At 36.3% G+C, this 60948-nt stretch overlaps 1 protein-coding gene across 1 annotated transcript; it reads right to left on the reverse strand.

Moving 5' to 3' along the window:
• Positions 1 to 30881: 30881 nt before the first annotated feature.
• Positions 30882 to 60573, reverse strand: LOC117435827 (neurexophilin-1-like). The gene is made up of 2 exons (XM_034059285.3): positions 60099 to 60573; positions 30882 to 31840 (listed from the first exon to the last, which is right to left on the reverse strand). Exons 1-2 carry the CDS (start codon positions 60225 to 60227, stop codon positions 31079 to 31081), a joined length of 891 nt encoding a protein of 296 aa, XP_033915176.1. The 5' UTR covers positions 60228 to 60573; the 3' UTR covers positions 30882 to 31078.
• Between the last annotated feature and the right edge of the window lie 375 nt (positions 60574 to 60948).

A 60948-nucleotide genomic window follows, 5' to 3' on the forward strand; every position in this document is an offset into this window, starting at 1 on the left:
AGACCTTGTCCATGGGTTCTGACAGCTATCCGCGATGCTGGCGTCTAGCGAATACACAATGACATCATGCAGTCTAGTGCCGCAGATAGGAAGTGGCTCGTACGGCCACCTCCCCACAAAAGACAAAGTCACTAAACCGTGACTGCCAAAAAATAGGAAAAGGATGAATGAAAAGTAAGCAGCTGAGACACGGGCCAGGCCCCCGAGCATGAAATGCACTGAGGGAGAACCTGGCCTTTCAAGTCTGCCACGCACCCTGCAGAAACTAAATATGAACCGCTCGGCACTCAGGTAAGGAAAAAACCCTACTCGCTGGTAGGAAGACACCTTAGGGAATCCATGGCTGAGGGTAGCCCTTCCTCCAGGCTCTAAAGAGGCCTCGCCGTGCGTGATTGAGAGGCCAAACAAAAGAAGCAACATGAATGAAAGCGCTTGGATATGATGTGTTCATTAGTGGGCGGATTCTTCCAGAAATACACCCAAGTTTGTTTTTTTTATCACTGGTCTCTCTGAATACCAAATATCAATATTGAATTATTATCATGTTTTTCTAAATTACCTTGCTTTAAGCTTCTAGGTTCCTAAGTACCTGCACTGAATAGCCTTCCTCATTTCATTCAAGTCATATGACAAAAGGACCTCTGACACTGCCAGCCTCACCTACAGCACTCTACATAACACGTGGTTTATGAAAATATTTGCTGAGTTATATTTTTAAACTACAAATAATTCCTTAGGTTATGGGTTTGTTTGTTTTTTTGTTTGTTTTTTTATAACAAAATCATTTAACTGTTGGTTAGCCCCAGCCTGAGGGGATGACTTCATTGCCTTTTCTAACCATACTTGGGAGGAATTAATTAATTGATGTTCTCGCTAGCCCCTCCCTGACAAAAACATATGATGCTCAAATGTTAAACATGGAAGCTGAGATGAAACTGTCACTAGAAGGCAGAAAGTAGTTATTAATGCTGCGTTTGATAAATAGCTGCCTGGGCTCACACTGAGTCTCATCTGGTTTCATCCTGGAAAGCAGTTAATCTGATTGATGAAGATCTCATTCCAGATTGTCTCCCATGCTGACTTTAATAACTGCACTTTTCTTTTTCATTTTTTTTTTCACAGAAATCATCAATGAGCAGCAAACTGCATTTAGCACCATTTCCTTTTTATGTGTTAGAATTGAACCACTGCAGCAAGTTGTAATTGTGCCTTTTTCTCTGTGATAGCAGCACTCATTGTCACCATAATGGTACGTGGGCGCCCAGGCACTAAGTCCCTGGGTGCTTTTGCAACGCTGGCTTTTAAAAGCAAATTTGACAGTAAAATGTTACTATTGCTAAATCTTATGGCCTGGTAAAGTAAAACCTTTTATAGCATGGTATCAGGCTTCAGCAGTGGAAAGCTACAGCAGTGCCTTTATACCCTGCAGAACACAGATGTCTCGTGTGCTATCAGCAAAGTTATATATCCTCAGTCAAAGGCACACAGTTGAAACAACATCGGATGACATTTCAATTTCCACTTTAAATAAGGGATGAGAAATTCTGTAACACAGCTTATTTGTTTATCTGGTTAAACTTAGTTTTGAAGGTGACAATTTTATTTACTTAACATACTCAATTCAGGCCCAGTCAAGGTGGGTTTAAAACAACTATACAACAGTAGTATTGACTGTACCACTTACTTCTATGGGACTGCCAAGACTTTTAAACTTCAACACAGCTCATCCTCCAGCCACTGCATGAATGTGACACTGACAACATGTCATGTACTATCAGGTGTGTGTGTGTTTGTGTTATACAGCTCAACAGATCACAATCCCTTTAATAAATATCAAAATATAACAGAAAGTCATGAGAGCAGGGTTTACAAACAATATACTTTTTAATTTGATTCTTAAAAACATTTGCATTTAGAGGGTATGTTATACACCTGCCATTGACTATTTTACCCATTTCTGTTTATAATGGCCTTTTGAAGTACATTTTTCCTGAGCCCTTAGCAGCTGTCATAGTCAATAATAAACTCCATTTGTTATTTGTAGTTATAAAACGGCTTGGAAAAATAAAAACCTCTGATTGGTTAAACAGCATCTAGCGTATATGCAGAGCTTGCATACTAATGAGCTGCTTCACACTGTATAAATCAATATGCACAACATTATAAAAAATCCATGAGAAAATTCCATGAGAAACTGCCATTTTATTTATTAGCTATAAAACCACTGCCACAAAATGAATGATATTCCACCCATTTTATTTGATATATTTGAGGATGAAACTCCAGAGAAATGATACAGCACCAACTTTCCTAGTGAAAAAAAGAGAAGAAGCTGTCAACAGTAGACACATAAGATTACATGAGGTAAAGCTAAATGAAATAGAAGAAAACAAAGATGAAAAAATACTAAAAATACAACAGCATGGGCTGTTAATGTATTTAAAGACTGTCTTAAAGAAAACAAATATGGACATTAATTTTAAGGAAATAAGTCCAGAAACCCCAACAACATTTGGAGGGAATTTTATGCCAGTGCAAGAAGTTCAACTGGGGACCAATATTCAAGTCTTCAGTCTTCAAGTTTTTAAACACTGTTGTCTGGTGCAGAGCTTTGAAAAATATTTGTCAAAATGCCCTCCCCATGTAACACTAGACCCTACCAGTACTCCCTTGAACCGATGGAAATACATTTCTTCGGCGAAATGATGCCTAAACTAAGCAACAAAGCCAGTTTCTCACAACGCTGCTTGAGAAGTACAGCGGTGCACCTACTTTCAGGAGCCGGGCTGGAATCAAGAGAAAAAAATGTCTGTAACCAAACATCGATCTGAAAGCAGTTTGCTAAGCTTCTGGACTCCAGCACTGCAAAACAGAAAACAGCGAAGTTCAATTTTATACTCAAACTCACCTCTACTCCGACTCCAGCCTCCATTGCAGCTGCCCTGCTTCCTTCCTTAGGTTCAAGAAAAACTTTACCAGCTTGTACTCTGCCCTCTAATTATGAGATGCCACTTTCAATGCAGAAATTCACAACAAATGGAAATGTGCAGTTTATTTTTAACAAGTGAAACTGTTAATACAAAACACATTTTTTGTCCTTTGGGACTATATAACACTGTGGATGTACACATAATAAAAGTGTATTTTTTATTTTTATTTAAAAAGAGTTTTCATTATTTTTTGTCCCCTAAACGACAATTAGCCTTCGTTAACTTATGCACTTCTGGGTGGTTAAAGGCCCTTGGCTTCGTCATTGGCCTAATCACCACCCAGGCATGCATATATTTCATGGGAACTGCACGGTCCATCATGGTTTATACCTTACACATTTTCTAACATTGGGTTTATATCTAATAAGCAAATGCACAATAACTGATTCTAAGAAAATCAATATGAGCTTTTACCTTTTTGTAGTTTACAAGGTCTGCTTATTTGGATCCTATAGCATTACTGTGCTGTGCTAACATCGTTCTAAAACCAGTACACAAGGACCCCATACATTTCTCTAATTTAAATCTCTCATTGCTAAAGTACAGTACAGTATGCAGTGTACACAGTTCCTTAAATGTGAGTGAACTAATTCAAAACCCTTCAAAAACAAATTCAGAATGTAAACATGAGATACTTCAGCTGATGAAAGAAAGCAGTTCTGCTTTCAAGAACTGATTAAGTCAACCTTAAATTACTTTCATTTATAAAACAAGATTGTCAGTCTCAATTCCCCCATCTACCTCAGGATACTCTCATATACAACCATCCAAGCAACCTACAGGTAGAGAAGAAGGAATCTATGAAGAAGGAATCTATGAATAAGATGATGTTGACTCAGACATGTTTTTGTAGTATATTGAATAAGTGCATTCCTAATATGGTAAAAAGGGTGCAAGTTCTCCGATCCATATATGGTGAAAAGAGTGCCAAGAGTAAACCTATATATGTAAGCCTGTATGCAGCTAAGCCGCAGAGGAGAAAATGGGAAGTTTGTTAACGTGTGTATCTATAAAGAAATATAGGAGATTATTTTTCTTTCAAACAATTGTCTGTTCTAGTTGTTCGCAGAGCAATCAGCTTACTGACACTACACTGCTGGATATATAATTTATTTGTGAACTCATATTCAGTCATCTGAATATACAACAGTCTTCATCTAGACAATGTGGGGTAAGGCCAACAAAATGCTCGGATATATAGTGAAAAGTGTTGAATTTAAATCAAGGGAAGTAATGTTAAAACTTTACAATGCATTAGTAAGACCTCATCTAGAATTTAAAAGGCATGTCATATGCAGACAGGCTAAAAGAATTGAATCTATTCAGTCTTGAACAAAGAAGACTAAGCAACAATCTGATTCAAGCATTCAGAATTCTATAAGGTATTGACAATGTCGACCCAAGGGACTTTTTTGACCTGAAAAACAGGGCAGCAGTGTGGAGTAGTGGTTAGAGCTCTGGACTCTTGACCAGAGGGTTGTGGGTTCAATCCCCAGTGGGGACACTGCTGCTGTACCCTTGAGCAAGGTACTTTACCTAGATTGCTCCAGTAAAAACCCAACTGTAAAATGGGTAATTGTATGTAAAAATAATGTGATATCTTGTAACAATTGTAAGTCGCCCTGGATAAGGGTGTCTGCTAAGAAATAAATAATAATAATAATAAAAAAGAAACAAGTACCAGGGGTCACAAGTGAAGATTAGATAAAGAACATTCAGAACAGAAAATAGGAGGCACTTTTTTACACAGAGAATTGTGGGAGTCTGGAACCAACTCCCCAGTAATGTTGTTGAAGCTGACACCCTGGGATCCTTTAAGAAGCTGCTTGATGAGATTCTGGGATCAATAAGCTACAAACAACCAAACAAACAAGACGGGCTGAATGGCCTCCTCTTGTTTGTAAACTTTGTTCTTATGTTCTTAAGAATGGCTCAATACAGTCTGTCCTGCTGGAGAACCTTTACACTGTGCAGATTTCAAAGAAACAACAAAGTTTAGTGAGTACTGTAGTCGGCATTGCGTAAAATGCTTTGTTAAGTTTTTATAGGCTTAAAGCTAACCTCGAAATCCAGGGATATTGAATATGTTTGTACCAATTCTGTGGTTAAGAAAGATCAGATTGGAAGTGGGTTTGCTGTGGTACTGTAGCTGACCCTTACCACATTTCTGTTCTCCATAAACACTGAAATTGATTGTCATTTACAATTTTTCTCCAGTTCCTGATTGGGTACAGCTCCTCCACAAAACCAAAATAAAATGAACCATCTTTTTTCTCTTTTCTTTTTGAAAACAAAAATGGATGCTGTTGTTGGGATACAAAAAAAAAAAAAACAAACAAAAAAAAAAGCTAGTCCAGTTGGCTGCTTATTCACTTACAGAAAATGAAAACCGGTTTACATAATTTATGTGCCAGGTGGTACAGGTTTTACTGTATAATTACTTTATTTTTGCATAAATGAAACTGCAGGCTTGCACAGTACCAATTAGAAAAAAAATGATTATCAACTTATTTGTTCTTGATCAATTGCTTAGCTTGATTTACCATTTAAATGTTGGGTTTTGCTCTCTGTTATGCCTTACCCAGTAAGCAGGTGTTATTGTCAAACTGCTTCAACAACACTGCTTTAGCTTTAAGGCACAGCATTTTCAATAACATCAGTAGTTTTGAATGTAAAGTGTTTTGAACTTGTTGAAGGAAACAATGGTAGGATTCATGAATTAATTTAGGCAGGTATTGTATGTTTTTTGTGGCATTTAAACAAAACAAAACTACTTAGAAAAACAAACAAAAAAACACTCAAAAAAATATTTAAATGGTCAACCTCTATTTCCGTGAAACAAAGAGTGACTTTATCAGACAGAATGAGAAAAATATATTTAAATACAAAACCTCTGCCCTTTTAGTGTTGCAAGGACAGTTTAAAGACTCCCAACTCATACACTAATGTAAAAGCCTTGTTTTTGTTTGGTCGGTCACTCTTCTGATATTGGAAATCCCTTTGGTCCCTTACTGGATTATAAACTGGAAAACCGACGAGCCATCTCGCTTAACCTCTAGCAGTGCTTGTAGGGCTGTTCCTTACTCAAGAAAAAGCCATCTAATTGCTAATCTATAATCCTTTTAATATGCTCTGCTTTTTGGATTGATCCAGTGCCAGCTGAACCGACATTGCCAGTGGCAACATTAATCCTATTACTGTGTTTAGAAACCGTTTTGAGAATCCAGACTAAGACACCTTGTCATATTGTGTGAGACTATTTCAAATTATATTCCTTTTTGTATTTTAACATTATTGTTATAATTAATAAGCACTTTGAGCAGCACTGATTTCTACCTTGATGTTTATTTCCTGCTAGATTTTACTGTCTTCTCTGCTTTTATCGTGGCACAGTAGACTAAACATATCTTGGGGATTATTTGCAGAGTGTAACATATTAAAATGGTACACAATTTACACACCACAACCCAACTGCAAGTTTTTCGGCTTGGAGGAGTGAAGGATAAGGAAGTCAACTGATATGCCAAGGACACACATGTTGCCGGGTGAATATTACCTTGTGATTTAGTTGTTGGGAATTAAAAGGTACAAGAATAAAAGTGTAGCCTTTATTTAAAAGCAGACAGGCACAAGCAAGTTCTGTGCACTACAAGACGAGTTTAAAGTCTGAAGCACAAAGGTAACCCTAATATGAATAACATGGTAACACTTTATTTTAAGTGGCATAAATAAGTATTTATTTGATATGCAATTAAACATTTATTGAAATTCAGTTACATATTGATAGATATGCAACAGGAGTGTTGATATTCCACATATACTCTGTGTTTAATAAGGCTTATGGTAAATTTACATTTCAAAGATCATAAACAATATAGGTTAGCCATGTGAAACATACGTTTTGTAATAATACTTTTATTTTGTCATTTTCATATTGTTACATTTTCCTACTATGTCTATTGACATTATTAACATACTTAAAATGGGTAATTGCTTATCATTTAAATACTTCTTTATGTTATTCAAAAAAAAGGGGGTTACCAATTATATTAAGTAAAGGAAGGATTTCATTTGAAGATCATTCCTAGACTCTGGAGCAAGGTAAATTACTTTAGAGCAAAAGTGAATTTGACCTTTGAGACCAGCAAATTCAGATAATTCGGGGATCTTAATCTGTAATGATGAATGTATTATAGCTAGTAATTCTGTTTTTCTGTTTTTATAAATTTCATTTTTCGCTGCTTATTTTGAGATATTTTTCAGTTTTATGTAAATGTTTTTTGTATTTTTTTTCAGTGTTTCTCTTTTTATATTACTGTACTATGAAATTATTGTTTTCGGTGAAGGTCTTTTCACACCAAGCGCGTCACGTCAAAGCATCAGCATCCGGCGTATTTTGACGCCGTCAAGTTGTTTTCATACCAAAGTGTCAATCAATCTGAAGCCCTGTCACTGCAATCAACATTTCCCTTAAAGTACAGAATTATATTTTTTTGTCTTTCAGCACTACTGTAATATAAGTACTATCTCATGAAAACTAAATAATAACATTCTGTGTCTTTTGCAAAAAAATATGTTATGATTATTTAGAGAGCATACATTTGGTAAGCTGCTGTTTCAATGTCTTCACTGTTGAAAGTTAAGTGCCCTCCCATCTGACACACAGACATACACGCACAACAATGATGATTTTATAATTAATTATAAAACTGTCTGAACACTTGCTTTCTACCTGCTAATTGGCTGTTGAAATTCTGAACACAGAACGTATGTGTAAACCCATTTCTGTTAAATGTATTCTATGCCTTTAAGAGTTTAAGTGACAGTTGAGAACACAGGCTACTTGTTAAGTGTTCTAATTGTTTCTCTCTTGTAGGTACTTTGTGGCTGTAATATCCTGTTGGGAGAAGTATTTAAACGGAGTCAAAGCTCATTCCAGCGTGAAAAATGTTGTGAACAGAGTGTGGAGGCACTGGGAGACATGATGAATATTAGGTATTTTATTGTAAGTGTTTTTGTTTAAATGCATTGAGACGTTCTCTTTGCTTGTGCCGGTTGCGCTAGGTTGGTGACCTCGGAGATCCACGACTGAAAGCATGTTGTGTAGTATCCAATTTTGATTACTTTTGAACAGCCTTACCCTCCACGCTCCGTTTTAGGGTATTGTGTAATGTTGTATGTGTGTCTGCTTAGAGTTTTCATTTATTTTAAGGTTGTTGCAACAGCAATGTATTGCTTCGCTTAAACTAGTAATTTGTCCGTGATTGCAGTATATATTGTATAAACTCTTAGGCAGACAATAGGTAGTGTAGTAAATTGATAGGGTTCATAATTACCAGTTCTTGGTGGTAGTTGATTTATTTTCATAGCGCACTACATATGTTACTGTAAACCCAGTTGTGATCTTAAATATACATACAGCGCTTGCTTGTGCCCACTTATATTTTATTTCTTGAAAAAAATGTTCACACAAATCTGTGTACCCAAGTAGTCTATTGAAAATAAATACTCACTTTTTCCAAAACTAAACAAAACCCGTCGGGCACCCACGGACGAGGCCTCCGGCAAAATTTATCTTTCACTCTGATAACCCACCACAGTCATCAGGCCTGAGCGCCCTTCACAGTTCATAAATCATCTGCAATTGCAATCATCATCATTCATTCATTGCCATTCATTCATAGCAGATTCTCTGTGCTGAATTTTTATTTCCTGCAAACTGTAGATAAACGAGAGATTTATCTGTGTTGTAATATTTTTCTGAGCTTTCTGATATCTGTTTCTTGGACACAAAAGGCAAGCAGCAGAGTTTTGGATGAGCTGGAGCGGACGGGTAGCAGATGCAGGAAGGCTGGCCAGGAGGGAGTTGCAGCAGTCAAGGCGGGACAGTGCCAGGGTCTGAACTAGGAGCTGAGTGGAGTAGTCGGTGAGGAAGGGGCAAATTCTGCAAATGTTGCTGAGGAAGAAGTGACAGGAGTGTGCCAGAGTAGAGATGTGCTGAGAGTAGGAAAGGGTCAAGGGTGACACCAAGGTTCTTGGTGGATGAGGAAGGAAAGAGGGTGGTGGATTCAAGCATAATAGAGATAGAGTTCAGTGGTGGGGGAGGAAGAGGGGGAAGAAAAGGAGGTCTGATTTGGAGAGGTTGAGTTTGAGAGAATTCAAGTGCATCCAGAGGTGGAAAAGGAGAGGAAGATCTCGACATCAGCATAGAAGTGAAGCCACAGGAGGAGATGAGGGGACCCAGGGAGCGGGTGTAGAGAGAAAACAGGAGGGGTCCCAGGACTGAGCCTTGGGGGACACCTGTTGAAAGAGAGTTATTATTTATTGATATTTTGTTTGACAGGGAAGGGGTTAAAAACATCTCTGCCAGAAATACTCATGTAGAATGTGGCTGTCTTCACACTGGCTAACTGATTGCCAGTTTGAGGACAGTCACATCAATATAAAAACCTGCAGCTTTTGGCTGAACAGGTGGAGTGTCGTGAATTGTTGTTATTATTATTATTATTATTATTATTATTATTATTATTATTATTATTATTAACTTGGTAGCCTAGACAATCAACACAAAATAGACCATGGTGCTGCATTGACAATTTATGATACTTACAGGAGGACAGTCAATTCTCGTTAATAGGAATTTCAAGGAACTAGCAACAAATTTTGCATTATACCACTAATCCGTCTTATCATGAGTAGCCTATAAGCCAGTGCAGTGCTAAATTGTGCACCATTAACCTGCACATTAATAGAATAGGTGTGGTTCCTATTCCTATACAGATGCTCAGAATGAGCTGGAGGGGTTAGCAGCACATGTGTGTAGTCTATTGCTCCCTGGTTTTAGGGAAAAATAGGTATTTCGCTGTTTGCCTCAAAAATGCATTGAGCAATGAATGAGAAAAGGTGGACTGGGAAATGCCAGCAACAACTGTGACTGTTTAAAACATGCTTTCAAAAGTTCTTAAACGTATGCAATTGTAAGTGTCGCAGTTGTCTGCAGCTTTTGTACATCTCATATTTGAGATGATTTGCACTATCTCCACCCCCTTTTTGTGAATTTATGCAGGAATGCCCATAATTACATATTCATCTGAGGTTGAACTGCAAAGAAAAACTGCTGCCGCAAAGCATTCCCTAAAAAGTTGCAAATAGCATTGTTTCCTGTTTTAAATCTTGGTGTGATCTTTGACTCGGTAATTTCTTTTGAGTCCCATGTTAAGCATACCACCAAGATTTCCTTTTTCCATCTGTGCAACATTGCCCGACTAAGATCCTCCCTTACAGCTGTTGATGCAGAGAAACTGGTCCATGCGTTCATTACCTCTGGTATTGATTATTGTAATGGACTATTAGCAGGTGTCTCTGGTAAGCTTTTGCAGAGACTCCAGATGGTCCAGAACGCAGCGGCCAGAGTTTTAACTAGAACCGCACTCTCTGCTCACGTCACCCCTATTTTAGCATCCCTTCACTGGCTCCCGGTAAGGCAAAGAATTGATTTTAAGATTCTTTTACTCGCGTACAAAGCCCTGAATAATCTAGTACCAGCCTATTTAAAATAACTTTAAATTTTCCATGCCCCTGCATGTGTCTTAAGATCTGGGGACCAAAGATTGCTGGTTGTTCCAAAGACGAGGCTGCGAACAATGGGAGATCGGGTGTTCGTCTTTGGAACATGCTTCCCCTCGCAATAAGGGAAGCTCTGTCCCCAGATATTTTTTAATCTCTTTTAAAAACGCATCTTTTTACTGTGGCGTTTTAAATTGCTTTTAGTTCTGTGTGTGTTTTTATCTTTATTTTTATTATTGTAATCGTCCTGTAGTGCTGTTTTATTGTTGCTCTTATTTTTGATTATTGTCATTTTATGTATGTAAAGTTCTTTGTGATCCCCGAAAGGCGCTATATAAAATCAATGTATTATTATTAATACATTTCACCCACATTAATACATTTCACAGATGCAACACTTTAGTAAACCTACACCTTAGTGTTTTATCTTCTTTTATGACCATATCAATAGAAATCAATCCATTTGCAGCTAATGCCAACAATCAACCCACCGCCATCAAAAAGCAAATCATTTGAAACTTCCACCAGATTAACTATATATTGTCAAATTATCAGATTTGTAGTTTACACTCATATATTAAATTGACAGATAATTTACAGAACTCTTTGGCCAAGTGACCCATTCTGGCAGGTGTTTCTGGTACCCTTCTTTCTTTTCCATATCAATGGGTAAATGGAATGTCACATCCAGTTAAAATACAGATTTGTTAAAAGCAATTCATTAAAATCAGTAGATGTTATATGATTTATACGAGGTGACCAAAAAGGACTCTCTCCCTATTCCCTGCATCGATGAGTCCCTGGACCTACTAGCAGGGTCTATGTGGTTCTAGTTGCTGGACTTCAAGAGCTGCTAGTGGCCCACCCCCAGCGACCGAGGATTCCTGGGCCTGGCTGCTTTGTCCGGGACTTCGCTGACACAGTCCTGTTCTCTCCCTCCCCCCACAAACCCTTGTCTACTATTCCTCCTGGACACGGACGCCAGCAATGAGGGGATCGGAGCTGTGCTGTCCCAGGAAGGGCCCTGACGGTGAGAAGGAGGAACTTCACAGTGGGGGAGCTGGACTGGGTGCACAGCCTCCAACAGAAGCGGGGCCGCTGCCCCAAGCTGGACAGCCCATGGCTAGGACCTTACCAGGTCTTGGAGCGCATCGGGAAGGTAGTATATAGGATCCAGTTACCATTCGGAGGATGTTGGATGGTACTCCACCGGGATTGGCTCACTCCCTACCAAGGAAGAAACCCTGAGCAGCCTGCTCCGCTACCCTTTAGCCCTGGCTCTGCCCTGCCTGACAGTCAGTTTGTTGGTCCCCTCGGGGACAAGGGACTTTGAGCTGTAAAAGGTTCAATGGCAGCAGGTGTTCAGGAATGTCAGACGGGGGAATCGTCACCAATTGGAGGCTCAGCTTGCCGCATGAGCTGGACCTGGTTGCAACAATGTTGTCACAAATCGGAGGCCAATATGTTGCAACAATCAAGGGATCGAGAGCTTGGGATTGGTGGTTGGTGCACCAGGGGTCGTAGCCTGGATGCAGGGATAAGTAGTGGGCTGCTGAGACGAACAGGCTGCTCCTGAAGTAAGAACAGAGATAAATTGGAGAGAAACAGCCAAGGAGAGCCAGACTGAAAAACAACCAAGGAAAACCAGAGACTGCTCTTACTTGGCTGTAGCAACATGGCCAAAACAGTGTGCTTTGGACATTCTTTTGTTTTGTCAGTCTGAGTAGCACTACGCTGTTCAGCTGTAGTTGTACCACTGGCTTGTAATGCAGCATGCTTTACCTGTTAAGTGTGGAGTCCTGGCTTAATAAACCACTGCATTCAAGAACCTGCAAAGCCTGTGTGAGCCTGCTTCATTTCCATGATACGCTACAATATTTTTTCTTCCTACAGCTAAATCATTTGATATGATTTGCAACTCAATTCAAATTACTCGTAATATTAAAGCCTTTGGCTAAATATTGGCATTTACATAACAGTTTTGTTTTAAATAAATAAAATATATAGAGCAACACAAACAACAAATGCCCCAAAGAGATAAATCTAATAATAAAACTAAAATTCATGCTTGTAAGTCAACTGTGCTTGTATACAAATATTCAAATGTATTAACCTAACTTTGTATTTTTCAGCATTGTATGTGTCTAATATGATATTTGGTTTTTATGAATGAAACATTTTACTCTGTTTCTTTCTGTAAGAAAGGCATTGATCCAGTGTAACAAGATTAAATGGCAATGTATTTCATCAAGCAGTATAAAACAGCAGGCTCAAGGCAATGCTGTTTCATACAAGTAGTGACATTAATCAAAATGGTTTTTGCAATTATTGAAGTTTTAATAAGGATACATGTATTAAAAACACCATCAGTGACCATGTTGCCTTCTGGTGGTTTACATGCCCTCATTTTTCCACTTTTCTCATTTGAATGAAATATAACATCGAACATGAACAATTTATCTGAGTTAATATTGTGGTAGAAACAATTTCTTGAGGGGTCATAAGGGCATGTCAGTACTGAAATATTAGCCTTCTATTGCAGGTGATCTTTACATATTGTCTTGCTCGACATTACACATGTAGCCCCTTCCCCCTATAGAATCTGTACAGTGTAGTTACATTTCACTTGAATATGTTATTTTATGAACAAGGACCAATTACCTTAAGCTGTGGGCACCACATATCATTACAACATGCCTATAACTTTAAAGGTAATTAAATATACTGTAGGTCAATAGAGTGATCAGGAATTATCTTTTTAAATATTAAACTCAGGTATGTAGAATTTTATATTAGTGTGTTTGGACTGGTGTCCTATTGTTGCACCTCAAGATGGAAATTAACTAGTTTAAATGTGTGGCCATTTGACATGTCTGAACTGACTTCTATGAAAAGGAAATACCAAAAAAAAACATGGAAACCATATGAATCACACTTCTTTGATTGTAATAGGGCTGGGCAGTACTAGACAGTTAACCACTCTGTTAATTTGGGAAATACTTATTTACTGCAAGCATGTAAGTGCTAAATTTATTTGATAGAAAAGCAAATGTTTAGATTAGTTTGCATAAACAAACAGAAAATCTCCCTTTGACTTAAAGTACGGACAGTATGACATTGTATGACATTTAATAGAGAGAAGTGTAAAGTATTGCACATAGGCAATAAAATGTGCATTATAAATATCATATGGGAGATACTGAAATTGAAGAAGGGATCTATGAAAAAGACCTAGGAGTTTATGTTGACTCAGAAATGTCTTCATCTAGACAATGGGGGGAAGCTATAAAAAAGGCCAACAAGATGCTTGGATATATTGTGAGAAGTTTTGAATTTAAATCAAGGGAAGTAATGTTAAAACTTTACAATGCATAAGTAAGACCTCACCTAGAATATTGTGTTCAGTTCTGGTCACCTCGTTACAAAAAGGATATTGCTGCTCTAGAAAGAGTGCAAAGAAGAGCAACCAGAATTATCCCGGGTTTAAAAGGCATGTCGTATGCAGACAGGCTAAAAGAATTGAATCTATTCAGTCTTGAACAAAGAAGACTACGCGGTGATCTGATTCAAGCATTCAAAATCCTAAAAGGTATAGACAATGTTGACTCAGGGGACTCTTTTGACCTGAAAAAAGAAGCAAGGACCAGGGGTCACAAATGGAGATTAGATAAAGGGGCATTCAGAACAGAAAATAGGAGGCACTTTTTTACACAGAGAATTGTGAGGGTCTGGAACCAACTCCCCAGTAATGTTGTTGATGCTGACACCCTGGGATCCTTCAAGAAGCTGCTTGATGAGATTCTGGGATCAATAAGCTACTAACAACCAAACGAGCAAGATGGGCTGAATGGCCTCCTCGTTTGTAAACGGTCTTATGTTCTTAATATGACTTGCTGTATTTAAAAGCTATTGGACAGCAAATGCTAAACAAAAACAATTGGTGCACATTTATTTCATTATCCACCAAAACTAGCCACGAAAGCAACCATTCCTGTCAAGGCCTGTCGGCTACAAACTGAGGCAGTTCAGTAATATTGCTCCATTCATATATCTGGCACTGTCCAGATAAACTATAAGCAAATTATGTATGATCTTTTATGAAAATTGTTGGTACTATTTTCCTAAAATCTTTCTCAGCGGAAGGCTACCCGACAAATCACTGGACATTCAAGGTAAATGTAGGTTTTAAAGTGTTTTTTTTTTATTTTCAAGAAAATTGAGAAATAGTTTTTTAATTGTGATAGTGCCCTCTTGATGAAGGCTTTACCGTGTGGTATTTGACCTTGACTTCCAATCGCGGTCAATGACCACATGATAGAGCCTTCATCGAGAGGGCACTATTGCTGAATTAGAAAGTGGATCATAGATTACCTTTTAACCTGATTGATTGGTTAATACGAGGTACCTCATCTACGGTAAAGGCCCTAGAATGTTATCGTTCAAACTGTGTTTAATTTCTGTTCCAAATCAATCCACCGGTAAATACGTATACAGTATTAATTTATGTATTTTACCTTTTTCCTGCTTGATTTAAAAAAATAAAAATAAAAATAAATCTGTTACATGCCCTCTGAATGTTAGACTAAGTCTTCCTAGCTGCCCTGTATGTTCAATCTATCTATTTAAATATAGTATAGCAAATAAGGTAAAAAAAAAAACTCGTCTACGGTTTGAATGATGAGTTGTAGAAATTAAACGGCTCGATACAGACCGATTTTTATTTTCAGCAACTTTATTTAACAAATCCTAATAACACAGGCAAAGTGCTCTCTTCTGTAACAAAGATAAACTTTACGAACACACTGTGAACAAGTTACTGAACAAAAAGCATGATTAGCATTAACACAGGTAGGTTATCAGATATTTAATTTTTTAATTTTTTTTTAAAATTTTCACAAATACATTTTAGGATATAACGGGAACTGAAATTCTGACACTTACACAAATACAGGAACGTTCACTCAAATCATCATCTCTCTTCCCACCCTACTACGAACAGTTCGATCTCACCTCCGCAAGGGCGGCTTTCCGCGAGGGGAATTTCCTTAACTCATCTCTAAGTTATTAAGCACATCACTCCTATTATCAATCCCGAGGTCTCTTCCTCTTCACAGCCCTCGATCATGTCCAGTGAATTGTGTATAGGGGTAATGTACCATCTTATTTATAGTACAAAGAATATTGGATAGTTGTAATAGACATTGCTGACAAAGGTTGTTTCATGGTAACTCTTGGTTTAGCAGAAGTAAGTTATAGTCAAACCAACTATGTTTGAAGACATTGCTAAAGACTTTTAGTTAAAACATTTGTCAAAGAATTTTACTAGTTTCTTTCAGCGTTTCAGTAAATGTATTATAAAGAAGGTTTACAGCCCTATGATTAACTATAAACGGGGGCTGGAGTTGTAATTAGAAGTGCAGTATCTGCTAAGAGGACAGAAATATCTACAGTACTTTATGGAACATTAATGAATTGGAGACAACCAGTCTCTGAGCAATCATGCTAATTTAAAACAAAGTATGTGGTTGGGGGATTCATACACCTCGTTGGCAACTGCAATTGTATATTGCTGTCATGGTGAATTTATTACCACATAAACTACAATTTTTCTGTTGAATTACTGTCAGAAAAACGTAAAATACATGGCAAGTTAGCTTATTAGAGACGCTAATATTCTATTGTCTATGGCAGCCAATGTCTCAGTATTTTACAGGGCTGTTTAATCCTGGTTTTTATTACTTTCTTACAATGCTTAAGGCCCTCTGTACCTTTTTGTTGACACTTCCCATGTTTTCATTATCTCCCAATCAGTGTTTGTTACTAGTTCAATAATGACAAAACTGAAGAATAGGTGGTCAGGATCATTTTGTAAGGCTGTGATTTTAAATGTCAGTTTCTATAAAAATAACCAGATTAAAAACGGCAAGGTGTAATAAAAGGGCATTTGTCCGATAAAAAGTGTAACACCTAAGGAGGCAAGGAGGTTTTTTTTATGTCCAAAAAGATTGTGAGATACTGATAGCTCTTTTCACCAGCAACGTCAATAGAACAAATTATTTCCTTAATGGATAAGGACTCATTATTGATAATTAAATACACTTTTAATAATGAAACTGTCATGGAGAAAGTTGTGCCATGAATCATTCATAGTTATTTGCTTAAGGCAAAAAATAAAAAATAGGTACTTTATGTCTTTCACTTTTCTAATATTCTTAGAGTTTTGGTGTTGATTAAATTGTCCTCTGTGAACATATTACTTACTGACTAACGCTTTCCAGTTTTACTGAGCTAAGAACCACTATTTATTTTCTAATTCCAAAACCTTGCAGTTTAACAACATTTCAGTTGCATACAGTGCTAGTGTCTGGGAACTGTTATAGAAGTGTTCTGTTTTGTTTTTTTCTTACAGAACCCTCAACATAACATTGTACCAAAAATTTATTACAGCTGTGTGATGTTCTGTGCATGAATTAACCAAAGTTAAAATAATGGTAATATATCTAAATGCAAAGTTACAGCAAAGCATCAAGGTAAATCCTTACTATATATGTACAGTGCCTATAGAAAGTCTACACCCCCTTGAGCTTTTTTCACATTTTGTTGTGTCAGTGCCTCAGTTTCATGCATTTAAATTATGATTTTTTTTCCACTTATCTACACACCATACTCCACACTGTTAAGGGGGAAAAAGGTTTTATTGAGAAAAAAATTACTCACTTAAAGATAGGCACTGTCAAAACAAAACAAATAATTAGATTGAATTCTTCTGATGTATTAAATGGAGAAAAAACTATAAAAACCGAGGTAAAACCTCAGTCAAGGATCACTCGACTTGCTAACTACATGTTGTGTGGTCCATGCTCTGAGGATCTTTGAAAATGCTGGTTTGCCTTTTGAAGACAACTCTTTTTATATTGTATTCTACAACTACACTTTCATATAGTGGAAGGTAAGAACAATTTTGAATGTATATCTCATTTATATTGATGCATTGCTATAAGGTCTAGGAATTACGTTTTAGCTTTGGAGAGTGATATATTGGATGTTTTAGGATTTAGCGGTGCACGCTTTAGTGGTTTGCATGTCTAGCCTAAAGGCTGGGTATATGATAACTATGCATGTATTATTGTGTTGAAGTATTAATGCTGTTAACACTAGAAGCCCCTCAGCGGTCATTTTGGCGGTTTTTGGTTTTAAAATGTAATTTTTTCTAGTCGTGTAACACATATGGAGCTGTGCGTTCGTGTACCTTTCTGTCTGTGTGTATTAAAATACTCACAAAGCATGAAACACAGGAGTGCAGAAATAAAGGAGATATATTACATTATACCTAAAAGCCCCGGGAGCAGTCACATTGACGGCCACTCAAAAAACTATTGGATTTTGATTATACAGAATGGTATTCTACTTTATTATTTTTATTTACCAGTCCGCAATGTGTTTAGCTGTAATCAGATTAGTCTCTACTCTCTGCCTGAGTGAATGACTGACACTGTGTTAATTGTGAACAGCCTTAGATTCAAGGTAAAGGAATACCCTTTTGTTGAAAAAAAGAAATAAATTAGACTTTTTTTATGTGCGCTTCTGTAAAATGTTTATTTATCTACGTTGTTCAGTTGCTTTTGCACATCTGATAATAAACCGATTGCTGTTAAAGTTAAATGTGTTGCTAGCGTTTCAGTTTTATAAATAGGTATGTTGTAAACTGATGTCTGTTCAGCTGTTTATTTATTTACATTTTCTTGTTTTGATTTGTAAGATAAATGTTCATATATATGCACTTCGGTTGTTCAGATGTTTGTGACGTACTCCAATAAAAAAAAAAAAAACTAATTACATCCGACTGTTTCTCCGTTCGTTATACTATTTACAGTGTTTTGAATGCAGCCTACAGAAAGACTGCTGTGGGGCTTCTAGGTATGAGTATATCTCCGGTACGTCAAGTGTTAAACCTGTAAAGGCACTGGAATCGCCCAGACTGCCTATTGCTTGGAATTTGCTGTTGTCTGCTATCACCCAATCCATTTTTAAGCATTTAATAAACAGAAGGAGCACTATTACTGCTCTGATTCTTTAAAACTTCAAATTAAATGAGTCTGTGTAATTTTGTTGATTTATTAAAAGTTGTCTGGATACGTTGCAAGCCCAGTGCACAAACAATCCACTACAGGAGTCCAAAACATCTCTGTCCTCCTTAAACATCTCCCCTGAGTTTGAGTGTGCTCAGAGCAATAAAAGAAGTATGTGCGAATCTGACACAACCATGTATTTATTATATATGTATAATATGTATATAAATATAAATGCATTAAAAAAATGTTTTACAGAATGTATTTTTTTGGGTGAATATTTCGTTAATGTTTTAGCCACCGTATGTATTCGTGTAACATTATGTCTGGGTTTTTGATTTGTTTCCCATTTTTTTTCTTTTTTTTTACTCATAAAATTGTTGAAGACGATACAGGAATGTGGCAGATCATGGAACATTTCAAGACACCCACTATTTTAAAGTCTAGAGAGACAAGACACTATTTACAACCACTCATGTTGATCTATTACTTAAGCAATCGATAAACCTAAGGGCTAGCCTCTAGTCTTTGTAATTTATTAAGAAGGGAGTAACAATAAACAATGGCCTCTAATTGATTCTGTCAATTAGAAGCCTGTGGGATATCGTCATAGGAAATTGACAAACACTCCCAAAGCTTAATTCAAAATAAATTGTATCTAATATAACTGGATGTAAACACTGCATGTGTTTCAGACACCTTGCTTAGCATGATAACTGAATGGATATTCATGAGGACTGGTGTGTGCCACACATCAGCCATGTTTCCTGCTCTCAGGGATTGAGTAATGTAGACAGGCAATTCTAAACGGGTAACAATGTACTGCTCCTGAGGATGGGCACAGGGTATGACAGCCTTTTAAAGGCACATAGATCTTGTATTTATAAGTGAAAAGCAATACGCTGTTTTAAAGCTCTTGCCTGACAGATATCAAAGAAACTCTGCTTGAATGTCTTCACCTATAATGGCAAAAAGCCATTTAGATTAGATTTACTTCAGACGGATATAATTCATATTAGTCTGCATTAGGTAAATGTTTTCAATCTAATTAGAAGGTTTTCTGAAAGATCAAGTATTCTAATAAAGCTTGAACTTCTCTATCATTATCAAACAAGAGTGCAGATATACTGAGAGAAATGTGACTCATCCACACTATCTATTAACATAAAACAGGAAGCAAATTAGTATGGCACAGGGGAAGAAAGGTGGGTCAGGTTCCAACATTTTAACATAATACATTTGTATCTCGATTTGTAAGTATCCTTTAATTGCTCTGCATAATTATAGTATTACAGAATGTTTACCAAATATTTAAAACATATTTGTTAGCAACATTTTATAGAAGGTTTAAATAACACTTAATGATTGTTCATATGGACCTATAGGGCCATATTATGACGCAAGTGCTAAGGCAAAGGCAGAGATAAAATTTACCATTTTCAATCACGTAACAAACTATGCTGAGTGGAGTCTGCCTGATAACCCTGTGAAATCACATTGGTTGAAAAAGAAAGGCACAGTATGAGATGGTTAACTATGTAACAGGGCGTAGAATACTGAAATTAGGCTTTTTCATATCCATGTCATGGAGGTCATTGTCAAACTGGTAAACTAAGTAATATACAAAGACTGTGGGGAACCTTCAACTTTTGACCTCTAGGTCAAGGTCACAGAATACCAGGCTGATCTGTAGAAATAAGTCATGCTGTCACACTGTTGTGAAATCACAGCTTAATGGTTTCCTCATTGTACGTGCTGCAGCCTGGTAGAACTTCTCCTTATGGAACAGTATAAAACAGGAAAATACAGGAGAGACTGCCGAATCTGGGGAAATCTTCCACAACTTACTGAAGTTTCAGAGGGAATGTTTTAAAAGTGAAGACATATTAAAGAACATATTAAACACATTGCAGTCCTTGGTAGCCATTGTGGATCTACTGTATTGATATTTGATACAGTACTGATATTTATTATGGAAGATACTAATAGTATTAGTAATTTTCTGTTCAATGCCTGTATGTCAAGATTATATTCCTCATGACTTAAATCCTGATCCAGTCATTCCCCTTGACGGCCCCATTGAGATGGTCTCTACATCTCCTTATGGACTGAGGAGGTGTGGTTACCATCACCCCATGGGTCTTGTCAGTCCACGCATCGAATATCAGTCAATACATTGAAAGATGCGAAATGCCAGCAGTACTATACAAATCATGATCAGCATTATGAAACTATGAAGTTATTAATGTAGGCAATTTTACATTGCAATTAAAAATATTAAAACCTGGGGGAATGTTTTCTGTTGCCTGAATTGCTTTAGAAACAAAGCAGGTGCAAAGCTGAAGACTAAAATTACATTAATAGTTGAAGAGAACTGTATTAAAATGCAAATGTACAGCTGTTAATAGTTTTTCAAAAACCAATAATCCCCTAAAGACGCCCATGTGTCAAAATGGTTAATGGAAAAATATCCCTGAGGCATACTGGTCTTTTTTCATTTAGGTTTTGATTAAAGTTAACATTTTGTTTAGGAAAAAGAGAAATAAAAGAATGCAAACAGAGTGCTAAACAAAACGTAAAATTAATGAAAAGTGCAATTGAGAAATTGAGGTCACTAATTCCTAAAGCGTATCAGTAGAATATAAACAGCAAACAGCAAATAGGTCAAGACAAGCTCAGTTGGGCTCCATGTGTTCAAAAACCTATCAGGTGTTGTGGACGGGTGCGAGTAGTGTAATGAACAAAGTAAAGGTCAGACAGTAGTTCTCCCAAAAATGTCGGTGTTTTAATAACCAAACTCAAAATAAGCCACCCCTCTACCAACAATGGTATCGGGGGGTACACGGAGGGTTTACAAACCCAAACAAAAAGTACACAGTAATCCTCAACCCACGTCCTCGGTGCACGAAACAGTGCTCTTCAAATCCCGGGATCGTGGGGAGTGTCTTTGCTGTGCAGTGAGGGAAGTGCTCAGGGATGTGTGCTGGCACAGTAGCGTCAGCTCCTGTCTCCATAATCCTCCTCTGCAATATACAAAAACAAAACGCATAACAAAAATAACAAACAATACAGGCTCCGGCCATATGTTATGTTTTCAGCGCAAGGGTGCCGTACTCATGTAGCTGTGTCCCCTTTGTACTACCCAACTCCTCCCTGCAATCAGCCCGGCGCCCCGGTATAACCAATCCTGGCCCACATCTGATTACATGGGAATCGTTTCGAGTATGTGCAGCTACGCGCTTCCTCCAAGATGGCCGACTTCCTGTTTCTGCCCACCATCGAGTCAACCCGTCTATGGGTTGGTGTACTAGCAACCTTACACAGCGCCCTTTCTGGTCGGGAGGGAGATTTACAGCTTCGATTCTTTCTCTCTTTATCACAGGTGTTCAAGTTTGCTGTGTAAAAATATATTGTGCATAATACATACGAAAATGCCCATTAACAACTTTTGTTGAATGAACAGAACATTCAATTTGCAGCCTCCGTCAGCCTTATCCCTTACAACAAGTTCAAACATAATTGAGCAAATTGTCTTGTTCTTTATTTTGTCAATGTATTACTATTCTGCTGTAGATTATACAGTTGGTCAAAAGTTTACATACCCCAATGAAAATTTTATAATTTCTAGAAATTTCTTCAAAACAAAAATATGCTTTTGTGGATGAGGAAAAAAAAAGTTACAAGAAATAGATTTATTTATTTCAGCATTTTTTTTTTTGCAAAACTCCAAAAATGCTAATTCAAAAGTATTCATACCCTTTGATGCAATGATAATATTGTCTACAAGGTGCTAGAAATGTCAATGTGATAATGCAGAACCTAATTCTAGAAAAGTCTAGAAAATGCTGGATTGTAGGTGAACATTCTTAGAGAGTATAAAAGGGTTAGGCATTGGATGATTGCTGTTATTACCAATAAGTCAATATGGGAAAATGTAAAAAGCTATCTGAAGACCTTGAGAAGCAGAAAATGATTTATTGTCATAAAGCTGGAGAAGGATACAAGATTTCCAAGCATCTGAGTATCTACTTCAGAATGGTTAAAGAAGAATACAATCAAGGTTCTTGAATGGCCTAGTCAAAGTTCCGATCTAAATCCGATTGAGAATCTTTGATATGAATTAGCATTTTGGAGAAATTGCTGAAATAAATAATATAAGACATCTATTTCTTGTAACCTCAACCAGAAAAGCAAAACTATTGTTACAAAACATTTTTCCTATAATTATTTGTTTTCGAGAATTGTTTGAAATTAAAAATTTCCATTGGTGTATGTAAACTTTTGCCTACAACTAATATATATATATATATATATATATATATATATATATATATATATATATATATATATATATATATATATACAGTGCCTTGCAAAAGTATTCAGACCCCTGACCAATTCTCTCATATTACTGAATTACAAATGATACATTGAAATTTCATTCTGTTTGATATTTTATTTTAAAACACTGAAACTCAAAATCAATTATTGTAAGGTGACATTGGTTTTATGTTGGGAAATATTTTTAAGAAAAATAAAAAACTGAAATATCTTGCTTGCATAATATTCAACCCCTGTGCTGTGGAAGCTCCCAGTTTACACCGATGAAAGAAATTGCCCTAACGAGGACACTTTTACCTTACCATTGGCCTCCACCTGTGAACCATTGAAGTTGCTGTCACATTTTCTGGATAAAAACTCCACTGTTGAAGGATCATTGGTCAGACTGTGAATCTGAAGGAACATGAAGACCAAAAAGCATTATACAGAAGTTAGAGATAAAGTAATACAAATGCATAGATTAGGGAAAGGGTACAAAATAATATCCAAGTGTTTGGATATTCCAGTGAGCACAATTGGATCAATAATCAGGAAGTGGAAGCTGCATCACACCACCCAGGCACTGCCAAGAAAAGGCCGTCCCTCAAAACTCAGCGCTCAAACAAGGGGACTTGTGAGAGAAGCCACAGAGAGGCCAACAATCACTCTGAAGGAGCTACAGAGTTCAGTGGCTGGGAGTGGAGTAATGGTGCACCAGTCAACCATATCAAGAGCTCTGCATAACACTGGCCTGTATGGGAGGGTGGCAAGAAAGAAGCCGTTACTCAAAAAGTACCATCTGAAAGCATGTCTGGAGTTTGTCAGAAAGCATGAGAGTGACCCAGCTGCGATGTGGGAAAAGGTTTTGTGGTCAGATGAGACCAAGACAGAGCTTTTTGGCCAAAACTCAAAGCGCTATGTGTGGCGCAAACCTAACACTGCCCATGCCTCAAGACACACCATCCCTACAGTGAAGTCTGGTGGTGGCAGCATCATGCTGTGGGGATGCTTCTCATCAGCAGAGACTGGGCATCTTGTTAAAATTGAAGGAAGAATGGATGGAGCAAAATACAGGGAAATACTGCAAGAGAACCTGCTTCAGTCCGCTAAAAAACTGAAGCTTGGGAGGAAATTCACCTTTCAGCAGGACAATGATCCCAAGCACAAGGCCAAAGCAACATTGGAGTGGCTCAAGAACAAAAAGGTGAATTTCCTATAGTGGCCCAGTCAAAGTCCTGATCTCAATCCCATTGAGAATCTGTGGCACGATTTGAAAATTGCGGTCCACAAGCGTCGTCCAACCAACCTGAACAACCTGGAGCAAATCTGCCAAGAAGAATGGGCCAAAATCACTCTGACACTGTGTGCAAAGCTGGTATATACTTACCCCAAAAGACTTAAAGCTGTTATTGCAGCGAAAGGTGGCTCTACCAAATATTAATGTGTGGGGGTTGAATACTTATGCAAGCAAGATATTTCAGTTTTTTATTTTTCTTAAAAATATTTCCCAACATAAAACCAATGTCACCTTACAATAATTGATTTTGAGTTTCAGTGTTTTAAAATAAAATATCAAACAGAACGAAATTTCAATGTACCATTTGTAATTCAGTAATATGAGAGAATTGGTCAGGGGTCTGAATACTTTTGCAAGGCACTGTGTGTATATATATATATATATATATATATATATATATATATATATATATATATATATATATATATATATATACTTTTTTTGGTCTCATGTCAGAAAGGTTGAGGTTTGAGCCAGAGCAATAGGCACTTACCATACCCAACCTACATAGCAAGATATTACATCATGAATGAAGACCTTATTAGATATATGAAAAAAACTAAACAAAATAAAAACAAACATTGTGAAAAAAACATATACAGAAAGAAAGCGTTCCACTGGGCCACATACTTTATTCAGTAAGAGTTGGAAATATGTAGGATTCCACATGAATAAGGCATCTTTATTCATTAGTCTAAAAAGGTAGAAAATGGGTTCCAGACAAGGTCGAATTCAGAGGTTTTATCCTGTAGTTTTGCAGTCAGTCTTTCGAGAGTTCCATATTCAGTCATTAGATTAAGCCAATATTGCAGTGAGGCAGTGAGGCATTAGTCCTGCTCTTACAGTTTTGTAAAATAACTTTTTTTTTCTATTGTGAGAGAAAGAAGCAGGAATGTTGACTGATGGAAGGAAAACTCGAGGGCAGAGAGATCACCAATTAGACATCACGTCAGGGAAGCTGGGATGTTAAGGCCCATAATATGAGATAGAGCATCCAGAATCCTGTGCCAAAATTGTTGAATTGGTGGGCATGACCAGAGTGCATGTAAGTAGTTGTCTGGGAACCCCGTCTTGACAGTATAGACATGTCTCAGCCTCAGAAAGTCCCATTAGATATAGTCTCTTTCTGGTGGAGGGAGTTCTGTGTAGTACCTTGTATTGAATTTCTGTTATATTTAATATTCCAGTAACTAGGTGGAGGGCAGTAGGGTTGCTGATTGGGTATTGAGTTTAGCTCTCAAGATCTGTCTTATATGTAAATATTGGTAAAGCCAACTCTCTGGAAGAGAAACTATTTCTCTCGGTTCATTGAAAGAAGGTTATCGTTTTCAAAGAGTTGTTTAAGGTGGGTGATGCCCCTCTCTCTCCATGAGTGGAACATAAAAGGTTTGTTACAAAATCAGGATTGTGCCAAATAGGGGAGAGAAGAGAAGGTGATAATTCATGTCTAAGATTTTTGTAGGCTCTCCACCAGGCTTCTAAAGTAACTGATATGCAAGGATTTTTAAAACAGAGTGTCACAAAGACGGCCGGAGTGGGTGGCGTCAGACCAGAAGCAGGAAATAAACAGAGACTTGGGGTTTTGATGAATCTGAGCGCGTGATCGCGCTCAGCATTTAATAACCAAACAGAACAGAAAATAAAGGGTTTTAAACACAAAAACAGGACACGGCACTTCACGCCAAAATAAAGAGACAAACAAAACGTACTAAACACTTAACAAACGGTGCACGGAGAGACAAACAAACACGGTGAGTACTACCAACACTTATTACTCACTTATATTTACTTTTCCCTTCTCTCTCACCCGTTCTCCACTCTCAAACACCCAACCCCGAGTGAAAGAAATGTGCATCTATATATACTGTTGTGCTGGGATTCAATTACTAATTAATTATTCACTTGAATCCCAGCACGTGAATTAATTATGTGCAACCCCGTGCTCACATATTACATTTAACCAGCACGTGAAGTGATTTGTGCCCTCCTCGTGCCTAAATACAAATCTACATTTTTAAATACACGTGAAACACAGACCCGTTTATATCCCGTGTACCAATCTCTATACACCAACATTAACACACGCACGCAACATACAACATATAACACACAAATGCACACAGAGGCGGGGCACATTGCCACACAGAGCTATTTTTTTAAATGAAGTCCTATGAGGGCAAGATATTCTAAGAGGATTGGTGTATATTGTGACTGTTCTATCTCGATCCATGATTGTTTAATGTCCGTATTGCAGTAATACCACTGCCAGAGATTTCGAAGTTGAAATGCAATAAAATGCTGCTGGGAATTCGGAGCAGATAGGCCCCCTTCCAAATGATCTCTTTTGAAGGTGCTTAGCTTAATTCGAGGTTTATTACTTTTCCAATGAAACTTATTAACTATTTTATCAAGAGCAGTAAACCAACTGGCTTTGGGGAAAACTGGAGTCATGGAAAATAAGTAATTCAAATTATCCTTCCAAATTCAAATGACCTACTTGATATAAAAATATGGGAGGGTATATTTAAATGTTTCTATCAGTGTTACAATTTGGCCTTGCATGACTACTAATATCTTGCAGCTTTCTTAAACTGGGTTTACATAAAGTTTTTAGGTTATGTTGAAGAACTGCCTCATTTGGCCACCAAAAAAAGGCTAAAGCAATCCAATCTAACTCCCTTAACACATATTAAATGTAATCATTTAGGGCTATCTTTGAAAACAACACTTTAATGAGGACAGTAATAAATTCCTCAATGGGACCAAGCAGCCAACACATTAGATTTGCAGAGTAGCATCTAGTTTAATTACTGATATGTTGTTAGCAAGCTAAGTGCACTGTATTTTATCCACAGGATGTCTCATCATAAAGCCAACTGTAGTTTTACACCAGGTGTGTTACAGACCATACTAGTGCATTTTTAAAAATTCTTAGTAGAGATGTCATTTGCAACCAATTTATGATATCTTTATTCAATATATAAAGGATGTATTAGATTACACATGGTTAGGCATTGAAAAGTGATTTTTTTTTTTCCAACTCTGCAAAGATAAAGCCATGCTTGTCATACTGGGAACAATATAACAGGTACAGTGTTGCACAACAAACATCAAAAGCATACAGAATATTTTTAAATATTAGATTTGTTTTTGTTCATGATTTTTTTTCGAGGAGCAAACGTTTTGTTATTTTTTTTAGTGTCTAAAAAAAAAAAACATCTTCAAATCTCAAGAAGGAATTTCATGCCAGAATTCGAATTTGGCAGATTTATTTTTATATATATATATATTATTGAATATTGGTGCTTTGAACTTTGTGCAGCTTTATTACAAGTAGTGATAGGTGGGATTTGGATCCAAAATGTGTGTGTGTGTGGCAGGGGGGGACTTTTTTTTTTTTTTTCAGTTGTCTATTTCAAAGTTGAAAAGCCTTTCATACGAAACGTTTCCTCTTCACCCACTGCCACCACTGCCAGTGTGCCACACCGCTGTCTGCCTGTCCACTGCCAGCGTTGCCACTGCTGGCCATAGGTCCGGAGCAGGCAGCGTTTCTGCTGCCAGCATTGCCGTTAGCAACATTTTTGCTTCCGGAATGCCTCGCCCCACTGTCAGCGGTGAGGACACCCCAGCAGAAAAAGGAGGAGGTGAGGAGACCTCCACCAAATGCCTGATCACCAGCCCACCTCCGAGGATCCACAAGGTGAAAGACAGACATGATGGGAGGGGGGTTGTGTTTTAGAGGAGGAGGTGGCTGATTGCGGCCATGTGTTGCATTGTGCCCTGCAAACTTTTTGGGGACAAAAAGGTGGGGGCAATGTAACAATCTGAGCATTTGTGGTGTTGTACTGTAATTCCCACTGTTTCTACTGTAATTGTGTTCCCCCGCTGTTTTGTTTACCTCTTGTCTGTGTCAGCCTGCGTGGGCATGTTCTGTGTCTCCCCTGTAATTTATCCTGTCTGTCAGTGTCAGTCTTGTTGTGCGTGGTCTGTGTCTCCCCTGTGATTGGTCCTGTCTGTAAGCCACACTGTTTGCATGTGTTCCGTATTCCGTGTGTGTTCCCATTGGCCCGAAGTGTGCGGCCGAGGATCAATGGGATGTGTGTGTGTCACTCTCCCCTCATCTACATACGGGGGGGGAGCTAAGCTATAAGAAGGCGCTTTGCCGTCATTATGTGGGTGTGTTGTTCTGGTTGCCATGGTTCCTGTATTCCTCTGTTGATTCCTGTCAAGCTGACAGAGCTGTGGTCTCTGTGGGTGCTGAGATAGCGTCCAGAGAAATAAAGGGATTTGAAAAAGGAACCAGCGTCTCTCCGTTTTCTGCCAATGGTCAACCTATGTTCCTACCATGCCACTGCCTGGCCTCGAGCACCAAATGAGAATTTACCCACTTTTTTATTTACCACTACACCCACTCAGTTACAGTAACTATAAAAATACATACTGTTGTTTAGAGCAAAGCTGTTCATTCAGCTGCAAACCTGTATCATCTGACATATCTTCAGTTAGTCTTTGCCTTGCACAGTATTATTCGATAGCGGGACATACAGGATTTTTTTGTGGAGTCTCCTTACCTACAATGTCCACACAGGTAATAACACCCACTTCTCACGGATCGTATGGGACTGCTTTGCTATTGCAAAATGTATTTATTTTTAGCAGTAAATTGAGCAAAAACTTTTTTTGAACTTTACCACCACCACGAATACTAACCGAAGGGCACGCAGTTAAAGTAGCAAGAGTTTTTTTTTGATGATGTTTCTGATAGGCTTCCTAAAAATAATAGGACACTTCATATTTGTTGTTGAGTCCATTGCATAAGGGGAGTGGTAACACATTCTCTATAAAAAGAAAACCTAGTGCTTGTTTTGTTTTTTATTTAATTAAAACAAATCATAATAATACTGTTCTTTACACTGATGTACACATATATTTGTATGTTTTAACTATACCCTGTTTAGAGACCTTTTGCAACCCGCAGCTTGGGAACCGCTGACCTACATCACTTTGGGTGACTGGTATTACCATTTCTTTATGTCACTCTCACCGTCTATAGTGTGTTTTATAAAATACAAATCTAAAGTAGGCCTATATGTTTAGCCATTTTTTAAATTTACTATATGAAAAGGCTTAAATCCTGATTAGTATCACACAAAAACACAATTTAAAAGATTATTTTAGTAGTTAAATGAGTAATTAAATTGATACTGCTGATTTGTCCCTTGAACACATTTCAGTTGTAAAAAGTGGTGTGTGTGGGGGGGTGGGGGGGGTAGCATTTTTTTTCAACACAGTCAACATAGCAACCAAATTCCTGAGCTTTTTTTAAAATGCTACTGAAAAAACGTGAAACACCATTCTGTTGATTGAATAAGCCATGCATTCAAAAATTGAAACTGAAACCTTTTCCGCATTTTATTTCTATGTACATAACCTCTGTTTTTCCCAGAAATAAAATCCCTTAATACAGATGATTTGTAAGTTTTATATTTATATTTTTGACATATTAATTGTTTTGTACATAATTCTGTTTCATAAAGTTCACATCTACATTGATAAAATGAATGAATCATGTCCTTTGTGTTAGAGAAGGAATCATGTCCTTTGTGTAAGAGAGAAGGAAGGGGAAGTTAGAGGGGGTAGAGAAAGAATGACAGATACAAGAGAATATACAGAAGCAGCTCAATTGACAGGGTAAACTATATACAATACAAACCATTCATACAAATTAAGCCTAGGATATAGAATTCATTACATTAATATAATAAAGTTGAGCAAACCTTCTACAGCGTACATGTCAGTAAGTTACATTTAATGAAAATGTCATCATCGACCTCTGGTGGCCAATATAGAATAGCCAGAGAGCATTTCTTGTTTACACAAAATGCCTCAATAAAACATGTCCATTAAAAAAGGCTTGCTCACCAATAGCCTTTCCCTTTCAAGAAAGGACAGCACTTACATTGCCTTGAATGCGTCTACTTATCTTTGGAATGCAAACTGTCTAATTCAGCTTTTCTTGTGTTTTATCAACAGTTCATGGAATAGGGATAATACAGCAAGACTTTGTTAGCAGTAATGAGTAATTGCTTTTATCTGAATGGATCTGTAACAACAGGATCAGCAACACAGATATCCAAAATAGACTAAGACTGCTTCAAGCAAATGATGAGCCTAGTATGAAGAAGGGTTATACATACAGCACCTAGTGGAAGAGATGAGTATTTACTAAAATCCTTGGAATTGTTTAACAGCATGGTAGAATAAGAATGATTTTCTTTAGGAAATTGAGTCACATGGTCATCTCAGAAGGGCAGAATTACCTCTCTGAGTAGGATGTCCAAGAGGTAGATGGTAAAAGGATTCAACTGTGGTTGTGTTGTTGATGGGTCAACTTAAAATGGGCACAAATGAGAATGGAAATTGACAGGATATTTACACCCCCAAAAATGTATTAATTGTAAATACTTTCCCTTTTATGTTTTCTGGAATAAACCCCCTGCTTCCTTTAAAAATAATGTCTTGTCAATGTATTATTGAATACAATGTTTGAAAATGAAAAGATGTACCTTGCTGCTACTCTTTGTTTAGATATCTTGTCAGGACTCTTGTGTAAAAGAGACCTGTTTTTTTATATCAATAATAATAATAATAATAATAATAATAATAATAATAATAATAATAACAATAATAATAATAATAATAATGGCACAACTTTTCCTCAAACTGCATCACCATTTAAAAGTGCACGCATTCAGGACAGTGCAAATAGACCATTTCTCTGAGACCAGAGCCTTGTTAAAGACCTATTTTTCCTCAAACTCCAAACTGAACCAGCCTCAACCAGATGGGAAGTAGGGAGTGTCACTGTGGTAGTTGTAATCTGGACACACTTTTTGCACTAGTTTGTAGTCAGTGCTGTAAAAAGAGATGTAAATACAGATCACTTTGAATGGCTTGGAGCAGAGCCATGACACATGGCTTTGTGTCTGCTCCTGGTAACACGTTTTAGAGGGGTCATAGTTGCAGAGTGTGTTCTTGGTTGCCTTGTCAATCTTTTCATACTCAATGCGACAATTGAAAGACTTGGAATCTTTGGCATCAATCACACTCTGTTGTGCCAAATCAAACTCTACAATCTTGGTTGGGGGAACCAGGCTCACAGATACATTCCCCTGGCCGGTGGAGTTGTGACGGAAGTAGACACTGAATGTTCCATTCCCATGGTCCACAATCTTCCCAGTTATCAGCAGGTTGAGCTTGACAGTTTTAATATTGGAGTGAAAATCTCCCCAACCAAACATTTTCTTAAACTTCCCTGTTTTGACAATTGGCCGTCTTTTGGCTCTTGGCCGTGGTTCCTGGAGGTCTGTGGAGTTTCTCAGCCAGTCCCAAAGGTCCTGCTCAGAATATGGTTCTGGAGTATCATATCGCAGGTCTAAAGCAGTGGTATTTTCTTTGCCATGTAAAGTCTGTGATAGCAGTCGGCTGATAGACAAGTCTTTACTGCTTTCTGTCCATATGTTTTTTAAGGTAGATTTGGGGCTTCCTGATTTGAGAAGTTCTGATTTCCCTGCAACGGCAGCATTAGCACAAGTAACCTGTAAAAAATACAAATTAACAAATGATTAGGAGATACTGTATGGATTTGCTTTAAGGACAAGGTAAATGGAGTTAAAGGGAATTAGAACATTGTAATAACAAATAAATGTACAGTATGAGCCATGTTATTGTCACTCATTGAAACTACCAAGACAATAAGGGTTACCAATTACAGAATAGTTTGCCTTTTCAATGTTTTACTTTCCTTCTGTTTTGTATTTGTAAAGCTAGACAATCCTGTATGTGTAATATCTATATGTTTTCTTATCTTAGTGGATTTTAATGTAACTTTAAAATTGTTGCTTTTGTATTATGTGTATACTGTTATTTAAATGGTCTGATTGTGGCAGTTGTATGTGTGACATGCTATACAAATGTATTGTGGTTTGTTCTTTTTTTCTGCTATGTACTGTACAGTGCTTTTGCGATACTTTTGTATAAAAGTGTTATATAAATGCAATAAATAAATAAATAAATAAATAAATAAATAAATAAATAAAAATAATAGTGCCTTCTAATGGAGCTTCCTGATTGGTGTATGAAAGTCCAGATTTTTCTACTGTACTATAAAAGCAACATTGTAGTTGTGTTTTGTTTTTTGTTTTTTTGTTTTTTTTCAAGGGGAATTTCTATACTTGGTTATATCTATAGGAATCCAGCCCACAAGTGCAGCCATTTGCAGTGCCGACAAAAAAGACTATTAATCAATGGGAGGAATGTTCTCTGGGTTGCTGATTGATGAATCCTGCTTTTTTTCCTGTTTCCATGGGAAAATTTGACATTGATTGCCTGATTACTACTGTAAAACATGACGGCAGATCTATCAGGGTAAGGCTATGAATTTTGTAGGTTGCCCTGGGATCAATACTTAGAAAATCAGGTTTTGCTAGCAATCAAAAAGGTCTTTGGATGTTGAGGTGTGGAATGTAACATCATTCAAGCAGTATATCTTGTGGAAAGCCTGTCGTTTGGCATTAAAAGGTGGAACATACTTAACTAAATTGTATGCCTCATGATGAAGAACTTCCTTTTTATATAAAGTGCTGTGTAAAAGAAGTGCATTCTTACATACAGATGCCATTGAAAGATATTTTAAGCGTCTGTTAAATTCTCTTTTCCATTTGTAAATCTAAAAAATCTGGAAATACAATATGTCCCCCTGTGACCAAGATGGCTGGTGGTGACGTCAGACCCGGAAGAGAATGGACACAGACAGTAATAGCACTGCAGGGTATGAAAAGCGCTGCCTGTGCATTTAATAATAAATAAACAAAAGGGTTAAACAAAACAGAACACTTACTCAAAATAAATGGTACGTTGGCCAAAACAGACAAACAAAACAAACAGACACAGAACAACAAGTATCGTGCTAGTCTAAACTGGCACGCATAGCAATTGTTATTTTAAGATTGACTCTCTTTTCTCATGACTCTCGTTCCGCCCTGAACACAACAAACCGACTCTGTGAAAGCTGCAGGTTCTTATAGTGGTGGTCGAGGGATTTAACTTGCTATCAATTATCTTATTCTCCTCAGCCACATTTTGCATGGGTTTAGCTACTTCAGTAATTACTAGCCGACAGTCACACATTCTCACAAGAGGTACTAAAACAATAACAAATAATGGTGGATGAGGTTTCGACTGTTCTGTAAAACATAATACATAATGACTCATAATAATAATACACATATATATATATATATATATATATATATATATATATATATATATATATATATATATATATATATAATGAAACTGTGACTGTTTTGTTCTTTGTTTTTGATTTTTAACAATTAAATGCTGTACCCTTGTGTAAAACTGAAAGTCAACGCATGTTAACAGAGTTTTGTGGTTGTTAAAAACAAATCACAGTCCTTATTGTGAATCAAAATGACCTTGTTCACTGAAAAAAGTTTATAACATTTGATTTTACTCAAAAGGGACGACATTAGCCAGTCAAAATACAGTATATGATTCACAATGGTTTGCTATAAAAAATAACCCTGATGTATGTAAGTAACAATTGGGAGTTCATACAGTTTTTAATAATGCAATTATTTAAATATTAATGTCACATTTAAATATACAGTGTATTTTTGATGTTACATACTCAAATATAATCAAACATAAGGGTTAAATGCAATAGCTGACTGGAACACAGGAAGAAGACTGAATTAATCTGAGCTACAATTATATATCCAGCATAAACCATCACAGCTGTATGACATTATTCATATGACTAAACTCAATTTGGTAATTGGACTTTTGAGGATTTATTATTATCAACAGCGAATACACTTGTATGCTACTGGTTTTATTGAATTTAACTGACTCATTCACACTCAACTAAAAAGAAAAAAAAAATATATATATATATTTATATATAAATATATATATATATATATATATATATATATATATATATTGGGGCGGGACACTACGCCACACCCATTTAGAAAAAAAACACTGCATTTTGACTGCAGTTCAAGAGCTTTATTGGACATATTGACGGTGTGTAGAGTATAACTCCAGTTTACAATAATTCAACTGTAGTTCCACGTCAACATTATTACAATATTCATTAAGAACTGTAGTTTACTATCTGTGTATTGTAATTTTACTATATTATTATTATTATTTATTTCTTAGCAGACGCCCTTATCCAGGGCGACTTACAATTGTTACAAGATATCACATTATTTTTACATACAATTACCCATTTATACAGTTGGGTTTTTGCTGGAGCAATCTAGGTAAAGTACATTGCTCAAGGGTACAGCAGCAGTGTCCCCCAACTGGGATTGAACCCACAACCCCACGGTCAAGAGTCCAGAGCCCTAACCACTACTCCACACTGCTGCCCATACTTACCAACCACCCTCCCTGTTTTAGAGCACATTTCCTGTGTTTATTTTTTGTATCTGCGCATTTTAAACGTTATAATCAGATGAAGGGCACTTATCCTGACTGAGTTGGGATCAGTTACCTTTTCTTTTCTTTTTAGTTGAGTGTGAATGAGTCAGTTAAATTCAATAAAACCAGTAGCATACAAGTATTTGCTGTTGATAATAGTAAATCCTCAAAAGTCCAATTACCAAATTGAGTTTAGTCATATGAATAATTTCATACAGCTGTGATGGTTTATGCTGGATATATAATTGTAGCTCAGATTAATTCAGTCTTCTTCCTGTGTTCCAGTCAGCTCTTGCATTTAACCCTTATGTTTGATTATATTTGAGTATGTAACATCAAAAATACACTGTATATTTAAATGTGACATTAATATTTAAATAATTGCATTATTAAAAACTGTATGAACTCCCAATTGTTACTTACATACATCAGGGTTATTTTTTATAGCAAACCATTGTGAATCATATACTGTATTTTGACTGGCTAATGTCGTCCCTTTTGAGTAAAATCAAATGTTATAAACTTTTTTCAGTGAACAAGGTCATTTTGATTCACAATAAGGACTGTGATTTGTTTTTAACAACCACAAAACTCTGTTAACATGCGTTGAGTTTCAGTTTTTCACAAGGGTACAGTATTTAATTGTTAAAAATCAAAAACAAAGAACAAAACACAGTCACAGTTTCATTACATAATATTATTCTCGCCTTTGGTGTCGCCATGGTACCAATGCCAAAGGAGTATTCAGTCTCTTTTGTCTCTCAGTGTGATTGCTCAGTTCAAATGAAAGAAGTTATTTACAAACCGCTAACCAAGATCATGCAACAGTCTCTTGACACAGGGGTTGTACCAACATACTGGAAAATTGCAAACATAATACCGATCCACAAAAAGGGAGACAAAACCGAACCAGGTAACTACAGACCTGACATCTATTATATGTAAACTTATGGAAACTATAATAAGATCTAAAATGGAAAATTACCTATATGGTAACAATATCCTGGGAGACAGTCAGCATGGTTTTAGGAAAGGGAGATCATGTCTAACTAACCTGCTTGATTTTTTTGAGGATGCAACATCGACAATGGATAATTGCAAAGCATACAACATGGTTTATTTAGATTTCCAGAATGCTTTTGACAAAGTCCTGCTTTTGACAAAGTCCTGCATAAAAGATTAATTCTCAAACTGAACGCAGTAAGGATTCAAGGAAATGCATGCACATGGATTAGGGAGTGGTTAACATGTCGAAAACAGAAAGTACTGATTAGTGAAGAAACCTCAAAATGGAGCGAGGTAACCAGTGCAGATGACACAAAAATAGGAGGAATGGCAAACACTGTTGCAGCAGCAAAGGTCATTCAAAATGATCTAGACAGCATTCAGAACTGGGCAGACACATGGCAAATGACATTTAATAGAGAAAAGTGTAAAGTACTGCACACAGGCAATACAAATGTGCATTATAAATAGCATATGGAAGATACTGAAATTTAAGAAGAAATCTATGAAAAAGACCTAGGAATTTATGTTGACTCAGAAATGTCTTCATCTAGACAATGTGGGGAAGCTATAAAAAAGGCCAACAAGATGCTCGGATATATTGTTGGAAGTGTTGAATTTAAATCAAGGGAAGTAATGTTAAAACTTTACAATGCATAAGTAAGACCTCACCGAGAATATTGTGTTCAGTTCTGGTCACCTTGTTACAAAAAGGATATTGCTGCTCTAGAAAGAGTGCAAAGAAGAGCAACCAGAATTATCCCGGGTTTAAAAGGCATGTCGTATGCAGACAGGCTAAAAGAATTGAATCTATTCAGTTTTGAACAAAGAAGACTATGCGGTGATCTGATTCAAGCATCCAAAATCCTAAAAGGTATAGACAATGTCGACCCAGGGGACTTTTTTGACCTGAAAAAAGAAACAAGGACCTGGGGTCACAAATGGAGATTAGATAAAGGGGCATTCAGAACAGAAAATAGGAGGCACTTTTTTACACAGAGAATTGTGAGGGTCTGGAACCAACTCCCCAGTAATGTTGTTGAAGCTGACACCCTGGGATCCTTCAAGAAGCTGCTTGATGAGATTCTGGGATCAATAAGCTACTAACAACCAAACTAGTAAGATGGGCTGAATGGCCTCCTCTCGTTTGTAATCTTTCTTATGTTCTTAAACATTTCATACTATTATATGTGTCAGCTAATGACAGTAATGAAAATAACTGTGGTCATTATTGCAGGTTTTAGGGCTCCAACATCTATTGAGTATTAGTCTTTGCGTCGTTCCGAATGATGTGCTGTCATGCAATCATATGTAGTTTATCATTTATTTTTCTATTATTGGATGTGCTTCTAGCAAATACTCAAATGGATGTAAAATAACTTTTCCGTTGAAATGTGAAAAAAAAAATTACAAGCTAAGGAATTAAGAGTAAAACATTTAACAGTCCACTCTATATATAGCTCTTCTCTATATACTTTTATTTTTTTAATTTATTTATTTCTTAGCAGACGCCCTTATCCAGGGCGACTTACAATTGTTACAAGATATCACATTATCTTTACATACAATTACCCATTTATACAGTTGGGTTTTTACTGGAGCAATCTAGGTAAAGTACCTTGCTCAAGGGTACAACAGCAGTGTCCCCCACTGGGGATTGAACCCACAACCCTCCGGTCAAGAGTCCAGAGCCCTAACCACTACCCCACACTGCTGCCCATACAGCATACAAAACTGTATTGTGTTGGTATTATATTGCAATTGTTTTCCATTCTGTTAATAGACAGCACTATAGTGCAATGTCAGCATGTGCCTTAATGTCTGTGGAATGTTTTCCCAAGCAATCATGGTGTTTTCTACACATAAGAACAATATATATATATATATATATATATATATATATATATATATATATATATATATATATATATATATATATATGCAACAAATGATTCTCTTCATTTTATTTTTAAACAATAACAAATCATTAAATGATCCAAGATGTCCATTAAGTCATTGTATTAAGTCAAATTCCAGCTGACTAGTTGGTGAACCTTAATATATCCAAAAATGGGAAATGCATATACTGTATGCATGTATTAGAAAGCATGCAGGGACCACAGTAGTATTTAGGCTTGCCAATTAAACAGCTGTTGGGCATTCCAATAAATAGCTAATGGTCTTTGTCTGGCAGAATTCTACCAGTTGAGAGCTTGTAGTATTTTCATGTCAAGATGCAATATTAAAGGAGTGGAAGTCTTTCTCTTTGTCTGCCAAGATAAGTGCTGTGGTAGTGCTGAGAATCATCATCAGCCTATCCAGTGCTGGAGGTGACCACAGCCTACAGTGTGCCAAGGGAGCTGTGCCAGCTTGAAGGAGCTTACTGCAGACAAAAACACTTAGTTCTGTGCTAGTTCTGTGCAATCACCCAAGCACTGATTGGCAAAGGGGTTCCTCTGTGTCATGCAATCAAGCTTTTTCTTAAGGAGATGAGGCAGTAGTTCAAGCAGGTCAGTGGCTTTGCCTATTGAATCCTTGTTCCTCTATTTTTTTGGGACTGTCTGCAAAGGTGCCATTTGCCAGTAGTATTGAATTGTGTGGTGGTTTTGTGATGTGGGCTGATCACAAAGTTTCTATTTGATACCCATAAACTTACCCCATGTATCCCACAAACTGTATTTGAACCTTTCCCTCTAAAGGTAAGAGCCAAGCAATATGAATTATTGACATATGACACTATTCCTATTAAAAAGAATCAGAAACAGATAGCTGTCTGTTAAACAACTTTTCATTTCCAGTAAAATGTCCAGATGTTTAGTTCATATTTAAAGTGAAATTATTTAGGTCAGGTTAAACACAGGCTGTAAATAATCTAGACATTTTAAAGAAGCCCTGAAGTGTAATACTGAGATACGGAGGTAATGTAATTAAATCCAACTAATTATACAACAAATCAAATCAATTTAAAAAGCAATTATCTTATTAACATACCTTTATTACACGCTTATCTGAGCTCTAATATAATTAAATAATCAACAAGCATCAATAAAAAACAGACAGGGGACATATTAAATGGAAAATTAGCAGCATGTGCATTCTGAGAGACTGTGAATAAAGTGTGGCTTTTCAGTTTGTGGTTTCTCATATTCAACATAAAATCTATAAATTCCTGAAAATTACAGCACAACAAAATAGGAGGGGGAGATACAGTTAAGGGATATTTACTGTTTGGGAGCATACTGAAGTAACAGTTTCCACAAATCAGATCCACTTTTTATTAAATCAAAGCAGGGTCTGGAACTGCACAGGCAATACAACCCATAACATTCAGTACTAGAAACATCAGAGATAGAGTAGAGATGTGTTAGTGTATTGTCTATGACAACGATTTGGAGGAGAAATTCACATAGCATGACAATTTACCAGGGGGCTGTTTAGGTTTCAGAGATACTTATAAACTCAAAATTAGCAGAATTGTATTTGTGGTTCAAGTGTCACCGAGTACCTAAGACACTGCAATAGGGCAGCAGTGTGGAGTAGTGGTTAGGGCTCTGGACTCTTGACCGGAGGGTCGTGGGTTCAGTCCCAGGTGGGGGACACTGCTGCTCTACCCTTAAGCAAGGTACTTTACATAGATTGCTCCAGTAAAAACCCAACTGTGTAAATGGGTAATGGTATGTAAAAATAATGTATAATGTGTTGTCTTGTAACAATTGTAAGTCACCCTGGATAAGGGTGTCTGCTAAGAAATAAATAATAATAGAATGTACCACTACCGAAAGTAAAAAGACTGTGCTTCTGTTCTAAACAGGACTAGGTGCTTCTTCGGGGACTAACTTGTTACACAAGAAAATGCCAATAGTGCCCTCTCAATGAAGGCTCTACCGAGCCGTAGTGGACCTTGACTTTGGTTAGCGCCCTTGCCATTGGCGAATGAACCATAACTCCAGTCACGGTCCACTTCCACACAGTAGAGCCTTCTTCAATGGGCACTGTCACTTAATTTATGCCATCTCCTATACAATTGGAGGAGTATGAATATAACACTATTTTATACCTACTGCAGTAAATTTCAGATGGTATCCCATGCACATTTTTTGTTACATCATCTTTGTAACACTGTAGCATACATGCATTAGTGCAGTGGTACTCAATTCTGGCCCTCAAGATACATTCCAGTCCAGGTCTTTATTGTAAGCAGGTCCGAAATTAGTTAATTGCCTCTTAGCAGGTTCAGTTAACTATTTCAGAACCTGCTTTGAGAATTGAGTACCACTGCATGACACAGAGGACCATTTAAGTTTAAACCAAGAATATACCCCGGGTGTTGAGGATGTTTTGAGGGCTTTTTATGCTAGGATGGAGGGCTCGTGCCGCAATGTTGACTGGGAGATCTCTGACTGAATACAAAAGATATAACGATAACACAAATAAAAAGGTAGTGAGGGCATGAAGGCAGACATGGATATTATAGAGGAATTCATGTTTGAAGAGAAGGAAATCAAAAATGTGACAGGACATAATAGAACATGTAAAATAAAAAAGTAAGCAACAACAAATAATACAATTGTCTCATAAATAAAAGTAATGGAGAAACAACATTTAAATAAGCAGGAATTCGAGGGAGGACATGAGAGGACATGTAATTGGATACAGAACTGGTTAAAATACAAAAAGCATAGTGTAATTGTGAGAGGTGTAAGTTCGGATTTGGGGAAAGTACATGGTGGGGTACCACAAGGTCTGTACCTAGGCGTTTATTGTTCCTCATTTACATAAATGACTTGCACCAAGATACGCGCAGCTAGATTGTTAAATTGTGTTGCATATGGTATGTCAAAATCCAGGTTAGAAGTATAAAATGAACAGGATGGAAATAGATAAGAAAGACTTTGAAATGTGGTTATTGTGGACTTATTATTAACCCATTGTCATTAGGACAGGTAACTTTGTAATTTTTGGAGCATTTTTAACTGGCATTTACCTGTTATTTAACTTAATTGTTATGATAATTGACTCTAATGTTGGTAACCACAAAGGTTAGATCTAAATGTAATGTATTTAATAACATAAATACAGCTTGTGTTCTCATTTTTTCAAAGAAAAACTAATTTGGTACTTAATGGGTTAAAAGAATCTCACCAATGTGGTGAGGCAATTAAAAAGGCAAAATTAGGGAATGTGACAGGGCCCCTGTTGCCATTTCTCTGACCCTTTGAGGTGGTGCCGGAGATGACCACGGACCCACCCCCAAACAGAAGAGGAACCAGCTGTAGGTATCGAATCGACCAGTGGTGCCATTCTGAGGAGGAGGATATGTGACGGGAGGACCCTGTTGCTGGTTCAGTTGTGCTGCTGCTTAGTTGGCAAGAGGGCTTGCCCAGAGCTGAGCTGATCGGGAGGTCCTGATTGACTGGCGGGGCATGCCCAGAGAGCCTACGCCTGTTTAAGACCACAGCAGCGCCACCGTTTGAGGCTACTGCACGGCCATAGCCATACAGACAGGCTCTATGCGAAAGCTTGCTGTGTTTACATTGAGGAGGAGAGCGTCCACTCTGCAGGAAGGCTCTGCCCAGCCAGGACCACCAGGAAGACTCAGAGTCGCTGGGAGGCCAGGACTTCGGGAGCAACAGCAGTAGGTTAGTTTAGGGGATTTTATCCCAAACTAAGTATAGAGAGGGTTTCGTAGTGTAATAGGTTCCTAGAGCAGGATGTCTCTTTTAGTGAGGCTAGTGCTCGCCTTGTGTGACAAACTTTTATATTTAGCTTTGTTTTCTTTTTTTTTCTTTATTAAATCCGGCGCTAGGATAACCATTGTATTATTCAGTATTATTCAGTGACGACCCACGTAGAATACTGTGCAGTTTTGGTCACCTAACTACAAAAAAGACATAATTGCACTCAAGAAGGTACAGAGAAAGGCAACCAGGCTGATCCCAGGACTTCATGACATGAGTTGTAAGAAAGGTTAAAATAATGAAATCTCTTCAGCCTAGAAGAAAGAAGGGAAACACGGTACTTGATTGTAGTCTATCAAATCATATAGATAAAGTTGACCCAAGACACTACTTCAAATTTAGTACACAGAGTAGAACAAGACGGCGAAGCACTTTTTTACTCAGAGATATAAATGCATGCAATAACCTACCCGGTGTCGTAGTATGATCTAAAACAGATTCTGTCCTTTTAAAATTAGATTCCCCTAGAGGGACGAATGGTGTGCTTACAAGGGTCTGCTTAAATGTGTTGGCCGGTAAAGTGCATGTATCCTGTTTGTCAATATTATACTGGATATGGTTGTTGTTTTGTTTTTTGTTTTTTTTAAGATAGACACTGAGTTTTCTGGTCTAGTCACACTAGTACAAACTTTGATGTTAGCAGAAGTGCCTGGGGTGCTTGATAGCAGGTCAATGAATACCGCTTCAGCTTCCTTGATTCTCAGTAAAATGTATAAATCAGTTGATGAAGGCATTTGCCTTCAGCTGAGTTCCCAGAAGAAAACATGAAAAAAGACCCACTATCCGACAACTGCAGCTCATCTTCTTTTTTTTAGCAACTTTATACTTATGTTTTGTTTGATGTCATTAAACCTCCTTTGGTGTCTGACACACGTTAGATACTGCAGATATGTGGTATAATGTTGGATTTATCACTGAATGAAAACAGAAAAAAACATAAACATCAAACAGAAGAGTTCAGGAATATGACGGATTGGATATAAAACAATGGTTTCATGGTGTTTCTTAGGTGTGTTTTACTATGTGAAGATAATCATGTTTGTTTATTGTATAAAATACTGTACTTGTTCAGGATCTAAGGCCTATTCAAAACTCTCTTAAGAACTGCTTAATTACATAGCAGGCAGTTTCAAAAAGTTAACATCATATTTTGTATTTTAATGTACTGTATCATTATGATAGACAGCAGCAACTTAGAAGTACTTCTACTGTTGCAAATGTAGTTTTTAAATGTAAACCAGTCATATATGGTACATGGTATTATACTTAGCATTACTTTATTCCAGTTTACTGTCGTTATCTATTGACAGTACTTAAGAGTGGCTATCAATTGGTTGTACCAGATGTTAAAGAGCTCTGAAGATGCCTGTACAGTTTTAATGCATGGAGTTTGTGTAAAGGTTCTGGGTTGTCTTCTACAACCTGGAATAGCCACTTAAAGTTTAAGAGAGAAGCTGAATGTCCATGCTGATTCTCACCAGTCTCCATTTTTGAAGGACCCGACTCCACAGAATACCTCAGCTGCTGGTCTCTGTTGAGCACCTGCTCACTACACAATTACGCTTCCTGCTGGGTTTTCCATGTTCATATTTTTCCACACAGATCTCATGTCTACTATTGACTCATCTGCTAGTGAAACCTTCACTAGTATTACAAACTCGCAGAAAATATGTCTTTTTTTTTTTTTAAAGAACTTGTTAGAGTATAACATATTCATATCTGTACAATTTTCAATTCAAGCTAACCACGCAAACACATATATTCTGATTTTGTTTTCCAAAAACTGCACTTTTATGAAAACTTGAACTTCTGTACACACACTGATAGGCTAAAATATATTGGGCAAAACCAGTAAGTAAAATTATTTACTTGATCATACAATTGAATGCAAATTAGAAATGAGGTCTCTAGAGTTTAAAAAAATGTGTAGCAAGAGCTAATGTATATGATTAGTTAAAGCTCAGTTAAAGACACTGGATCATGGTTAATCAATTTACTCTGGTGTAACAGGGTCAATAATGCCCCTGTTATTTTTCACATATTTTTTTGTCACGTGTATGTTTTTATTTTTATCATATTACACTTTGATTTGATAAGTGTACATTTTACATATTATTGACTAACAATGTGTAATTGATTTATCACTTTCTAGTAGCTTCTCCACTTCATTTGTTATGCCTTATTGGGTATCATTGATAGTTTTACGCACCTGAATATAAATAGCCCACATCTCTTGCAAACTGGATGGCCGTCCTGAGGGTTTGTGTCTATCTGTCCCTCCTTTGTTGTGGTTTTGTTTGTGCAGGAGTGGGAACACAATTTTAGTGTTTGGAACGGAGAGTAACAGAGGGAAGTGAAAGAAGCCTGTACATGGACTTTCCTGACGATAAGTATTCGGCTGACATACAGTATGCTGGTTTGAACAATGAGCATGAGTGCATTCGAGTTTTTAGTCAGTAGCTAATCAGAACCTATGGTATGGAAAGTAAAGTAAGAGATTGTTATACATATTTCTCTCGCTCTGATGTTCCCTCCCCTGCCTGTGTTATGTGTTTTGTGTTTTTACAATGGTCAGTGTTTGTATTATTATCCTCTATTTACACCTGCACTAAGCACTTTCTAAAGTGCAATATTGCAGTTTGCACTTTGGTGATTTAAAATGACTATTTTGATCAATCGTAATTATGATGACCTGTTAATGGAAAATCTGTAATTGATCACTTGGATATTGAACAATGCGTTATTGCTCCTTTTAACCATGCTGTCAAATTAAAATGTTCTCATTGATTTTACATGTATCTGTTGTCTGTGTTTTTCTTGGTGACACTGTTCCCCATATTTTAGCTCTGTATCCGAATAAATAGAACCTGATTATTATCTAATATTGTTCTGTGCTTATCTCACTGAACTGGTGTAGTCGGACTACATATTCCAAATAACCCCTCTGTTTGTAGCCCCTCTGAGTGAGCGGGTGTTACATTTTTAATCCAGTAAACTTGTAATACTGTTTAGCTGACCCAAGAGACCTCATTTAAAGTATATGCAGTGGTTAATCAATATGCCAGAACAGCAACCAGAATACATTATTCCACAGAAAGTACACCAGAGAAACTGCACCATGTGTTTTCTGCAGGTACTGGTAATTGTATTTTATAAATGGCTTAGGCTAGTTTCAGTCTTCATTGATTTTGGTTATAAAGTACTGTAAAAGGCGACATAAAAAAAGAATGGCATTTTTATGAAGGAGTCACTGAGCTGTATCTAAAGGTTGAAAATGAATATTTGGCAATGTGAATGTAATCAATGCACTCTGCGAGAGTAATGTATTTGGATATTTATTTGCAGTACATGCTGCAAATACTTACCTTGCCAAACACATTGCTTGGGCAGTCATGCATTTGAAATGAAGTCTTCTTCCAAATCAGTCAAGACACCAGGATAAGATACCGGTTTTGGATATGCAGGACAGATATTTTCAACTAAAAATACATTTGAAATTATTGTAGCCTGTGACAGGCAGCCAATTAGAACATCACTTAAATATTCATTGTAACACTCCGTTGCAGCAAGAATGTTATTAAGACAGCTTTTATCTTGTTAAAACACTGTTGTGAAATGGCACTTCGATAAGATCAGGTCATTTAATTTAACACTTGCAATCAAACCTGTCTATATTTTTATGAAACATTTTATTAAAATGTAAATTGCAAGCCCTATAGTCTTAAACTGATGGGCATTTGCCAACTGTACTTGAGTATAGAAATTGCTATATCAAAACTCCTAGGCAGTGATCAAAAACAACAACATATTTTTCAACAATTTTTAAAAGATTTGGCCACAAGTTTCATATCTGCAATAACGAAAACATGACAGGCTAAATCTCCTCTTACAGAAGCAACACGATCTGAACCTTGTTTCCATCCATGCATTATATAATGTTATTGTTGTTGGTGTTAGTGTTGCTGATGTAACTTTACATACAGTATAACCTAAACTAGCAAGCCTTAGATCATCTCACCCTACAATCACCTTTACTACTGGGGACCTACATCACAATTGCTTTATTAATTGGTTAATTATTTACATACCCCAGGCCAATATTTTATATATCCAATATGTAAATGCAAATGTAATGAAAAAAAACAATACACAGTGGCTGAACTCCATGACACATTATCTCTCTAACAAAAAGGTGAAGTAGAGCAAATTACTTTCTTGGGCTACATTGACATTTTTTTTTTAGATTTTTCATGTCATCATACCGTCATCATACTATAGTTTTCTAGATTTTGGATATGCATGTTCCAAGCGTGGAACATCTAGAGGGTGCAGGCCATTGCCAGTTTGGCACGATTAACATTATTCCATGAGTCAAATTGGTCAAATTTAAAGAACAAATTGAAGAATTGTCATCTGACTGTGACAGAAATACACTTTCTTATTTCCTGTAATCCTGTTGCAAATATGGTGTTAAGAAATACATTTCACACTACATTGAAACAAATAACAAAAGGGCCAATGTAACTCGGTATCAAAAAAAAAGAAAAAAAAGCTAACCAGGGACAGGGCAGAGAGCTACATCAGTGCTTCTCTGAAAAATGTCAAAACAGGTTCATCTGTTTATACTGTAAATCGTGTATACATATATATTATAAATGACATTTTGAGAGAGAGAGAGAGAGAGAGAGAGAGAGAGAGAGAGAGAAATGCTCCTGTGTTTATTTCAAGCTCACCGTGATAGTTTTTACTTGGGTGAGGATTTGGTTTTGTTATTTGTGTTCTGTGGTTGTTTTGTTTAATCCTTTTATTTTGGCTCTGTGAGCTGTATTTGTGTTTGCTGTTTTATTTGAAGAATAAAACTTTTACAACTCCTCAGTTCTGAGTCTCCTTCTATCTCCTGACCAGCTTAGACACCCGGTTATCCTGTCACACATATACAAGTTGATATACATACCTGTAGACTTTGGCTGATAAATCATTGAAATTTCAGCAATATGTCCATTTATATGTGCTAACAATTATTTCAATAATAAGTGCGACAACCATAGCATGCTAGCGACTGCGACTTAGAAGTTCTGCATAGTGTTTGTATTAGATTTTTATGGAAAAAGACACTTTCTGAATTTTAGGAAGGAATCTGTAATTTATTTAGTTTGTGCTAATTTTGAAAAATGAAATCAGAAGGTAATTGCTCCTTCCATGGTAAATTTGCCTACAGTGGAAAACTGTTAATGCAATACCAAAATACTTCCTATAAACTGATGGAAGGAATAATAATTCTGTCTACACTTCCTCATGACAGTTTAACGAAGGTTCACCATGCACACTTTCACACTTCTAAGTACTTGTAAACAAACAGCCCCTGAGCAAATGTAAGCTGCTTAAACATCACTGGCTTTTCTTCCCAGACAGGCATCAGATATCATTGCTATCTATTAGCTCACATACATACATGTACAGATCTTGTGAGAGAAGAAATGTTTTTCCAATTATTATGTTTCAGGTTCTAACCTGAGGGACTATAAATCGTTTCATAAAGACTAATTCACACTGACATAAATCTAATGATATGCCACTCAGAGACCTAAGCCTTTATTTCCACACCATTACTGGTCAAATTTTGGTCTTTGCAAGAATCGTCTTTCATCTACTTAGGTCCTTCTGGGAGTTACAGGGTACAGATGTTAGTTTACAACTTTAAAGAATACTGGGGTAATATACTAGGAAAGGAGGGCAGCTTTGATTGTGGCAGTACATTTGAAAATACTGTCTCAGAAAGCTATTAACTCCCAGTATATCTTACATTTACCCATTCAAGCATCGATTTTAAATTCCCTCAGGAGTTCCAGAGTCTATTGCTTATTACTTAAATGGTCTGTCTTGCAAGGCTGAGATGAACTCATACACTTCTTTCTTATTGCCAGTTTGATGGCTAAAGGTTATTTCCAGTGTGATCCGCTATTGATAATAACCCCAGTTCCACAAATATCTTAACGTCTATTTGAAACAGCTACTAACAACATAATTGGGTATCAGGTATTCCAACTAATCAATGTACGTTTATAAATAAGGTAATAATATGATACGTGCATTCATGATGTATAAATATTTATTAGGCAACTCTATATTCATCAATAATTGTAACTTCTACAGTATAATAAAACAGAAAGATAATCACAAATCAGGTATTTGACCAACAGGTCAAATTTAATTATAAACCTCACAGATCATCTTAGAATATTGAAACTATCATTGAAACTCTCCTTATGGTTAATAATAGCATTAATAACCAACACCTGCTAAGATAATTGACCTTGACAGATGATTTGAATGCTTATTAATAATAAGAACAAGCTTGCCTTGTGTATGTATTTGAGATTTCTTTCTATTTTGTGATTCCTGTGAAGTACATACTGTATGAACTGGGATGTCTACCAAGATATATTAACCCTGACAAGTTATTGTCAGCAGTTCAAGTACCTGTCATTAACCTACCTTTGAGAGTCTCTGACTTCTTAGAGATAAACATAAAATGACTCAGTTACCGCCCTTAGAATATGTTGTCTACAGTAACATTATGAACTGGCTAGTTAAGGTTGTGCATTCAATTAATAAATAAATTGTCCCATGCAGCCTGTACAATACATTGTACAATCATTTAATTATGGATATATATTTCAGGAGATATTTCAGGACTTCTAACTTTGTATTTAAAAAATAGTTTTATGAAATAAACATCAAAACTAAAACTAAAACCCCATATGGCAGTCACTCCCACCTTGGAGAGCAGACCTACAAGTACATGCTAATCGTGATTAACCCTGAAAAGAGACATAACTAACAGAAATCCACTTAAACAGATTGCAGACTCAGAGGAGTCCCCATCGGCACTCATGTTAGCATGATGGCATTGGTGCTACACTCAAAGTCAGGCCCCACAGCCAGCCATGGGTAGCAAGGCATTGCCACCTGCTTACCTGTTACAATATTTGTATAAAGTATAACTAGGTTTGGAGGTGTAGTCCTAGGTCAGAGAGTAAAATCGAATTAGAACCAAACCTCAAGCTGTTTTCAGGCCATTGTGTTTGCTTAATGTTTATATTCAATATACAGTATGCAGAAGACCACATTTAAAAAGAGTACATTTTCAGAGTAACCATACCCTCCTATACATGTTCAAGAAGGAATTAATTACTTAAAGGGTAAGTGCCCTTTTACTGTAGGAGAGCATTTTGTGAAAATGCACCTCTGGTTTTCGGATTTCCTGCGATCATCACACATTATAAGTGTTATGGACTGGTCTAGACAACGTGAGCCAGAATTGTTTTCACATCATCTTTAAGCAGTATAAATAAAAGTTGCAAAGCAGGCTTAGTCACGTCACATTTTTATGCCAACAAATCTGATTAATGTTCGTAATTTTACACCTTGGAGAAAACCATGAGGTTTTCATGTGGGATTGTAGCTCCTGAAAAAGTATTTGTAACTGAAACGAATAATCCCATCCATCAAGACGTGTTATGTACACCTGTAAAAATGCTGCATTGTGTGATTTTTAGTGTTTTCTTGATGATGGAAGCCTTGCCCATGTCAATATAATACCAGTGAATGAATTACTTTTTAAACACTCTGAATGATAAACTGCTTATCAGTTGTGAAGTTCACAGTACATCTAGAGTGAAAATGTACTTCTCTGTCTTACACATTTAAAAAACATGGTATTGTCAAGCCATTTTGTCCTGATAAAAACAGTTTACCAGATGTGTTGGATAAAGTCAGACATTTTGGAATTAATTTGGTTAAACTTAAAACTTTTGTTTTTATTATTTCAACACAGTAATCTTTGGTTTACCCAAGCTATATCAATCAAGTCCAAATTAATTAGCTTTTGCCAAGCCATTTTTGATCATTCTCAAGTTATCAAATGATTAGTGATCCAGTTAATAAGACCTACATTAGACATCTACAGTAACTTTTTTTACTTTTATTGAATATTTAAATATTTCAAATCCAATTGGAAAATGTTACTTGACTAAGATCTAGGCATATGCCTCTTAACAGTTAACAAACTGGCGAATACAGTGCCAGCAGCAAGGTTTAGAAATCTCCACTCATACCTAAGGTGTATAGGGCATCCAGTCTGTCACTGCACACCTGTCTAATTCAAATACCAGTGGAACAAGCTCAGGTTTTACTGGAACAGTCACATTTGGAAAACAGGCTAGTATTTATCATAATGTGGTTAGAGAAGGCAATTGAATGAATATAGTGATTTTACTGTACTGCAGCTTTTGTGGGATAGATCCATTTGCCATCATTCAGCTGTACCTTTCCATACCACTGTATACATTTCTGTCTGTAGTGACAATATTTCATTTAGAAAATTTGACCATGTTAAAAACAGAGCAAAGTGTTTGATAACACTGACTAAAGCCTAGGCAAGCACAGTAAAGCACCAAGTTACTGTATGTTAAAGCATGGTCAAAAAACATGAAAACCAGGATACTCATGAGGAAAACATGTATAAACTGTACAATGAACATGCAGATGTACCTTGGTAATATAGTTTGTTTTGCATTAGAGCAATAAAAACCGAATCTACAGGAAATCAGCAAGTGCTCTTACAGAGCAAAGATCTCAACTGACAACATTAAGGCTTAATTGTGGCAAAATAATTTCATTAAATAAATATACACTGTACACACTATTGCTGCCACTGTTGCCATTTTCTTGCCAAGCCAATCAGCGGAAGTGAAGAGGTTAGCCTTTGTTGCTGTGCCACTTTGGAAATTCTGATGACTATCAAGAGATAAGCTGTGAGAATTCTAAACTAATTTAAATTACCTTACAGAAGCGAGAAGAGAAAAAAACTATAAATATACCAAGTCAAACAAATAACTAAATGACAACCCCTATAAAATATATTATCATTGCTAGGCTACTGTATACTGTAAAGGTGGTTAGGCTGAATTTCACTGAGACAGAAATTAAGTGCTCTGTAGCTATTTTGAAAATAGTTTAGAAAACAACTCTTGAAACAGTATTTAAGGGAGAGAAACACTTATTTTAGCAGATAACAAAACCTGAACACAAGTAAACAATCAAGCAACATGTTCTATTAAAAAAATCAATGTCCTTCTATGGTCTGCCCAAAGCCCTGTCCTAAATCCAATTGAAAACCTCTGGGACTTCATGGAAAAGAAAATGAAAGCTGAAGAAATGAATCACCAAAGTGTGGAATGGCATCCAACACACTCAATGCCACAGAGAATTCTAGAGGTCATGGAAAATAAAAAGTTATTAAATATTTGAACATCTTAACATTTTCCAAAACAAGAAATGGGAAAGATAATGAAGTAGGCCTCAAGGGGCAACATTTAAGGTCAAAACATTTATTGAGCTAAATGTTTACTGTAATTAGCAGCCTACTTCATTTTTAAACAAAACAAGGCTGTTCCATAAATAACCTACTGTAAAGTGAAATTCACAAAATATGTATTAGGATGTCAAGATATGTTCGAAACAGATGAATTGTTCAACCACATCCAGTAATAGAATGGAGAAACCGATCTTTAGCCACAGTATCTCTGAACAACTGTGTGTTGTTAAATCAGTGCCGACTTATCCTCTGTGGAGTTTCTAAATGGCTGCCCATGTCTGTAGGAACTGAACCTGAATAGCTCATAGTGTCATCTGCAGTAGAAGTGGAAAATAAAATCAAGATAATGAATGATTTTAACAAACATCACAAGTTCCAATTACAAAGTGGCTTTTTAAATCTTAATACTGTGCAATGGAGAATTTAAAATGAATACAGTTAGAAGAATATTATCAACAATTTCAACTTAAAATAGTTATTTAGAGTGATATATTGGCAGAAATGACCTACATCCATTTAACAGATTTACTTGAAAATTAGTTAAAAAAAAAAAAACAAGGGCTGGATTTTCAAACTTGGTAACTGACATAAGTAATTAGTAATTCTCTTCAACTAAAAAAGCAATTCACATGTACTTCAACAACATAATTTCACTGAGCAAAACAGAATACTGCATTGTAATGCAAAAGCAAAACAGGTTAATACTTTTGAAGCTAGAAAAGCGAGTACATTTACTCAGGCCGGAAGTGGGTCCCTACAATAACGGTGTAGTTGTGCACAATGTTAACCAAATTAGATATGCTATTATCGATGAAGGATGGAAGATTTTAGCAGACTGCGCCTCACGCGGCTGAAGATAATGATAGAATATAGCAGGGGTTCCCATCCTTTCTTAAAGGTAAGGGGGAGCATATGGGTTATTTTATGTATGTAGGGGGAAGAAAATATATCAAGAACTTCTACTGAAACAACATACATTGGCAGACATTCTGCATTTGTTTATTTATTTATGTATTTATTTAAATAAAAAAATGTTATATTTATAAAGTGCATTAATATACAGTAGTTGCCTATTTTATTCTCCTTACAATCATCCCCTTTTGTTGTATAATAGTATGCACTATTAGCACGGGCAGGACCTGACATCAGTGTTACATTCAAAATAACCCCAAGCACCTAACAGCAGTGTTCATGTAAATGATGTCCCAGGCCCCCAGTTTGGGAACCCCAGCAATTCTGGATGCTACTGTGTATTCATTTGCAATTATTTAAGAAACACAGTAAATATATATATATATATTCAAATGAGGCCCAACAGGATAAACTTGACAGACATTCCAGTATTCAAGTAAGATGACCATGATCTACATCGCTGCATACTCTGTTTTAGGCTGTCAAAGATCACTGATCTCTGATACCTTAGAAGGCATGTATACATCTTGTAGTCTCCATGTCTAGGTGTGTCTGAACTGTTCTAGCTGCAGGAGGTGGCCCAGTTTACTACTATACTTGACTACTATGGATTTCCATTACTTGGCATAGCTGTTATATGACAAGTGCACACAGTTGACAGTTTTAATGAATGAATGAATTCACATCACACGCACAATTAAACAGAAAAAAACTAAATAAAGCATGTAGATTTCACTACATGTACTTCAAGTATACTACATGCAGTTGTTATAAAATTATCACTCACAGTAACTCTGTATCACAGAAGTTAGTTACTCGGCTACAGCAAATCTGGGAGGTAGATGTTCATTATTTCGAAAGAATGAGGGAGTTAATCACAGTGACTCTGTAATGGTTATAATGGTTAATGATGTTGCACATTAGGATTAGTGACATTTTCTTTTGCATAATTATTAATTCATAATTAGTTCTACTTATACTTATATATAAGTTCATATATATATATATATATGAACAGCCTAATTCTAGACGCGATTCATATGAACTGACACATTGTAAAGTGGAGGTACAGAAGTGGGATATACAGAACTTTGAAAAAAAAAACAATTAGACAAGCGTGAGATTAAATAATGTTCACAGTGCAGCTTCAACCTGTCATGTCACTAATGGCATATTTAAATAGAGTGTGTTGTAAAGAAGTAAGACGTAAAGCAGGGAAATCCGTAATCAATATCCACTTACACGGTTTTGTTTGCTACTGTTCTTAATGAGAGCAAAAGACTTGTCGCACATTTACGGGCTGATCAATTCCCATCACGCTTACTTATTGAAGAGCGTCAATCAATCAAACGTTCCAATACTGAAATGTTCATTGACAGACACTTTTAGTTATCACAGCCCCCAAAGGGCAGCTTTGTCAGTATGGCAAAGAGGATTACAGGACAGTCACAAGGAATGAAACACATTTTGAGTGACACGTTTTGGAAAGGAAATTATTGAGCAGTGGTTTATCCCACACAAATCAAAAAAGGTACACTTTTACAGTGAATTGCCTGTATTTTAGTTTAAACACAGATACCCTCTCAATGAAAGACTGCAAGAAACCTTACCAAAGGGATTGAACATTAATGACAGGTGGTTTGTTATTCAATAATATTGAGGTTTACTGGCTGGTAACAGTAGGTGATGTACAGTTCAGGTGATCGTTAATATAGGTTTTACTGTATTTGAGATGGATCACTTATTAAGATCATTACATTAAACAGCTCAACGAGTTGATGTTATGTACTGTATTTAACCCTACACAGTGAAGAATGGAAGAAGCAGTACAACTTACAAATGTGTTGTTTGATTTAAGCTAAATGTTTAGAAAACTTTAACCATGTAAGGGATCGCGCCCTGGATACAAAGGCAATCGAAGGTAATGGTAAAAATCGACAGGAAGGATGAATTATAATTACTACAACTATTTTCACACTCAAGGCACTATTTGCCAAAGATGCTGTACCTTATCAGCCTTTTTTACTGTAAATTATAATTGAATGGCTTCTTAATGTGACAAAGTTTGTCTTAACGGGTTTACTACATTAACATTTTGTTTTTCTTCAGCATAATACAACAACAATAATAATAATAATAATAATAATAATAATAATAATAATAATAATAATAATAATAATAATAATAATAATAATAGTTAACATTTAAAAAATACAGTAATTGGTAGATATTTTATGGTTTTGAGTTTTGGTATTTTATTTTGTGTAATAATAAAATATATCTAGCATTATCCTAGTTGCCAGGCAAATAATAGTACGGTTGGGGTATGGGTTCAAATGGTATGCATTAACAAGGCCATTGAAGGCAATGTAAAACTCTTCAAGTGAAAAAGTTGTATTCGTTGCTTAAATATCTCACTAAAGAAATGAGCACTTTGTGAAGAAAAACTTCTCTGTCGTAGTGCATAGAATCCATGTATGTATGTATGTATGTACAGAATAAGACTGTGATGATATGATAAGGAAAACAGGTAGGCTACATGTAATTTGTAGTACAGAATATTACTATGAGCTAGTGATTACTCATTTAACATGAGAGAATCCGTGGCATCCTGCCTGGTATGGACATATATGGTTAGAGTGATACTGGCATACAATACTTAATGCTGGTTCCTGGTGATCCCAACAAGAAATATACTTATCTCTGTGAGAAAAGTGGAATGAGGTCGTCATGAGTAAGAAATAACAAGATAAACTTGAGACCCGAGGGATCATTCATATGACGATTTTTATTATCTCGTATAGAATGGAATTGCTGGTCACATAAATCAGTTTTGTTAACCATTGTAAGAAACAGAGGAGAAGAGAATGGCTCCGCGATCTCAACTGCAAGTGACTGCCGCAGTCATTATAGGAGCTGTCACGGTGCTGAAGCCGCGTCTTCACAGATACGGATTCAGGGGTTTTGTACCAGGTTTGATACACAACGTTGTTATCTGTCTGACGTGTTGGTTAAATACTACATAAAATGTAATACACGACAAATAATAAAATGTATTATCTACACGGTCAAATGTATACAGCAATTATCACCCTCATTTATTTGACTTTATACTGTAATATGCTGTAGGTTTTTGGAGGGTAACGCCACATGACTTTACTTCATGACAAATTTACACAGGAGACTCGAACACGCCGAAATGCTGCATTTACAAACAGATATTTGTAACATATATTCTTGTTCTTACAACAGAGTAGGCTATGGGAGAAAAGCCAAAGTAAAATGAAAAACCATTTGTTTAACAAAATTATCTGTTCGGGACTAAAATTCTTTGCACTTAAATCTTTATTGCAACCCGTTTTTGATTTTTATATCAGATATATTTATGGGTCAGGAGATCTCAATTCGTTCAATATGTAAGGCGTGGAACGCTATAGAAAAATTAACGTCTGTATTCAGATCCTACTCTTTAATAACGTATTTATTTTATTGATGGACAAACAGTCACTCCTGTGTTTAAAATCGATTGTTCCTGACTAAGATTGGTCTTTGCAAGATTGCCATGTGCTGTAGATGATATAGATCAAAGACATATCGGACCTAGTATCTTAATTATATTTTCAAATTAACAAGATTGATTTGCTTGTGTGTGTGATCAAATGGAAGCTTTATATATATATATATATATATATATATATATATATATATATATATATATATATATATATATATATATATATATATAACGTTTAGTTAATATCACTCTTCTTCCTTAAGAAGACATTCAGTGTTTTAGGGTCCTAAGATAACATATAGCAAAATGCACATTGTTAAATCTAGTTGAAGCCAGAGTTCAATACATTTTTATATCCGTCAAATGTTTAAAGGTTACACATCGTATTCTGTTATCCAAACCGTTGTGCACTATTATAATAAGCTAATAAATCGTAGCTTCAAAGGTTATTTCAAAACACGTACCCTACAGCAATTTAGCTTGGGAGCGATGTTTGATATGAGTTTGGCACGTCCTCCTGTCTATCTGACAGATCGTGCTTTGGAAATTGCTGGTAATATTCATCTGGGGAGCACTTTCATTAAACGTAATTCATTCGACTTTCACAATAAATGGAATGACTTCCTTACTGTGGAGCCTTTTTATAGTTGATGAAGTGCTTTTCAGACTCAGGTTTTTACATTAGTGTCACATCCCTTAAAGCAGAGTCGTCAACATGTCAGTCTTTACAATAAAACAAAGCTAAAACCATGTTTGAAAAGCTTCCCAGTGGCTGTTTAACACCGATTTACTGGCGGTGAGGTAAATTATAAACCTTGTCAGGGTACAACCTATATAGGCTAACTATAAATGGTTTGCCTAGTTGCAAAAATGCAAACCTCCGGCAAAGCATGTAAAGGTTTAACACACCAGTGACTCATATCACTCCACTAACAGGAGCTGCTATGTTGTATATGGAAGATGAAAACTGAGAATTACACTTGCATTTAAGAAAACAAATACCTCGACTGTGCATTTTTAGATACTTATAGTGGAAAACATAATTCCACCTATGTAGAGGTCAGTTGTCCCAAACAAATGTGAAGTATTTTGACTGTATGTTGTAGTTAATCTGTTTAAAATGATTTTAAGTTTTAAATGAATTATTAAACTAAATTGTATGCAACAGATTGTAAACCATCTTAGTGACAGGTGTTTATGGTTTACAGTGTAAGTTGCACAGGGTTCAAGCGGTCCAGATGTGGTTTTGTCAATAGGACATGATCTGGAACCTCAAAGAAGTAAGTGTACCTGGTGTTCAAATAATCCTGTGAAACGCTGAGGTTCTTGTCTATGGAAGTATGTAGACAATGCATTAACAAAATAAACCCCTATGCTGTAAATCTGAAAAGTAAGGCTGCATTAAGAACTCTTAATTCTAAAAAAAACCTACAAAAGTAAAGAGAAAGAAACATTGATTTGAGGCATTTTTCAAGAAAGAAAATGGTAAAAATACACCCGTTTCTTGATACAAAATTACAAACGTATAAAATAAATACATAAATACCTATATCTATGTATGTAGATATACAGTATAAACCTACAATATAGATTTTAAATGCCATATAATTTTATAAAATGGTTCCAATTATTCAATTTAAAGAGATCACTGGGTGCATATTTTGTGGAAGTACTTTTTTACATGTAAAAACAAATCCTCTGAAACAATCTGTGTGTAGAGTGGAGTGTGGGTATATAACTGAGCTTCTTAGAGAAACAAAAAAAGAAACACCATACACGTTAGACTCATAAAATAGACTACTGCATACCAGTGTATTTTAGATTAGCTGCACGGTACTTTAGCGCATAACACACATGCTGTGATTGTCAAAACTGTCAAATGTGTTAAATGTGAAAAAGGGAAAGTATTCAATGCAAGATTATTATTAATATTATTATTATTATTATTATTATTATTATTATTGTCTAAATTTGAATCATTTTACATTTGTGTGCAAAACTAGCAACATTTAGTAACATTTTATTTTATTTTTTTACATTATGCAAGGTCTAAAACATGAACAGTGTGATACATTACCACTTGGGCAATATGTGAATCTATCTCTTTGAACTCTAACCAAAATGTGTGTTAATTAAACATAAATCGTATGCGCTAGACTTTAATAAAACAGCAGGAAGTGTTTAAAATGTGTTGCATGAGGTCTGTTTGGATTTGCACTCACTATATAGTGTACAGAAAACAAGTGATGCTATGACAAACACCGTGTTGCTTTCCTTATTTTTAGAAACAGCTGCTCGTTGTTATATTATAAAGCACAAAAGAATAGTTAAACTTAACTTTTTTTTAATAGCATGCTCTAATTACAGTGGGGCGCGGTCCAATTTCACTGTGCAGTTCTTAAAGGAAAATATAGATAACTGAAGTTAGACGTACAACTATGGACATAAGTTTTCCGTCACCTTATAGAATTAACTGCTTTTCCTTCATGAAGTCGAATTAAACCTGCTGAATAATGTTACGTTAACATATTGAATTTCATACCGATTTGTAGTTTTCCATATACAACAAAAAACTGAACACATTTGAAAAATGTGACATTTTGAAATCTAAAATGAAATACTGTGGCTTCCGGTAGACTTGTGTGATACCATTTTGTAGTTTCTTTGATTAGATGATGTTAAATAAAAGATCTACATTATATTCATATAGCTTTTTTTTTTTTTTAAATTGTGTCTCAATCCTAAAATTCTACGTGATGCACAACTTTTGGTCACAGCTGTATCTATAGTTGTATAATGAAACACAATACCGTGGTGGTCGTTTTAAAAAGCCCGGTTGATTATTGCTTAAACTGGATTTTGTTCAGAATTCTTAATACACTAAAATACTACAAGCTACCGAGTTTAATTAATACATGTTTATCAATTAACACTTTCAATAAAGTAGCAACAATCAGGTCTTTTTCTGCATATTTTGCATACGGTGCTTACTTGTGGAGCTCATTAACAGTAAACAGTAGTTGTTTTTACTTTTAATTCTTTATCCTCATTATATTCTTTAATAAAAAATAAAAACCGAAAATTACAGTGTGTGTTATTTAGTCAGCTCCTGTGAAGAAGCGTTTGGGTAATGAAATCTGTAAACGATAATTGAATCAGTTTAATTAGATGAAATGCTCCCCGTATACAAATAAAGAATAATTAATGTGCCTGTTGTCCAAGCTGTACCGCATTAGAACACATTCTCTAGAGCTGGTAAGTGAATGAACGCAGTTAAACGACAAACAGGTCTTGTAATGTACAGGGTGATAAGAAAGTAAGTTTACCCCATGAGCTATGATGCGTTGATGTGGTAAACTTACTTTCTAATCACGCTGTATTTCACTGGTATTTTTTTCGTTTTCTTGTGATGTGTTTGTTTGCGCCCTGTTGTTCAGGTGTAATGTGTGTACTATTTGACAAGCGGCAGTTTAAAGCTTTTGAAATGACATACCGGTATTTACATTGCACTGTTAAATAATGCTGCTGTGGGGTACAATATTTATTTATGTGTAGAAATAACAACACGAACAAGAGTAGAATGAGATTGCTGTATAATAGTTGAATGACAAATCAATTCAAGTTAAACTGGTAGTTTTATATTTAGGACGATCGTCCAGCACAGATGGGTGCTCTTTGAAGTCTTGTGAACAACTTAACTCAGATACTAGGCGCCCTCCAGAGGACGCTTTTTACCACTACGCCGTTATCTATTACATCATCTGGTGGTTTACTTAATGCGCCAATGGACATATCAAATAAGCAGGCAATGTCTGGTTACATCCTTACAGTGTAAGACCATTTACCTTATAATAAATCAGAAACATTTTACCTTTTATTTGATTTAATAAAGTAAATAAGGTCGTGTATTTATGTATTTATTATTTATTTTTAGCCAACGCAACTTTAATAGACAGTTATATCAATGTTTGGAGTATGACATTTTAATTTCATAAATACAAATCAGATTGCATTGTTTGTTTGTTGTTGTTGTTGTTGTTGTTGTTGTTTTAGGCTATAACTCTATTTAAGGTTTAGGATAGAGCATACATTGTAACAAACGTCGTAGGCTATACGATAGTATGATTAAATCAAAGTACAGTCATTGACATACTCAAAGTAAATGCTGTTAACTCTGCAGGTTGAAATAAGTACAATTCTTTCGACATTTCTGTTACCCGTACCGAAAAAAAAGTAAACAGTCCCTAAAATACTGCCATTCAAACGCACTGTATACATACCTATATTCAAACGCACTGTATACATACCTATAGTGAAAAATAAGCGCGTGCTGTAAGTTTACCTCGGGTAAAGGTTCGGAAGATTTAAGGCTATACCTTTCTCTTGTTACTCGATTTCAAACCAGTTTCACTCCATACTGGTTTTCTTTTCGTTTTCTTTAAGCGTCATAATAAACATTCATTCTAATACTGAAGTGTATCATGTTGAATATTACAGAGTTACAATCTGTAATGGCACGTAGTAGAGATACAAGTTTTCATTTTTTGCTCATGTTAATGAAAAAATGGTAGAAAGGACAGAACGTATCAAGTACGGTGCTGTGTATCTGGCAAGTTTTAAAAATATATTAACCGATTAAAGGTGGATGGTTTTAACATTATGATTAAACCCCTTTGTTATATCACACATTTAAGTGTACCGTGCTTGATTTGTTACCAAGACATGTCTTTACTGTTATCCGAGAAACAAACAAACAAAAAAAATAATCATTAAAAATAAAAATAAAAACTTACCACGTATGTAGCAGTTAGGAGGAGGACAGCGCACCAACACTTAACCTGCATTCTCCTCGGTCTTAAACTTCCACTTTTTTCCCTTCGCTTTTTTTTTTTTTTGTCTCTTAACATAGATCCACCTGGCATCCGCTTTTACAGTACAGGGAGACCCCTCATCAGCCTAGACAAAAATGAAATTATAGACCCCATGACCACAACACAAGCTTAGACCTGAAGACAATGCAAAAGGAAGGGAAAACAAATTACGATTAAATTCGAATTAATCCAGCCAGAGAGTGATGCAAACTCATAATTCAGTGACTGCTGAGATTCAATTCAATGTGATCATTTGTGGTCAATTCTAATCTCTGTGGTGCTGCTGTAGCGTAGAGCTCTAGGTGGAGAGTCTTTCCTTAGTGCCAGGGACAAAGCTTAGTGGTACTGACTGCCAGCACTGCCTTGCTGTTTTATGTCACACGCTCTCAAAACACACTGCTATTATTACACATCCAGATAAACCACTGTATTATCGAGAGGGAGAGAGGAAGGGACGGGGGAAGGTGGAGGGGGAGGGAGGGAGGGACGGAGGGGGAAGGAGCAGGGTGAGATTTGTTTAAGTATTGACCAGAGACCGAAAGAGACCTGTACGATATATGAAAGAGCCATAGACGAGCGTTAAATCGTAATAGCAGAAGAATATTATTGTCTTTAATGCAGATCGTTCTTGACTGCTAGTCCAGCACTTGTATTGTAGTATGAAACATACTGCAATACAATATATATATAGCGATAATTTGTTTGATACATACTGACAGCCATTCAATGGTCGTGTTTTAAAAAATAAAAAATATACATTGCTGTGCAAGTC

This window comes from Acipenser ruthenus, chromosome 3, assembly GCF_902713425.1.
Source record: "Acipenser ruthenus chromosome 3, fAciRut3.2 maternal haplotype, whole genome shotgun sequence".
NCBI classification, from domain to species: Eukaryota; Metazoa; Chordata; class Actinopteri; order Acipenseriformes; family Acipenseridae; genus Acipenser; species Acipenser ruthenus.

What these genes read in the sequence shown, in the direction of transcription:
- LOC117435827 (XM_034059285.3), bottom strand. Translation starts at nt 60,227, where the DNA reads ATGCCAGGTGGATCTATGTTAAGAGACAAAAAAAAAAAAAAGCGAAGG. An exon ending in TCCTAACTGCTACATACGTG is followed by an intron (nt 31,841 to 60,098) that starts GTAAGTTTTTAT and finishes TATTTTTTACAG; the next exon opens with GTTACTTGTGCTAATGCTGC.